This window comes from Spinacia oleracea, chromosome 3 (genome assembly GCF_020520425.1).
Source record: "Spinacia oleracea cultivar Varoflay chromosome 3, BTI_SOV_V1, whole genome shotgun sequence".
Lineage (NCBI taxonomy): Eukaryota > Viridiplantae > Streptophyta > Magnoliopsida > Caryophyllales > Amaranthaceae > Spinacia > Spinacia oleracea.
Window position 1 is genome coordinate 35,157,623 of NC_079489.1, and position 72,089 is coordinate 35,229,711.

Genomic DNA, 72,089 nt, shown 5'->3' on the forward strand with positions numbered 1-72,089 from the left:
TCAACATACACCCGCAAGGTAGAGATTGAGGGTTCGGGGGACTGTAACTACCGAGAGGAGTACTCGCTCGTCGATAACTCCAGAGGCAGGATATCCTTACTAGCTCAGCATAAATAATTGAAGGGACATGCGTTAACTATTAAACTAATCTGAGTTGATTTTAGCAATATGCAACATATAATACTAGATCGATCGCGATTATCTGATTTAGATTGCATTAAGGGACCTAGCATGATAATCCAATTTCCCAAAAATATTATATTTATTAGGCGTGGTAGAACGATCAGATTTAGTTAGTTTAACAGTTCATAAAAAGGGCGAGGAAAGCAATTAAATCACGCGAAGGGGCACATTACGACGCACCCTTGAGAGGTACGTCACGGTTCTCACAAAACTAACCACTTTGACTTTGCTATTTCTCCTTTTTATTTAACGAATCTCAAATTATGGGACAGGATATGTTCTGTTCGATTTATGGATCGATTGCGACAGAACGCGTGAACAGTTTCGCAGCGTGAGGCTTAGGCTAAGGGTTGGAGTCAATACTCAGAATATAATTGTGTGTGTCCTTTTCACGTCGAATTTGGGGCTGTATTTATAGGGAAGAGTTCGTGGAAAGATAGAATTGCAGAGTTCTAATCCACAAAGAATTAGGAAAAAACACGTACCCAGGTAATTTCAGCGCCCAGCTCTTGGCGTCAAAGATTTCGGCGCCCAGCTCTGGGCGTTGAAAATAGGACCCATGCAATTTTAGCGCACAGGGCTGGGCGTTGAAATTGATGTTTAGGCTGTTTTCTTAGTCAGATTCGGATTCCTGAAATCCGTAGTGTTTGAGACTTAATCGAGTCTTTCATTGCGTATCAATTTTTTGACGGAATGCGTCTGGGCCCGTTACGAACTCTAGGCTCGTTAGGATTTTAATTAATACGTAACTCTTATTTCCGAATCATATTAATAATAGGATTCTCACAGTTTTCTATCTCATTTAGGATTTATGTTGGAGTGCAACACCTAATTCTGACAGGTTTCTATCTTTTATGACTTGCCACTTTTAGAAGCTACCCTTTACGGCAGTTACTATTTTTAGCAGGTTTCCATAAATAGCAGGGTTCTATAAATAGCAGGTTTCGGGTGAAATGAAAAGGGAAATTGAGATTCGTTATTTTATAGGAGATGTGTTGTCAAGTGGAGATTTATGCTTTCATCATCGAACCTTTCCCTTTCGGGAATGGGGACAAAAGTAGGTGTCTACAGTTAGCCCCCACTTTGACTGAGTCTTGGAGTAAGACGATGGTCAAATTATTAGACGGAGTGCGCCATACAAGCCATGGTGTATGTGACCTGTTTTGCGAGGGTCTCACGAGCCCCCGAGTGATAACATTTGACTTAAGGGTCATCACTTTGAAGTGTCGACATATCCCTCACGTGTCATTGGGATTTTTCAGCTGATAGTATAGAATACTCCCTCACTTTGTCATTGGAAGTATCTAAAGAGGCGTAGAAACTCCCTCACTTTGTCATTGGGAGTAGCTACAGATGTTTTTGAAATCAAAGCTATAAAGTGTAATTGGGCCTGGCCAAGCCCAACCACGAGGTAAAAATGTTTTTTAAAGATTCTCATTTTCAGGGCTAGCTAAACGAGAAAACCCCCTTGTTTTTATGGGACGTCAAATGAAGGAAAATGCACATCGCTCTTTTTTGGAAAAAACAGAAAACCAATCCTTTTAATTTTTGGAAAAGGGAAAACCAGAAAAAGTTATCGCTGCAGCGACTAAGGACCTGCGCGGTTAGTGACGCAGACCCCGCCGGCTAAAGATGACGAGCCTGTCCGCTAAGGGTGGACGCCCCGTCCGAAAGAAGTGGACGAATCTGTTTTGAAGTTTGTTTGCTTTTTTTGAAAATAAGGACCTACGCGGCTTGTGACGTAGACCCCGCCAGCTAAAGATGGCGAACCTGTCCGCTAAGGGTGGACACCCCGTCCGATAGAAGTGGATGAATCTATTTTGAAATTTGTTTGTGCTTTTTGAAAATAAGGACCTACGTAGTTTGTGATGTAGACCCCGCCGGCTGAAGATGGCGAGCCTATTTTGAATTTGAAGACTTTATTTTTCGAAAACTGAGGACCTGCGCGGCTAGTGACGCAGACCCCGCCCGCTGGAGGTGGGCGAGCCTGTTTTTGTGTTTTGAAGAATTTTGTTTTTCTTTCGAGGGATGCTCGGATTTAGTTACAACCTGAATGTGGGTTGACAACGTGCTTAGACGGACCATTATCTGGTGGTCATCATCTTTCATGGTTTTGAGCTAGTCTTTTCGGCTCAATTTTGCCACTACCTGGGTCCTTGATTAGGGGACTATGTGCAAGTATCAACGGCGACCTTTGTCTTGGAGGTCGTAATCCGGTTTTATTTTTTTGAATTTATCCAAACACCGGACTTCGTATAGCGTAGTCTGGGAATATTGTTTTAATTTTGCATATCTCTTTTGAAATATATATTTTCCTTCGAGCCCCCAAGCATTTGTGCTTGGCGGTCAGTTCTTGTCAAAGAGGTTCTTTGGGGATACGCATTTTGTAATGTCCTTGATTGTGTTTGGGATCGTGCTCGTAAGTGCGAGCGATCTTCGTAGTGGTGTGCTACTCTTGACACAGTCGTGAGGTGCAACTTTCAGTAAGGAATTTGGCAATTTTCGAGTCAAATGGATGCGGCAGGGCGCAATAGAAGTTAGGGCCTTTTTTGAGCATGGGTTCATTTTCGGCGCCCAGGCCTGGGCGTTGAAATAATTCACGCCCAGGTGGGGCGTTGAAAGTGTTGTTTGGGCTGGTCTTTTGATGACACGGTTGACCTCTTGTTTATTCGTTTATTTCACTTGGAAGTTCTATGTATTCTCTTTTCTTTTGTTTTTTTTCTTTGTTTTTAGAACGTGATGATTTTCTTGAGAAGCCATAGCCGATTGGTGGACTACGGTGCTTGTCGCTTTGGGGCGATTATCTTAAGGAACTGTTGCTCTTAAGGCGTACAGTTATTGCGATAGTTGGGCGAGTCTATATGGCCCGAGGAACATACCTTGAGGCGTAAGACTTTTGACCGCTCTTGTTGTTGTATATTTTTCCTTTTGAACGCGTTCGTGAATGTTCGATACGTAGAATGATGATATGTATGTGAGAACGAGCGTTCATGGAATGGCCGTTGTGTGCGGTCCATTAATCAGTTTGCTTGAATCATTTTTTTTTTTTAGCAATGACTGATTTTGAATAGTTTTCTTAGAAGCTTGATAGGGTTCAGGCCCATTCATGAAGTGGGCTCAAGCATCGTGCCCTTCTTGATCGTTCAAACATTTGCTTCGCGTTTTTTATTTTGCTATGGTCGTTTCGTAGCTTGGAGCCCCCAAGTATGCATGTTGGGACGCTTCCTTTTGGCGTACGATTTTTGTAGGTTCTTTCGAAAAAGAAGCCTTGGGGTTCCTGCTCGTGTGGGTGCGAGCTATCCCTTCCGTGGTGGGTAATGTTTTGCTACCTTTAATCCTTAATGTAGAAGTCGTGTGGCTTGCATTTTGAATTTGGGCGATAAGTAGTCTTTGCCTCTTTTACACATGCTCTTGGTCATGCATGCATGCATTAGTGCAATATGCCTTACTCTCTTTTTTAGACTTGTACAGTGGGATGTTTAAACTTATGGTGCAACATAGGCTTGTGTGGCCTAACGGCGTGTCTTAGAACATTCCTTCAGGCGTTGGGATATCATTATTATTTTTGCATTGGAGTACTTCATCACGCCTCGTTCAGGTGCTCGAACAAGTGTAGCACCTTCTGCGTGGGTTTGCACGGCTTGTTCGATGCGAGGATTCATAGGTGTTTCTTTCTTATTTTTATATCTGGGCAAAACATGGCTGGCAGAAAGATTCAACGCCCAGGCTGGGGCGTTAAAGATATCGGCGCCCAGCCCTGGGCGTTGAAAATGATTTCTGGGCAGAATGTTGACAGTTTTTTTTTGATTGATTTTTTTTCTTTCGCTTTTGCCTTGGAACGAGGTAGACTGTGTAACGGGCGCTTGTAGGGCGAGCGTTATGTGAAGTAGTTTGATCGGAGTTTTGGTGACTCGCGATTTTCAGTTACCCTTGTTAGTGGGGTGACTTTATATATTCTAAGTAGCGCTTAGAATTTGGGAGGGGTTGAAGCCATTCTAAGGTTCGTTTTACCCGATTAAAGCTTAGGATTGTGCCCCTATGATGTATGTATAGCATTTAGCGTCGAGAATTTGCAATAAAATCGTCACTTCGAGTATTTTTAGAGTGTTTTTCTCAAGCCCCCAATTGTAGCTACGGGATTGGCTTGGTGCTATAATGCTTTGCATACGTTTTTGTGCATTCATGGTGACATGGATCATGAATAGTTTGAACCAGACTCGTTTAGTGCGAGGTATGTTCGAGTAGTGATTTTGCTGCTTCTCTTGTAAATGTCGTATTGTGCGACATTGCTATGGTCAAGGTAGTCACATGTTGAAGTGTGCCTTGACCAAAAGCTAGGTGCCTTTCTTTACCCATAATCATATTTAGAAATCTTTTGACTCACTTGCAACATTGAGATAAACGCATACTTAGCCTAAACCAACGACACTTTATTATGTTCGAAGAAGTCTTTTAAAAATCATTTGAAAATTATTTAAAATCCGAGTCCTACTGTGTACAATCCGAGGTGTCCTAAGTAGGTTGACTTATAGAAGGGTTCGTACAAGATTACATGAGTGAATCAAAAATACTGTTACGATTTTTGGAATGCTGTCTAAGGATTTGCTGGAAGCCAGGGTGCAGGCGTCAAGATATACTTGTGTCCGTTTGGCATATGCTTTAGGCTTTTAGGGCTATCTTTTCCAGAATTGCGGGAATATAAACCGTTTTCAAATTGACTTAGATTTACTTGGTGTATGTCTGTACAAAAGGTCAAGGTATACTTAGTTCTTTCCCTAGCTCTTTCATTTCAATTTTTTAGCCCCCAGTTGCTATTATGTCTTCCCATTAACGATGTTTTTAGATTTCGATTTTAGATGCCCGTGTCATATGTCTGAGTAGGGTGAGCCTTGGTTAAGTGCCAAGTCCTATTGACAATGTCTGTTTTTTTTTTCAAAGGGGATTCGCAAGCATTTGAATTACCATGAACGGGTGCCCTGAGTTCGAAGGAACGATGGGGCAATGCCGTAGAACAATCCTCTTTATTGCAAGCTTACTGCCCTTACTACTTGTTGGCGATCATGATTGTGTCTAGTGGTGAAAGAAGGTCTTTAAGCGAACGACTATGTCTAGTGGTGAAAGAAAGTCTTTAAGTGAGTTAGTTCGCTTTAGGGAGGGTCAAGTCGAGTATTTTAGAGGTCATGGACGCTTGCGCTAGCCCCCATTCAATTGAGGCAAAGCGATCTTTTTGAGTCTTGGCTAAGTGCCTAGGAGTGTGAGTGCTCCTCCTGGCAAGGGTATGTGCCCTTATTATTTTTCGATGTGTGCTTATTTTGGCATCTTGATGGCTTGGATTCTTCCTTTGACTTAAATTTTTCTTTCGACTTGGGTTGCAAGTAATTAAACTTCAATAAGGGACTTTTTATTCTTGTTATTCTATAGGCTTTAACATTTTTGCAAATTGGTTGGACCGAATCATGGATTGCCTACGTATCCGCCTTAAATAGATTTAATTTGGAATCAGGTCTTGCGTAGTTCTTAGCCTAGAAAATGGTTTCTTAGATTGCCGATTTTAAACAAGTACGTTCTGAGGTGGAAACATATTATTTGAAATGGTAGAATAAGTGAAGTTTATTATTATTTTAATATGCTGCTTTGCCGTAAGCCAAAAATTTGTTTTATATATTTTTTTTTGAGTACATGTATTTTTTGGTGGTACGTATATCTGAATACGTGCTGTACCCCTCCAAGTGTTCGTTATTTTTCCGTGCATGTGCGGATAAAATGACGAGCACTTCTGGACAAATTTTAGGAAGCAGAGAGATTCAGCGCCCAGGCTGGGGCGCTAAAGATTTCGGCGCCCAGCTGTGGGCGTTGAAAATGACTTCTGGGAGGATCATTTTTGGTGCGCTAAATGCTTCTTTTCCTTTTTAGACTAACTTTAGAGGCGCTTTGCAAAGTTTCTTTTTTATTATTTATTATTTTTTGTACTTTTCATTTGTCTTTTTTTTTTTTATATTCGTGAATCAAGACGGTTTGAAGGATGGGTTGAATGAGATAGGATAATTTGTATAGGTATTGGTCAAGCATGAGGATTACATCTACCAAGGCCAATGAATAGCATGGGGATGGCTCAAAGGTATATCAACAGGATGTATCCAAACAAGTTATATGGTTATTATGCTAATGGTGGTGTAAGAGCAGGTTTGGGCTTTGGAAATAATGGGTATGACACACGTGTCAATGGCCGCGCGTGTTTTGCGTTCAACAAGTTCAAGAGCAAGGGTCGAGGTAATGGTTTCTTGGGTTATGGCAATGAGAACATGGATGGGTTAAATGAGCTGAACAGGGGCCCCAGAGCGAAGGTGTCTAAGAACATATGGATTGGAAAGGGTAGACATCGTAGAACTTTATGTTTTGGATTGGTTGACTCAATTCTTTTCCTTTGTTTACTTGGGTAGATTTCGCACTTTGGGAGGTACGGGCTAAATATTTCATGGGTCTTTTCGCTCTCCCTTTTCTCTTTCTCTTTTTTTCTTTTTGCTTGGGATTCCTCCCCAACATAAATCCTTCAATTTTTAATTTGGGCTAAAATGTAGATGGTTGTGGTCTTTGAGTCACGAGGCGAGACTGAGTGAGCCTCGTTTGGTAGGCCTATAGTGGACCTTTAGCTTTAATAGGCCTAGGGTGGACCTTTTAATTGTCTTACTTTGCAAGCTTATTTAGTCGTTTCTTAAAGTGTGCAAATAGCGTAGATTCGAAACCTTGTTTTTACCTTATTGAAATTTAACGAAAGAATTGCATCGAAAATAACTTTTTTTGCTTCTTTTCAGTTTTCGGGATTTAATTGGAAGTTGTGATTTAGACTCAAACTTTCATTAATCTTTCTGATTATAACCCGTGTATGAATATAAGGAGGTGGCCTAGACTCAAAATAATGACGTGGCGTAAGCCTATAATACTTGACCAAGCAACTCTCAGACTTAGGCTAATTGGACCATAACTTTCGTTGGTTGACACTTTAGATTTTAACCCTTGGGTGTTCATTTGTCATGCGCCATTTTGCTTAATGTTGGCAAGGTAGTTAGTTGGGGAGATCGAATTTTCATTTTTGTATAGGTGAGAGGAGAGAGAAAAAGAAGTGTGCGTGGTCGTCTGGGTATGCCCTCACGCCCACCACTGAGTGTGGTGTTTGCCGGTCCGTAGAGGAGATCTGAGGGAAGAAGAAGAAGGGGGAAGGTCAATTTGAGCAGGCTTTGAAAATTTTCAGATTGAAAATATTCTAAGTTCAGCCCTAGGGCGACTGACGAGGAGGCGAGAAAAGAGGACCCACTGGCGACTGGCGAGAACCACCGACGAGGAAGCTACATTGATTGCGACGCAGGAAAGCTGAGGGAAGAAGAAGGGAGTTGAGCTCGGGAGGCGGGAGTATGAAATTTTTGGTCTAGAGTTTTGAGATTATTTTAATTTTTGGTCTAGAGTTTTGAGATTATTTTGGTCTAAATTGAACTAACCTGCTAAACCTGGTTGGGTTGCAGCGAAAAACTTTTACAATGTGTTATTGCAGGGGGCTTTTACAATGTACGCTGCAACAGTAACGGGCTATTGCAGGGGGCTTTTATAACGTACGCTGCAACAAACTTTTTTGTAGGGAACAATTAATTTGTAAGCTGCAACAACCCTTTAAAGGGTTTGACCCGCGTTGACCGACTGCTTGTTGAAGCATATTAATACATGTACGCTGCAACAAGGGGGCTGCAACAGGGGTTTTTTCTACTAGTGTCCATTCGGCAGGCTAGTCAACCACTTCAAGGCGGGCCCAACCAATGTCGAACCGAAACCTTTGCAAAGGCTGGCTTCTCTCATGTGCTTGGGGACAGGAATGGTCATCATCCGCTGCTTGTAGGTCAAGATATGTTCTCTTGGGTCGTTCGTCCCGTCGTACATGGGCATGTTGGGTGGGCTATATTGTTTCGGGATGTCTATTGCATCAATGGGATCAGCATATGGGGAGTCGGCATAATTGTCTAGGCTAGCTTCTTTGATTGGTGTTGGTACACCAGGAATTTTGTTTATCATGGTCATTATTTGTTGGAGTTGGTGATTGGTGTTCTCACAGATGCTGTTGAGCACCGGGACGAGGGGGCTAAACGTTTCGGGAAGGCTGGCTTGGAGATGTTGATAGTAGGTACTCTGCGGGTATACGCCATGAGGTTGGTGAGGAGTGAGCTGTGGCACCACTTGTTGCATGTAAGGGGGCGTTCCTTGAGTAGCGTGGGTACCTGCAATATAAGGGAAAGGAGTTACGAAACCGTGACTAACCGGAGCGACTGACCTGTTAAGAGGAGTGTATGGAGAATAGTTTCGAGAAGAGTCGGGGCGCATTTGGGCATTGGCATTGGGAAACGCTGCTTGCGGCGCCTGGCTGGCTAAAGGGACCGTCATCAACTGGGGAGGTGCCCCTGCTGCCGAGGTGACCAGGTTGACAACAGGTTGGACGACTTGCTGAGAGAAGAGTTGATCCCATGGCATTTGAATCGCTGGCGTTGGTCCTTGCGCCGGAAGTGTAACAGGCAGGGGCGTTGACATGGTCACCATTGGGGGAGGCAACGGACGAGACACCGGAGCGGAGGCGGGGGCCGTCACCATAGTGGATGTCGTCATGCCGACCTGAGGTGGGGTTACCCAGGCAGCAGTCGAGGTGACAACTGCTGCCGATATACCTGCAGAAGATGGTTGAGTTGGAGGCGGGGGAAGCCAACTCGGGTTAGAACGGGGTTGATTCGGTAATGGATCGAATTCGCGGATCTGCTGGAGAACAGGACCCCCAGGTTCGCCAAAGGGTACATGGAGGGGGTGATCTGGAGCGGCGTCAAGATCCAAACGACGGTTTAACCCGGAGGTGTCTCGTCGGTACTGGAACCTGGATCCGGTGGCGATGGAGGCAGTGGACCTCACTTGAGAGTGCAACGCTTCGTTCTCCTTTTGGAGGATGCTGATGGTGATTGGAATGGTATTATCGAGCTGCTTTCCAGCCATGGTGATTGGAATGGTATTATCGAGCTGCTTTTGATTGTCAGCCCCACAGTGGGCGCCAAATTGTTTTGGGCAAATTCGACTTAGAGACGAACCTGCCTTGATGAAGGTGCTAACAATCGATCGAGCTAGATAATTGAAAATGGTGAGAGCAAGATGTAATAGCATAGGTTAATTGTTGGTTTATTATTCGGAAATCATGTATGTAAAATAGACAAGACTAAGCCATTTTATAGGCATTCATAACAAGAATGTAACGTTTATGGATTAATTTCCCATAATTAGATAATAAATACGTAATGAAGGCCAGCTTCATCAAAGGTTTGTAACGTCCGTTTTGAGCCCAACAGTTGGGAATGCCGTTCGATTAATGCCACCTTGCGTCTTGTTGGCAGCCACGTAAGCAATGCTTGCCATGTATGCCCACGTCACCAAGAGGGTATTTTTCCCCCTAACAGTGCCCTCGACCCAATATTTGTTTTTGAATGGAGGGTCGGGTGTGGGGCCTATGGGCCTTAGCTTTCCTTGATTGGTTAGTCTTTGGAAGGCTTGTACCAGAGTCGACCCGAGTGGGGCAAACTTTCGATCTCGGGTCCACCTTCCAAGGCTCCTTCGGGTTGGGGTTTCCTCTACGGCGTGGACCTCTTGGGCTTGAGGCGTGTGGCTCCTGTTGTAGGCGTTATTTTTGTATGCAGGCTTGCTTTGTACTGTTTTTGCAAGGTCATCCTCGATCTTTATTCCTACATCATAAACCCTTTTGAAGGTATCAAGGCCCAAGTACCTAAGGTGTTGTTTATAAGCTGGGTCTAGGTTGTCAATGAATTTTTGGACCAATTCAGTTTCAGGAGGCCTATTGATTAGTTGGGCCGCTTGGTCTCTCCATCTAGCAAAGTAGGTCGTGAAACCTTCATTTTTCTTTTGGAAGAGGACTTCCAACTCGCGCATGGTGACTTGAAAATCTATGTTTGACGAGTATTGCTTGACGAAGACATTGACAAAGTCCTCCCAAGTGGGGAAGAGCCACTACTACAAAATAGGGCTATAGGAACGGCCTAAATATGTTGGCAAAGATCCATTAAATGTTGCCATAGACCTATAGCAACAGTTTAGATGGCGTTGCCAATAGGTGGCGCTGCTATAACTCTATGGCAACAATTATTAGGCCTTAGGCAACAACATTATAAAACTGCTGCCATAGTTATCATTAGCAACGCTTTTCTTAAGCAACGACTTTTAACTTTTGCCAACAGTTTTATTATATCTAAGGCAACAATTATTAAGTTTTAGTAACAATTACTTAGGATTTTAAGCAACAGTTTTAGTGTCTAGGCTAACACTTTTATTATCTAAAGCAACACTATCAACAGTCTATGGCAACATTTATTTCTCTAATATTGCAACAATTTTGTTGTTTATTGCAACATTTCTTGACACCGCTATTGCTACACTTTTACATGACTCTATAGCAACGATTCTTGATACAACTATTGCTACACTCTTACATGAGCCTAAAGCAACGTTTCTTGCCACACTATTGCGACATTTTTATGTGAGTGTATAGCGACGTTTCTTAATAAAACTATTGCGGCACTTTAATATAAGCTTATAGCAACAGTTTCATTTTTTTTTTTTTGATAGCTCATTAGATGAAAATATTATACCAAATAATCTAACTACTACAAATAGAAAATATTTATTTCAAATTAAGTTTTACTTATTACTAAAATAAAATATCCATAACAATCATTCTAATAACAAAAATCATTGTTATAATATAAAAACATCAACTAAGAAAACTAATGAATCTCCAAAAAGAACTAATAGTTTAAGCAATCTAAAATCTATCTAGTATTTAATTTATTTGTCCAAATCGGTCCAAAAGAACTTCAATATATGCCCTTCATGCCATCCTTTTATCTACCATTCTCCTTCTATCTACCATCCTGTAAACAGAAAAAAATAGTCAATATAATATGAAAATCAATAACACAGCTTCACTGAAAGAAACACAAACGAGCAAAGCAGATCAAAATGGAACTGAACAAGAAACCGATCAGAACATAACTGAACAACAAAGAAGATCAAAACTGAACTGAACAGCAAAGTAAATCAGAACAGTATTGAACAGCAAAGCAGATCAGAACTGGACTGCAAGTCTCTAAAGGCTAACAAATCTAATCCTTCTTACTAATGATAAATATATGAAGTGCTGGTTTTTCCCATACAACCAGAGACTTAAACCTTGAATTTTGGACGAAAATGACAATGATGGTATATCACAAATGCATAATGAACTGTCCAAAATTGGGACAATTGAAGTTTCCATAACGCCATATGCACCTAACCCGCCCCAAAAAACGGGAAAAAAGAAAGAAAAAAAAAACTTGCACTAGTTTTTGAAGATATCTTTCCTTTGGAGGGTTTCGATAAAATTGTGGATCTTATCCTAGTTTAGTAGATACATATATAATGCCGACGGATATAGAAGTGGATTTATATTATGTCCTCATGGCTCATACTGAGACCAAGTGTTAGGAAGGAAATAATTACTCCCAACCCTTTGCTTTCCCAATTAATTATGAAGCCTTGAGGAAATCTGACCATCTTTTGACAAAAAAAAATGTAATTTTTTTTACTACTTTTTTACTACTGCCATTTGCCACAGCTAAATTTTAGCTGTATACGTAGTATAAGTTTATTTTATAAAATGATTTGGAATTATGGTAAAGTTGGTAATTGCAAACACAAAGTCTTTAAGGGTTCAAAGTTCAAACCTCTGCCCCCATTTTGTTTCCCTAACTTGTGCGTTGCGTCATGTGGATCCTAAGCGCATTAGACACTAGAAACTTATATACTCCCAAAAAAAATAAGATTGAAATATTTGATAATTAAAATTGTTTTAAAGTTGCAAAAGATGATTACCACGAGACACAAGAGAAGCTTTCAGATGTTCAAATCCACAACTTTGGAGAATGGATCCCTGTCAAAATGCAACAAAATATAGATGTCATAAGACTTTGATCAAGATAACAGATTCAAGAAAGGTTCTACTATAAATTTATTGCAGAGGTATGCCTTTTATTTTTATGATACGAGTGCTAAGACTGAGTTAGCTCTCTACTCTAGCTTTTTGGTGAGTGTTTCACCAGTGAGGTCCATCTTTTTAGGCTCAGGTCAATATGTGTAGCTATCGACCAGACTCAATCGATTTTACCCCCAAAATAATGGATTTGGCATGTTATAGTAATCACTGAGATCAACTAGGAGTTAAAATAAAGCTCGACAAGCTTAGCAGTTGACATAACCTTCCCTTGAAAGTGCCTTCAAGAAAGTACCCTAAATTTTGAGAAAACTATTTTATAAGTGACCCCCAATCATGTACCATTTACGCAGAGAAAGGATGAATATTCAACGTAACCAAACATCAAGTACAAAGAAGTTTGCAAGGATAACTAATTTTAAACAAAGAACTCAACTTGGAAAATGGGATAAGGCAAGGGTAACTGATTACCGAATCGAAGATCATACTTAACTTGTCATCTAGACATTCTGCCCAAGTATGGAATACAATGCAAGTATAGAAACTAGTGAAATACAATAGTGTATATATAACTTCTAAAAGTTCCGTGAGATTGGGAGTGTCTACCTAATTTTTTCTTCTAATGTAGAAGTGGATTTATGTAGCTTTGACGCAGATTATTTTCAGCTTAAAAGCTTGCTATACAGGGGGAGGGGGAATGTAACAAGGTGGCCACATTATTCTAAGTGCGGACGATGACCATCCCAAGATCATAACCAACTTAATATTATCCAGCCAATATCTTGATTGCTTGCGAACAACTAGAAATTAAAATATAAGCACAGAACAATACTCTCATATTAGTAATATATACCTTAATCCAAATTTAAAAAGTATTCACATTACAATTTACAACTGTACGAATCAAATTTTACCGATTCAAAATAACTAATCCAAATCAACACCAATTAAAAAAATTAATTAATTTCTAGAATCAAAATAAAGAATTTATAACAAAAGACATCACTTATATTAACGTAGAAAGTATAAATCAGGGGCTTAGAAATTGTACATCATACGGATTCATAGCTAACCAAGTGCCAATACAATAAAAAGATACAATCCACTTTTGTAAAGCTATGAATCAACATATACTAGTTTCAATTATTATCTTCTTATTAATAAAATGAGAAATTACAATTATTAAAAGAAGGAGTTACCTTGTTTTATAATGCAAATGGTAGCGCTGAGAATCACTCACATTGTATTGTCCTACTCTTAGTTTCAGATCTAATTTTTAACAAGTTAGCATACAATCTGATGGGGAAAATAACAAACACAACCTATGGATCGGGAAAAGTTGATAAATTAAAGAATTAAATTAGGGTTTGAAATTAATAAGAGATGAGACTGAAGTTGCCGAAAACTAACAAACAGATTTAGGAAATTTGAGAAATTACCTCTACAACTCTAAGGGGAGAAGGCGGTGAGAGAATTCGTCGGCGTTTATGAAATTATAATATGAAGTGGCAGGAAGTACATCAGTTGAAAACCACACACAGCTAAAAATCGATCAGTCCAAAAGAACTTGTTGCAATACTTCCTGAACACAGGAACCACCTTGCTGAAACAGAACAGCTACTAATTATGGACACAACTGTAAACAGAACAGCTGAAAACCCTAAGCAGAACAGCTGTAAACAGAACAGCTGAAAACCCTAAACCCTAAACAGATCAGAATCTGAAAACTGGAAACAGAACAGCTACACACAACTCAAGCATAATCCACAATTAAGACCTGCATAATTATGGACTTACCGCCTAATTATATCATTATTTTCACAATCATCTAACACCATAATTCCACAATTATCAAACACCAAAAGCTCACAATCATCCTAATAGACCACTGAATACTAGTGATCCTAATAGACCATTGAGTTCCTCTTTGATGTTAGTGATCCTAATAAACCATTGAGTTCCTTCTTTATGTTAGTGATCCTGATACTATTACAGAAAAAACATGGTTTTTGCAACTGCATATCAATCACATTGTCATCATCAAGCCTCACAAGTCACTACCAAAGTTGACAAGATTAAGGCACACTTTTTTCACAACAAATACTTACCCTAATTCTGCCTCTTTTTTCATTTAAGGACGGTTCTGGATTGAAGACTCTAAGTTAAATGACATAGGCCAGTCTCATCTCCTCTAAAATATCAAAATCAAGCTAAGCTCTTTCACCCTAAGTATGTGGGTTTGTAAGTGCAGTTGGCATGGTATTTGATAGGTAGATCACGAGGTACAAAAGGGAATAACACAAACAAAGCAAGAAAGAACCCAATTCAAGTTGCAACCAACAAGAGCAGCATCAGTAAAGACCAGAGCACATTACCATATATTTCCTTATATATTATGAAGTTTAAAACGAGTAGCAGTAGTACAGCCATTGGCGGACCTACTAAGGGGCAGGAAAAAAAAGAAAAAAAAAGGAAACTTAAGTGAACATTATAGCAAAACAACAACTAATACCCTATATATGTTTAAACCTGCAAAACGAGTTCCTAAGTACAGCATGCTATAGTGGTCTCCGCGCATCAAGGATAACTTCTAGGTCGCGAGTTCGAATACCAAATCAAAGAGCAACATAATAGCACATAGCATCAGTATAGAAACAAGAAACAGAAAGAAACCAACAACAATATAGCAATAGTAAATTAAAACTCAACATCACCACCGAACAACCACTTGATCCAGAACAATTGATTGTTTAATAAATAACCCGAAATAACCCATTTGAATCAACAAATACATGCATGATAAAAATCAACCAAATTCCCCAATCAACCAAATTCCCCAATTAACCGAATTCCCAAATCAAGAACCCTAATTTAGAACTCAAAACAACACCAAAAAAAATCCATTATAATCGGTTTAAAACTTAAACAGAAAAATTGTGAAAATTAAACGTCAAATTTGAAGATATACATACAAACTAACGTGGTTCTTCTCGACAATTCCGAATTGGATTTCGCCACTTTCAATATCTCTTCTAGAGCCGCAATAGCCAGAAACGCCAATCTACAATCGCGCTTCAAGGAATGAACGAACGCCAATCCACAATCGCGCTTCTAGGAACGAACGATGATGGAAGATATACAACGGCGAGGAGAGCGAAAGAGAAAAAGAACGCAGAGACCTACTGAAGAAAAAGGGTTTTGGGTGAAGAAAAACGTGAAACAATGGGAGGGAAACCAAAAAATAAAAGCGCTCTACTGAAATTTTTTTAATAAATCTATTTCTTATTTTATTTTTATTTTAAATTTTTAAATTGTTTTAAATGCTTAACAAAAAAAACCGTTTCAATATCTCATTAAAATATTAAAAAACTAAAAACTGTTGCAATAAAATAGTCATAGTATATAAGTGTTGCAATAGTTTTTCTATAGCAACGTTTTTCCAAAGTCAAAGTCTACTCAAATTAATAATTATTTAACTGTTGCAATAGCTATGATATAGCAACGCCGGGAAAACTGTTGTCTAAAAGGGCGTTGCTATAGCCTAATTTTGTAGTAGTGAGCTTAGGGTCCTGGTGGTAGTACCATTTGAGTGGCACAGGTTCCAAGGACAAAGGAAAGGCAGGCAAATACATGGACTTGTCCACACCTTTCAAGTTCATGGCATTCACAAAGCTCAAGAGATGATCACGGGGATTGTCCGTGGCTTTGAACTTTGGTAAGTCAGATGAACTGAACTTTTCCGGTAGTTTGCCGGGAAAAGGTTTAGGATCAAGGGAGAAATACTTGCTCCCCATGGTTTGCTGCAGAACCATTTTTTCGATCTTCTTCTCGTTATCGAGGTCATTTTTGGCTTGCGCAGCTGCTAAGGATTCGTTTTCCATTTTCAATTGGTTCATAAGTTGGGTCATTTGGACCATTTGGTCTCGTAATTCTTCCATGGAGGTGTTTGAGGGTGCGAATCGAGGTTGGAGAAGCGGAGATCCTTGAGAGGGGGAATGACGGATGGAGCTTGGAGTTACTAAACCTTGTGTTGGTGATATAGCTTCGAGACGCACTAACCTTTGATTTTCAGATCGACGCCAAGTGGCAGAACCAGCCCTATGCATAAGACAAGCTAAAGTTTAGGCCCAAAGTTAAGCATTACTTACTCTAGACTTCTGACTCTTTCTATTGGTTTTCTATTCTCGCTTTTGTTGGTACACTTTTGGCTCTTCTATTGGTCATTCTTTGGATTTTCGAAACATTTGCCCGTGTGACATTCAAGGTTATTTTAATTAGCATGCTCGGTTTTGGTGCCGAACATTGTCGTCACAGGAGGCCTAATGACGACACAAGGAGTTATTTTTTTTATAAGTCGTTCTTAGAATCGAGTGCCTTTTTCATACGTCATCGTAGCAAATTTGTTACAATTTTATTTTATTGCTACGTATATTTTATGCGCGGGTACCGAGGCTGCTGTGCCTGACCAAGAGGCCAGGCAGCAACTTCAGCGCCCATATTTGGGCGTTGAAAATGATTGACGCCCAGCCAGGGGCGTTGAAAATGCGTCCCTGACTAGTACTCGTATTCTGTTCGCGTATCCTTTTTTCGTACATACGACTTAATTTTGCGTGCTTGCCTAATAACGTCCTTTACGCGTTGTGCAGCGTTGTGGAATCCGTTACAGGCCGTCCTGGGCGTCGTTTATTTTTGTGGCGATCGCCCGGGGTTGCGGAACACGTATGTTGGTATAAATGTTTGGCCAATTAGTGTTTATGAATGTTTGGGCAATTTTTAGGGTCGTTGGTTTTCTAGCATTATTTGTCAAACACAATCACATAATTCGCTACACATAGCTAACATTACAACATGAAGCAAAATAATATGCCACGTAGTTTATGATAGGCTTCTATGGGTAATATTTGCGCCGGCTTGGTACCGCTTCTATTGTCGATCCAACACATGCCCCGGTCGAGGTAGTGCATTCACGAGCGAATTTCGTCCCAAGAGGCCAATAACGATGTAAGCCAAGGGGGCATGCACCAATGAGAGGGACCTAATGGGCGAGCGATTGGGTTTGGGACAGGTGTACTACTAGCGAAAGTGCCGAGTGGACAACATTCGAAGCGTTTGCACCCCCCGGGTGGCGATGGGTATCCTTATTCCCAACTCCCGAGATGAAACATGCCAAGGGAGCCAAGATTCGTTATGCGGTTCTGTCCATTCACATTAATATGCTGATTTTCAAGTCGTCCCAACTTGATAGGGAAATAAACGCGGGGTAGGATCGTTTCACCCTTCGGCTATTTTGATTACCTACGAGCACGAGTATTTCATTAACATCATTAGCGGAGTCGCCACTGTGAGGGGGTCGAAAAAGCAGGAGGCTAATGCGTGACCTCGTCCCTCGTGGGCGTGACGTCGTCAGATCAAGTGTAATTGGATTTCCTGTGAGTTTACACCCAATCGACTTGTAATATAGGAGTCGCCATTCAGTTTTTAACGACAATGAGAAAAACTGACAAAACCCGGTTATCGTGACATAAAGGGAGTGAAATTATGTTCGACCACGACGGCCATAGGTTCCCTTCTGATCCCTGGTGTGGGGATCGCTCAACGTACACCCGCAGGGCAGAGATTGATAGTTCGGGAGCTGGGCGCCGAAGATTTCAGCGCCCAGATCCAGGCGTTGAAAATGGGATCTGGGCCGAGTTCTTTGTCAGATTTGGACTCTTAGAATAAAAACTTTTGAGATTTATCCGAGTCTTTTAGTGCGTATTAACTTATGACGAAATGCGTCTGGGCCCGTTACGAACTCTAGGTTCGTTAGGAATTTAATTAATTCGTCACTCTTATTTTCGAATTATGCCAGGAATACAAATTCTATCTCTTTTAGGATTTATATTGGAGTGCAACACCTAATTCTGACAGTTTTCTATCTTTTATGACTTTGCCACTTTTAACAACTACCTTTTACGGCAGTTACTATTTTTAGCAGGTTTCTATAAATAATAGCTTTGGCTGAAATGAAAAGGTGACTGAGATCCGTTATTTTATAGGAGATGCGTTGCCAAGTGGAGATTTATGTTCTCATCATCGAACCTTCCCTTTCGGGAATGGGGACAAAAGTAGGTGTCTACAAACACCTCGTCATTTGTACTCCTATTTGTGAGGGGGCATATTCTGTCAGCACTTTTGTAAACCTGTCCTTCACCAGGAATCATGGACAGGATGTGGTTATTAATTTCATCTACCCATTCATTTTTTGGGGATAAGATCGCTCTCTCTGTGAGATACTTTAGGTCGGAGTACCTATTCAACAAATCTGGATAAATGTCGTTGATTATGGCCTTCTTTTTATCACCATCGTCTACTACCAGTAGGTCAGTTGGGATTTCAATCCAACTTGGTTCATCTTCCCCCTCTTTTGACATGGCTGGAAGTTTTCCGTCACCTAAATCTAGTACCCAGTTTCTGAATTGAGCTAACTCCTGATTTCCCGAGTCACCACCATTACCTTGAAGCCACATGTTGATTGTCAATTTGAATACCTTACATTGAGACCATATAGTGGGCGATTTACTGATGGATGCATCAACAATATCTCCTCTTCCTTTCCTTGGCACAACTGGAAGAATTTGCCTAAAATCCCCTCCGAGTACAACTGTTTTCCCACCGATCACCAGCTCCCTAGCAGCGGCATTGTTGACTTGCATTATGTCACGAAAAGTACGATCGACTGCCTCGAATGCGTGTCGATGTACCATTGGTGCTTCATCCCATATTATCAATGTTGCAGCTGCTATGAATAGTGCTAGATTTGAACCTTGGTTGATTCTGCAGCATGACCGTTCATGTCTGTGGATTGGAATGCAAAAAGCGGAATGGGCCGTCTTACCCGAGGGAAGTAAGAGGGCTGTTATTCCTGATGAAGCCACTGCTATGACAATCCGGTGCTTCGACCTCAATTTTGATATTAGTGTTCGCCATAAGTATGTCTTTCCCGTTACTCCACTTCCGTACACGAAAAGCAAGCCACCAGTTCTTTCGTGTGTAGCTTGTAGTATAGCCTGATATACTTTTTTCTGTTGCACATTCAGTCCTTCTTCAAGGTTTAAGGCTTCCATTCGTAGCAAATTTGAATCGTACATCTGCTGCTCGATGATCAATGGATTGTCTGTTTGCTACATAAGAGACATTTCTGGATAGGGGATGGTAGGAAATTCTCGCAGGGATCTGTTGGTAGTGTGGAGTATTTTCTCTATTTCACAGAGGCAATAATTTTGGGTCTGGTTGCTGATAGAAGTAAGTTATTGTTGCTGAACCTTCTTTGTTGTCTATAAAGTATGTCATCTGACATATCTTTCCAGTGTCCTTCCCATAATTCCTTTGGATTTGACACTTCACAGAATAGTAGGAGAGTGACAAAGAGGTCCCTCAGTTGTGCTGCGGTTGCCCAAGTTGCAGCTTGAGTTAATGCTTCATGCCACTCATTGTCCCCCTCTAACAGACCCCATGCATTGCATGCTTCTTTGAATGTCGGATATTTCACATTGTTCACCTTTCTGATGTCCGCATAGCAAGTGGGTCCTCTTACTATGTTAAGAAGCATACGCAAGTAGTATTGTTCCCCTGAGGCTGGGTGTGCATAATAAATCCTTCCAATGCTGAACCCTCTCTCTCGTTTTTTCCATTTTTTAAGTTCCCGTACCCATCTGAAATGTTGTGGAAACTCGTCAAATATCAGAGCACGTGCTTGAGGGTTTGTCTTGTTCATCTCCATCCACTATGTGAATTTAGTCCGGGCCTCTCCCACTCGCTCGAGCACACCATCTAATGGTTTGTGGTCTTGAAATACCACAGTTTGTTGATCTTGTAAATGGTAGCTCAACCTATCAACTGGTGGGTATTTATACTGTACTGGAAATTTGAACATTCTCCAACATACTTCTGCTGCTGAGACATATCTACACTTAAGGTAGGATTGTATCTCGACAATAATGGGCGCTGCTTGTGGATTCCCATCAATGTTGGTCTGTTGTACTGATGTCAGAGCCATGTCAGGTCCTTTATTCATGTATTTGAAGAGGTACTTTTCACAATTGTATTTGTTACACAACTCGACATTTATATGTGCCTGATATTTAACCAGCAAGTCTACATTATACGGCACAATGAATGAATTGTCAACCACATTGCCATTTTTTATTGCCGTTCTTCCATTATCCCTTCTCCTGTAGTTTGGGTATCCATCTTTCCCTACTGTTGTGTCATTGGTGAATGGCTTAGGGTAATATTTTGTACACTGGCCATCTTGCATACATGGAGAATTGTGGTTTATCGGGCCACATGGACCATGTGTCATGTGTTGCAACACTGATGCAAATGCAATTTGGTCAATTTCTGGGTCCGGAAGCTCTGCACAAATTAATCTGTCTATGTCTTCTGTAGTTCTCGGTTTGTCCTCCTCTCGCAAGAACAACAATATGTGTGCATGGGGCAAGCCTCTTTTTTGAAACTCAATTGTATAGATTGCTGCAATATCGGTGGAAAAAGTTAGTTGTTTTCTATGGTGTATATGATTTTGTATAAAATTAACGGTTTTTTCATGAAATGCCCCTGAGGTTTCACGAAATGCATCAAATACACCCGCGCGTTTCAAAATACATAATATACCCCTATTTAAACTTATTTGCACCAAATGCCCCTAGAATTAACGGAAGTCTAACTCCGTTAACATTAACTCTTAATTAATCTAACTAATCCTAATTAAACCATAATTAAATACCGATTAGTCTAATTAATCCTAATTAACACCTAATGAACCTTAATCAACTCTAACTCCCCTCTCTCCTCTCACTCTCCTCTATCCTCTCAATCTCACGCCTTTTTCTGGGTATTAAAATGGTGAACCCAACCACAATATTTCCTTCTTCAAACCATCTTCATCAAACATCAATTGCTAACTCATATAGATATGTACTTCATGATATATGTTGGTTACTTGAGTAGCTTGGGACGGTGACAAAATCGGGAGGTTCAGGAGCGAATTTTTTAGGATGTGGCGGCTGAGGGGTGGTTTCAGGATTTAAGGGCGGAGGGGTGGTTTCAGGCTTTGAGGGCGGCGGAAGAGGAGAGACAGTGTTGAAAGCGGAGGTGGTGTTGATGGGTGATTGGACCTCCATTGCTGGTGGTGGTTGTATTTGTGCTTGCTGCTCTCGTGAATGGAAAGTCAAGTTCACAGACATTGATTTGGCTGCCCTCGATTCCAATCGCTGCTATTCTACTCTCCTATTTGCTGCTACTGCTGCTATATATCTCTTCCTGCAGAAGAACTCAACCCCAAGAACGAAAATAAGAAAACAAAATCGAAAAAGAAATTAAAATTTGAAGACGAAATTCATTCTAATCTACGAAGTGTTTCTGATTCTCTAATCTAATTCTAACTACCCTGCGCTATTCTCTTTCCCAGCTGTTATTCTACCTCGCCCAATACAAATTAGAACTTCGTTCTAGAATTTGTTCTTCAGCATTTATGTTCTTCTTTTTGGTTCGAGGGAGCAGCTGCGATTAGAGGAGATAGAGAATAGCGCAGCAGGAATTGTTTTATGTTTTTCAGATTTTGATTTTTGTTGGTTTTCCTATTTTAGATTTTGCAGCTGGGTTCTTCGTGAGTATATAATAGCAGCAACAACAACAACAAAGGGCGAAAAACAGCAGAATTTGGGTAAATTAGAGAGAGATTAGAGCCACTAGAATTCCAATTTGTAAATTAGATTTTCGATTTTAGGTATTAAACTCTCAAATTTTCATATTCTCTTCTTCAACTTTTTGGGTTTTGTTCTTGAATTTTCAGATTTATTGTTCTTCAATTTTGGGCTTCAAATTCAATTGTATTTGTTAGCTAGAGTTAATTAGAGGCAATTAGAGGTTAATACTAACGGAGTTAACGGCCGTTAGCCATTAAAGATATTCAAGGGCATTTGGTGCATTTTTTTAAGAAATAGGGGTATATTATGTATTTTGAAACGCGCAGGTGTATTTGGTGCATTTCGTGAAACCTCAAGGGCATTTCATGAAAAAACCGTAAAATTAATTATATGTATAAAGTGTAACGAAGATGTATTACTGAAGTTGTAGGGAAAAGTTACCTGCTTTTGTTACCCCGAAGTAGCCTTTTTTTGTAAGGTCCAACATCAACTCATCAAGCTTTATTTTAAACACTCTTGCAATTATATCAGGCCGGTCTTCAGGTCTTTGTCCAGGGATAATGGATAAGAATTCAAGAATTTCCTGCCACTTTGGGTTGCATATAAATGTGACAATAATATCAGGAGGTCCTGCCCATCTACAGATTTCTACAACATCATGGTAGTTTTGAATCATAAACTGCGGGCTTCCCGTGAATGACGAAGGCAGAACAATGCGCTGCCCAACAGATGCGGGTGTTGTGTCACCCCATGAGACTGCATCAGCAAGTCCCCATAACACTTCCTTCCGTATTGTTGATTTATTTGTCCTAACCCATTCCAACCTTGACTCTTGTACACATGTGAATGCATCCACTTCGAACTGTTGATTGAGCCTTCCTAACTGGAATCTTGTTTTAGATTCATGGCGTCTTTGTTGGAAACGGAATGCATAATACTCTCTTTGTGTTACTATTGTTCTTGCCCTTGTTGTTTCATCTACGTCGGCATGGGGTATATCTGTCCGGTATCCATCTTCACCGTAAGGGAACAACAATGGATATTGCATGGCCATGAAGCTGGGATGCAACTCTGAAATTCTTTTTAGACCATACATCCTGTGTTCAATAATGACATCACGATTACCCTTTTCATCGTCACTTGTTCCCACTATCAATGCAGCCACCTCTGACGATGTAGGTAGGTTAAACTGCCTTCCATCCTTTGCCCTTGTGCCAATTAATCGAAGCCGAACAGGTTGTAACTCTGATTCTTGAAATCTTTCCCTTGCCATTCTGAATGATTTTGTTAATTCATTGTGCTCATCAAACATCTTTGATAAACCTTGGATAATTTTTGGATCCAATTCTGATTCCCCCCATTACTAGCAATACTACTAATCCTGTTAGCAACTTCATTTTGTGTATCATAAATGTAAAGCTGAGTGAATCTTGGTTGCTCGCCGGCAGGAGGCAGTAATGACCCTATTCTATGGTGGTTCTGCCCGTTCAATCTGAATACATATGGTGAGCTACCTCGATTTATTGTGCTATCCACCTTTCCGCCCATTGAGGTGAATGCAAATATGGAGTTTAACATCCTTGCCTGGTCTTTTAACAAAGGCAGCACAATTTTTCCCTTTTGGCAGCATATCCCATACTTTGATATTGTCTTATTAGAATCATTTTTGACACGCTCTTCAAACCATACAATTGCCCCCACAGTCAGAGCATGTATGTTTAGGGCCACCAAAGTTCCATGGTTCAGTGTATTTCCCTTAAAATGAAAGTGCAATATGTTTAGTATTTATTTAAAATTTCAGTTTTGTGCTAAGTTTGATGGGAGTACTCACTGTTTTGGTCATTTTGGTGTGGTTGATAATTGTCGACTTCTGTTGTATGTTGTAAGATATGGTTTGTTTGTTGACAATTGCTTGTAGTTGGAACTGTTACATTAACCGTTTTCGCAAGTGTTTACATGAGTGTGATAAATAATAATAATAATAATTGTTGTACATAGTGGGAGATGCTTATCTTACCATCAGTTGGAGGGAATTTTGTTGCTTGAGATATTTCTGTAATCAATTTTTGAGTTGCTAATGGCGTTATGAGTTGGTGTTCATAGTTATACAATCTTCTTTGCCTCACGCTGCGGGATGTTGTACTTGAGTTGGATCGGGACCTTGAGTTGTTTCCTAATTGCAGTTTTTCTTGTTTACTTATTTGTGGATAACATTATACAAAAGTTTTTAAATTTCTTTTAAGTACTGTAAATTTTTTTAAATAACTTCTTACCGCTATTCCTTGCTGATTCACTGGTTGGTACTTCTTCTCGTGCTATATGATCTGCCCTAAGTCTATTCCTCCTTTGTGTAATTATACATCTCCTTAAAAATTGAGCATTTCTTTCCCTATCCACATTCTCCATCCTTGTAAAATGCCTAATTTTTAAAGTGTAAAAGTGGATCAAGGGAAAGGAAGATAACCATATAATGTCGAAAGTGTAAAATCCTTAAATGTCCCTAATATACTTCACTTTTACTGTAAAATATGAAATTCATTATAATTAAGTTTCTGCTTTTTTGTACATGGATAACAATATAATGTCAAAAGTGTAAAATCATTTACTGTATATTATGAAATAATGTATACTTTAGTTGTGCTCTTTCCAAGGTGCCTTATAAAACTTTTTAAAATAAAACTTAAATTTAGAATGTGTAATACGCTATTAGGTCACAAACGATATTAAGAAATGATGGAATTAAAATATAGAACTCCAAATAAAAGAAGACTCGTAAAGCCTATTATTTCAGCAGTCTTACAATAACAAAGTCATATGACTCGTTTAATTACCTTACTCTACCCCGATCCTTTATTATCCCTATTTAGCAATTTTCCTAGTTGTTCTTTTAGGGATCTATTTTCAGCACATTCTTGAAAGTAGTAGCGCTTCAAATCAATAAAATTCATCTCTTCTCTGGTCAACTTAATTTCAGCTATACGACGCTTCTTTCTTTGATGCATACATGTAGTGTAATTAATATCAGCCACATCAAAGTTGAAGTTTTCTTGTAGTTTACGAACAGCTTTTTCTGCTGCAGATTGTGTTGCTTTTGCCATGTTCTTGCATAGTTTACTACCCAGTTTTATTTCCACCCCTTTGTTTGTTGTAATTTGGACAGTTGTCTTGTACTTTTGTTGTTTTTTCTTGTAATATTGCTTGTACAGTGGTTGAGGGAGAGTGTACCACTGAATGATCTCAGCAAGCAGTGTTGTGAAACTTATGCTGAATAGCTTCCTGTTATTCCTCATTATCTCAAGGGAATGAAAACATGTTAGATCTTAATGATCTTATAAGTTTGAAGATGCATTGTTTTATAAAAGGGCATGATTTGAATGCATTCAACACATAACATTTATAGTATGATTTTTTGTTTTAGGCATTCAAACTAACTGATTTGACTTTCTCCGTTATATGTGGAACTGATACAAAAGTTTTCAGCAAAGAGAATAATAATCGAAAATCTGAGTAAAATACGATAGGCCTAGGGAAACAGACATTGAAATTGCTTGTAAATTATATAGGTAATAGAAGTCGTACCTGGTAGCGAAGAACACTTTTCGGCCTGGATTGAGTTCCACAGATCAGAATATTCTTGTACTTTTTATGCTCCAGCAGACATTCTGAAACAATGTAAAAGTCTTAAATTATATAAAATGCAGAATTTTATTATCATATATTAAGCACAAGAATGGACACTTTAAGAAAAGGGAACTTACTAAGATGAATGCAATAACAACAATAAACTTCCGGCAAAGAACAAACATGGAATGATGTTAGATGTAATTAACCATATGTCTATATTCTTACAGAGAAGTTCGTCCTCCTATTTTAAAAGAGTTAGAATTGGGAGCTCAAAGATTGTTGACATTGAGAGAATACCTTTGACAGTGATTTGAACAGATGATTGTTGAGAAGCAAAAGGATGCATTATATAGAAAGAGGATTATGCATTGAGATGTGAACACTAAATGCAATGACTGTAAATGCTGAAAAATGTAACTGATATTTTCAATTAGCGTGAATACCTAAAATCTTGTAACTGGTAACCTAATATTGAAGACAAAATGAATATCCAGTAATCATCGTCATTAGTGTCAGTAGTTTATAAGGGAAGACATATATCATTTCGAATTCTGTTATAAATAGAACTTTAACTTTGATTAACAGCTTACTGTTCCATGTTGTTGGTTGTCAGACGCCTTTTGATACACGCTGCCTACAATAATCATACATCTACGCGAACACACAATAATCAACTAAAGAATAGCAAGATTTATAAGGGCAGTGGATACTTTGTACAACTCAAGATCAAGTTATGCATATGCAACTTACTAAGACTAATCTGGCATTAAGTACGCCTATGTTAAATCATAAAAGGAAAATGCATGGTAAAGTGAAATAAGAGAACTAAGGCCTTACATCAAATACCCTCCAATTGCATACTAGCCATAAGGGATGAACTACGAAATTCCTCTCAAGCATCCCTTTTGGATATACTTTCAAAATCACTACCATAGTGTTATAAAGATTAAAATGAAGGGCAACGGCACCTGGTGCAATTCAATGAAGACAATCATCACAAACCAATTTAGGCATCCAATTCAATCATAATAGGCAAAACATGAAACAAATGGGTTTTTGATATAATAGGGACAACCACTTTCTAATCAACACATAAACCTTAACTAATACTTCTGAAACTCTAGGTAAAATAGGTGGTAGGTTGTGTTGTGGGCAAAATTACCATGCCTTCGTGTACTAATGAGGATGCGACACATGGCACGTATTACGCCCCCTAAGCAGAAGCCATACGAAGACTAGACCACGGCATGGGTATCAATCTACGTATCTACAATGTATATGTATTTGTATTTAAGAATGTATAAATGTATGTAATGTACCTATACCTGAAAAGGGGCCTAGGTAGTAGGTATTCCAAGTGGTTTGAATAAGCACAATAGGCCCAAAAAGCCCACTATTGCCAAAAGGGCCAGGGAATTGTAAGGAGAAAGGACACATGTCCTCCTCCCATACCCTAGCCAATCATGTAAAGGGAATATTAGGTCATTCCCACAAAAACCTAGTACTATAAATAGTCTCACTTCCCTAGAAAAAGGGGTCACAATCAATACATTCAAGAACAATTGCTGCTCTGCCTTCTCTCTACTTTCTCTCTCTATAAAAATACAATCTTGTGAAATCCTTAGAAGTTACCGGAAAACCTCCAAGGTATCTCACCGGAAAAACCCCATAACATTTGGCGCCGTCTGTGGGGAGGTACGGTAACATGGAAGATCAACGACAGGAAAACGATACTGGGCGGCCTACGCGAGTAGAGCGGCCACCCCTCGAAAGAGAAATACCGACTGAACATCATACGCCGGCCACGAGAATCACTGGAGATGCCGCGCGTATATTTGCGGCCGGGCACACCCCTCGTTATGCTGCCGAGGTAGAGGTGCTCAGCGAGGAGGACGACCAGGCCAATCGCACCCCTCCTGGAGGACTCCTGGATCCTCGGGCGGATACAGTAATAGAGGAGAACCCTGATATGCCTGTCTCTGTGGGTGCTCTTCTGGGCTATTTTGGCTGAGTTCCAAGCGGATATGGGAAAGACAATTAATGCTGAGGTACAGAAGAGTATGCTGATCTACACCACTGCTGTGGCTGCAAATCATGAGGGGCCGGCAAGCAATAGGCCAACACTTTCTTTGCGCCCCCCAAACGTCTGGACCAGGCAGACAGGCGAGGACCTGAGGAGGCAGCCGCCAGCAAGTCAGCCCAATCAGGCAATGTCTTACCTACCACGCCGACTGCCACGGCGGCTGATTGGAGAAACGTCCCGAGGACGTGAGCAGCCACACGCAGAGCAATTGCCTGACTCTGAGTCTGAACTTTCTGACACTGGGTCAACCCCCGTCATACCGGATAGACCTCTCCCTCATCCAACTTATACGCATCTGAGCCAGGCGCGCCCAGGGGTCACCCGTCCAACCCGTCAAACTCGCGGACGCGAGTCTTCCCAGCGGGTACCCTACTCAAGGCGTCAAGATCCTGTGTATCACATTCAGGAGGGGGTGTCCAACATGGCCCTAGGACACACCACCCCTTTTGCAGACTCCATCATGAGAGCCCCGAGGGAACCCAAAGTCAAGCCGCCCAACATTGATGCTTACAATGGGACCACAGATCCAGACATGCACCTCTTGGTTTACCGGCATCACATGTATGTCCAAGGAACAACTGACTCAACCTGGTGTAAGTATTTTCCGGGCACACTCAAAGGAGTAGCATCTAAGTGGTTCGAGAGACTTCCAGCCGGAACTATTCGCTCTTTTCGGAGCTCGAGCTATTGTTCTCTACTCGGTTCATGGCTCACAAGGAAGAAAAGAAGACGAGCATGCATCTGAGTAGGATTCAGCAAGGGAAAGACGAGTCTCTGAGGAGCTATGTGAAGAGATTCAATCTAGAGGTAGGGAAAATTCCGGATTTGCCAGATGGTGTTGCATTCGATAACTTCATTCGAGGGCTTAAAAAGGGCTCTTTCAAGTTTGATCTGGTAAAGAAAAGCGTCCGAACAATGCCAGAAGTGCTGGATGAGGCCGAGGCCTTCATCCATGCAACAGAGATTTGCAGCGTCCCGAAAGATCCCAGAGGAAGTGATACCGCCGAGCCGGCGGCAAAAAAGGAGAAATTCGAAAAGAAGAGCCGGCCTAACGGGACGTGGGCTATTGCAAAAGAGTCAGACAGGGCTCCCGGGGCGGCAGGCCAAAAACGGTCCAGAACTTATGATCGGGAGCGATTTGAGTATAACACAGACATGTACACAATTCTGATGGACGTCGGGTCCAAATATGACATTGATCGTCAATTTCCCATGAAGTCGCCACCAGAAAGTAGGGACCCCAAACTGTACTGTCACTTTCACAGTGACATTGGGCATGACACCAAAGAATGTAAGAGCTTGAAAAGGGCATTGGACGGCCTAGCCGCCAAGGGATTCTTAAAGAGTTATATCAGCAGGAACACGGGAGGTTCTGGCAAACCCTTCTACAAGAAAAACAAATCCCCTCCCTCGGAGGAAGATGGAAATCGTACCGACCCAGAGTGCGTAGCAGTCATCTCCGGAGGATTGGCCGCCGGCGGGCCGACCATGAGGGGCCAGAAGGATTATGCCAAGCGATTGGGGCAAGTGATGCTGTCCGGCAAGGCCACAGTTGACCCGTTTCCAAAAGTTGAAATCGGCGAGGCCGACCGTGGGAAAATCTCCACCCCGCATGACGATCCTTTGGTAATTGAGTTAAAAGTTGCTAATCTGAGGGTTAGGCGTATTTTGGTTGATACAGGAAGTTCGTCGGACATAATTAGTCTAGAGTGCTTGAATCGGCTGCAACATGATTCCTCAAAGATTGAGAAAATCCACTATCCCATTATAGGCTTCGGAGGTAGTATCATCCACCCAGTCGGCATAATTGCCCTTCCTCTGAGGATGGGAAATAAAAAGGAATCTCGACAAATGGACGTCCGTTTTCTCATAGTGAAAGACCTGACGGCATATAACATCATCTTGGGGCGTCCCACCTTGAATAGGGCAAAGGCTGTCATTGTGACTCATCTAATGCTTCTTAAGTTCATTTGTGACGATGGGAGTGTCAGCATTATACATGGTGACCAGCAACAAGCTAGAGATTGCTACCTAACCACCTTGAGTCCAGAAGCATGGGGGACGGGTGAAGAGAAAGGGACATCGGGAAACAAACGAAAATGTGGCGACACACAACCCAAGATCGTCAAAGAAACATTAACTATCTCAGCAGGGCACATGGAAGAGAGACGCCCAGAGCCTGTTGGGGCTCATTTCAATGTGGTATTAAACACAGATAAACCTGACAGAGTAGTGCCCATCGGGATTTCTCCTGACGACCCGCTGGCGGCAGAGTTGGTCCACCTTTTGAGAGAATTTGAAGATATCTTTGCTTTCACAGTGGACGAAATGCCGGGTATTGATCCTGCTGTGGCCGTCCATAAGCTGAATGTGGACCCAAACTTCAAACCGGTTCGTCAGAAGAAAAGGAACCATGGGGAAGATAGAAATCAGGCGGCAGCCGCGGAAATACAAAAGTTGATGGAGGCAGGGTTCGTCAGGCCTAGTCAGTACCCCGACTGGGTTGCTAACGTGGTCCTCGTCAAAAAACCTAATGGTACCTGGAGAATGTGTGTTGACTACACCAACCTCAATAAGGCATGTCCCAAGGACAGTTTCCCATTGCCCAAGATTGACCGGCTCGTCGACTCTACAGCAGGGCATGCTATGATGAGCTTTATGGATGCATACTCAGGGTTTCATCAGATTCCGTTGTGGCCTGACGACCAGGAAAAAACGTCATTTGTTACTGAACAAGGCCTTTACTGCTACAAAGTGATGTCGTTTGGGTTAAAGAATGCACCGGCCACCTTTCAGCGTCTTATTAACACTGTGTTCATTAAGCAGCTCGGTAGAAATATTGAAGCTTATATTGATGATTTGATCGTAAAAAGTAAGCTGAGGGCGGCGCATATAACTGATCTCAGGGAGACATTTGAGACTATTCGAGCTTACAACATGAGGTTGAATCCTAAGAAGTGTGTGTTCGGGGTGACGGCAGGAAAATTCTTAGGTTTCTTGATTGATGAAAGAGGAATTGAAGCCAACCCAGACAAAATCCAGGCAGTAATTGATATGAGCTCACCAAAGACAGTGAAGGAGGTCCAGCGGCTCACAGGTTGCTTGGCCACCCTGGGCAGATTCCTTTCCAGGGCTGGAGACAAGTGCCACTACTTTTTTAGGTCTGTCAGAAAGAAGGCCAAGTTTGAATGGTCGGACGAGGCCGAGGCGGCATTGGTCAGATTAAAGGAGCACTTGCATACCTTGCCTCGTCTTGTTAGTCCCTTGCTAGGAGAGACTTTGTACATGTATCTCGCCGTGTCCGAGCACTCGTTGAGTGCCGTTCTACTGACAGAAAGGGAGGGAATACAGATGCCGGTATACTTTGTCAGTCATGTTCTTCAAAATGCTGAAGTTAGATACCCTACAGTGGAAAAGTTTGGCTTAGCTCTGTTCATGGCCAGCAAAAAGCTCCGTCCTTATTTCTTAGCTCACAAAATAGTGGTCTACACAGATCAACCGCTCAAACTGCCCTTCACAAAGCTGGAGGCGTCAGGACGAATGCTGAATTGGGCAATAGAGCTGAACGCCTTTGATATCACCTATGAGCCGAGGAAAGCTGTCAAGGGGCAGGCATGTGCCGACTTTATTGTTGAAATGACGAGGCCAGACTTTGCCAAGAATACAAACACGGTGTGGACAGTGTATGTAGACGGCTCATCCACACAGAATGGATGTGGAGCTGGGATAATCTGTCACTCCCCAGAAGGAGATACTTTTGAGTATGCTATGCGATTTAACTTCCAGGCGTCAAATAATGAAGTCGAATATGAAGCCCTGCTTTGTGGCATTAAAATGTGTAAGGCGGCAGGCGCCGAGGAGATTGTAGCACTATCTGACTCCCAACTGATTGTGAGCCAAGTTAATGGGACCTACGAAGCTAGGGATCCGACTATGGTCAAATACATGCAGGCCGTCCATCAGGAAGTAGAGCCAATGAAAAGTTTTGAAGTAAGGCAAGTCCCTCGCTCGGAAAATAACCAAGCTGATGCCCTGTCAAAATTAGCAAGTTCCGCGTCTTGTGATACCCCTCGGCACGTGTTTTGGGAGGTAAAAGAGCACAAAAGTGTTGAGCAAATGGAGGTGGAAACTCTTGACAGGACGTCCACATGGATGGATGACATAGTAAACTTCAAAATGAATGGAGTCTTGCCCGAAGACTCAAGGGAAGCGGCAAAACTTCAGAAGAAATGCTCTTGGTTTGAAATGTGGAACGGCACCCTCTATAAAAAGGCCTACTCCCGTCCTTTGTTAAGATGTGTAACACCTGAGAAGGGGCAGGAAATTCTAGAAGACCTTCATCAGGGGTTGTGCAGCTCGCATATTGGTGGAAGGGCTTTGGCTGAAAAGGCACTTCGAACCGGCTATTACTGGCCGACTCTTAAGGAGGACGCAATTTCACTGGTCAAGAAGTGCGACAAATGCCAGCGTTTTTCTCACCTAATACACCGACCGGCACGAGTTCTGACGCCCATTACAAGCCCAATTCCATTTGCTAAGTGGGGGATGGATCTTCTAGGCCCATTTACGGCCGCACCAGGAGGAAGGCGTTATGTCATCGTTGCTGTAGATTACTTCACCAAATGGGTGGAGGCAGAAGCGCTCAAAAACATAAAAACTACTGATGTGAGAGCATTCATTTGGAAGAACATCATGACTCGCTTTGGGATTCCACAGGCTATCGTCTTCGATAATGGGCCCCAGTTTGAGACGCCTAAGCTGAAAGAGTGGCTGGAAGATCACGGCATACACACTTGTTTTGCATCAGTCGGACGTCCCCAAGCCAATGGTCAGGTTGAGGCGTTCAACAAAATTATCTCCGAAGGAATGAAAAAGAAGCTTGACGAAGCCAAAGGTCTATGGGCTGATGAGCTGCCAAATGTCTTATGGTCCATCCGCACCACGGCTAAGAATTCAACCGGTGAAACACCCTTCTTGCTAGCCTATGGCGCCGAGGCTGTCCTACCCATAGAAATGTGTGAACCAACGTTGAGAGTCATGCTGTATGACGAAAATGCTAACTGGGAGACAAAGAAAGCAGCCCTGGACTTCCTGCCCGGGGTTAGAGGAAATGCAGCGCTCAGACAACAGCTGTACAAGATAAGAATGGCAAGAGAATACAACAAGAAAGTCTCTAATAGAGTGCTCAAAGTGGGAGATTTTGTCCTCAGGAAAATGGAATCCACAGGACGAGCAAACGAACAGGGTAAGCTGACGCCCACTTGGGAGGGACCTTATGAGATCTATGATGAGGTTAGAGATGGAACCTACCGCATTCAAGACATGCAGGGCCGGCCTATTTTGCGCACTTGGAATGCCGACAATCTCAAGAAGTATTTCTTCTAAATATGTGCTAAGCTTTGTCTTACGTACCACTATCCATTGCCCAAGGGGCGGCATCTAATGGTCATAGTAGGGTAGTAATTACTTTTGTAACCGGCTAAATTCGCCTTGCAAAGTTATAAATAATACTACTCTATTTGTCTCGTAATATTTATTGCTCGCACAATGAATACAAAATGTACACTCCAATGCATAACCAAAGCCTAATTGTATGACGGCCTGAGAAGTGGCCCAGATTAGCAAAAACTCTCAGCAAGACTAATTGTTTGAAGCCTAAGAAGCGGCCCAGATTAGCACCAAGTGGTAGGCTGATCACCTATCCAACTCCCTTCCCAGTATAGCAAGCCGCTGGCTAACCAGTACGGCATAGTAAGTGCCAGCGGCACAAATAACCTTAAATCATAGGCTGTTTGCTCAAAAGCTCAGCGGCACGAATAACTTTGAAACAAAGGTTGTTTGCTCAAAAGTGCGGCGGCACGAACATTTGGCCGTCCAGTCCATTTGACGAGCATGTCTAGCGGCAATCATACCTATTGATTGACTTGCGTCAATCAATATCGATATAGACACGCTCGCCAAAGAAAGACACGACCACAGTAGTGCCTAGCGCATGCTCAGTTGCCTGCGGCACCAGTAACTTTGCAACATAGGTTGTTTGCTCAAAAGCTCAGCGGCACGAATAACTTTGAAACAAAGGTTGTTTGCTCAAAAGTGCGGCGGCACGAACATTTGGCCGTCCAGTCCATTTGACGAGAATGTCTAGCGGCAATCATACCTATTGATTGACTTGCGTCAATCAATATCGGTATAGACACGCTCGCCAAAGAAAGAGACGACCACAGTAGTGCCTAGCGCATGCTCAGTTGCCTGCGGCACCAGTAACTTTGAAACATAGGTTGTTTGCTCAAAAGCTCAGCGGCACGAATAACTTTGAAACAAAGGTTGTTTGCTCAAAAGTTCGGTGGCACGAACGTTTGGCCGTCAAGTCCATTTAACGAGCATGTCTAGCGGCAATCATACCTATTGATTGACTTGCGTCAATCAACATCGTTATAGACACGCTCGCCAAAGAAAGAGACGACCACAGTAGTGCCTAGCGCATGCTCAGTTGCCTGCGGCACCAACGTGCTTAGTGTATACTCAGTTGCACCTTGGCTACCATACCTATTGATTAAGCCTATTGATTAAGGAATAATCAAATTACGAAGAGCAAATAAATGCGAGATAAAAGAAGCAACAAAAATAACCTATTTACTTATAAAACAACGCCAGTAGAAAGGCGTGTAAAAGTAGCCCAAAATTCAAAAAACAAAAAAGAAAGAAATTATTGTGTGCTCAGCAGGCACAATAGTACAGACGCCAGCAGCGCCAAAACTTAACAAAATAATTGTTTTTTGCCCTTAGGCATGGGAACACTTGAATAAAATTTTGAAGAACTTGGAAGGAAGCAAATCAGGGAGCAGCCGCATCGTCCTCATCATCAGAAGGTACAAACTCAGGGGGCGGCTGACCGAGACGCTCAGCATCCAACACAGCGGCACTGTGTTCCAATCGCCGCTGGAACCATGCAAGATCATACTCTGGCATGTGGCTCTCCTAGGCGTGCTTAACAGCGTCCTTGGCCGCTTGCTCTCCCTGATCATAGGATTCCAGAAGACGCTCACGCAAGGTGCAAACTTGCGACCTGGCCGTCTCCAGCTCCCCCCGAAGATGCTCGGCTTCCTCAGCCGCCTCTTTGACCTGAGGGTACTCCCGCAACTGGTCCTGAAGCGTCCGTATTTCCGTCGCCGCTGTCTTGGCCTCCTCGACCATTGTCACCATGTCTTTGTCCTGCGCCAAGATCTTCTTAAGCAGCTCGGCCTTGTCAGACCTCAATGAAGCTACCTCCTTTGCTTGAAGGTCTATGGTCGTCTGCATCTGCAGGCGGACCTCTTCAATGGATTTGAACGCATAGTCGCCATGGTGGGTGGACTCAGCCACCTGAGCTTTGAGCTCCTCAGCAGTGGGCGTCTTCCAACTCTTGCAGAATTCCATGCGGCAGAACAACTGCAAAAGGAGCTACATGTTAGTAAATGACTTGAAAAGAAAAAACAAGTACAAGCAAAGTGGGAAATAGACTCACGTCGAGTAGGGTGGCCTGGATTGCACCAAACTGGGCGTCAGTCTTGCGGCCAGGAAGAGAAGCAACATACTCTGCGGGGACGGCCTTAAATACCTTACGGCATATAGCCACCCTATCCTTTGACGAATAGTGAGGAGTAGCGGGTACGTTCTCGTCCTCTGCAGCAGCTGCATCCTTCCCTTTGTCTTTAGCTATAAGAAAAACAACGGCCTTAGGATGACGCGGAGAGTAAGAAGAACTGCCAGAGGAGGCTCGATACGTCTGAACGACGTTCGAATAATACTTACCGCCCTATAACCTAGCTCGGCGGGCCACCTCCGCAGGAATCTGGGAACGGACGTCGGCCGGAATTCCCGAAAGAGGGTCCTCCAACTCGTCAGGATGCCCACCAGACTTTGATTTGGACACCAAGTCCACAACCAGAGACGGCTTGTCCACGCCAATCTCATCGTCATCAGGGCGACCCCCCTCAGCAACCTTTGACTCGCCCTTCTTCACCAGACGGCGGGGTATAGGTTTGGGCTTTTTGAAGGTACTCGGAGTCTCCGAGCCAGCTGGCACGGCCCTTTTCTTCAATTGGGACAGAGTCGTCCCCTTTTTCTTCCCTGACGCCTTAGCCGCGTCCTTAGCTTGCTAAAAAGAAAGAACGTAAAGGACAGTCAGATATTGGGCCTCGTGATGGATTACAAGTCATTCACTGAATAGTGGCTCGTCATCAAAAAGGACGCCCGTCTCAAAAATGACGAGGTGTACCTTATCAATCACAAGTCACTCATTGAATAGTGGCTCGTCATCAATCACAAGTCACTCACAAGATAGTGGCTCGTCATTCAAAAGGACGCCCGTCTCAAAAATGACGAGGCGTACCTTATCAATCACAAGTCACTCACAAGATAGTGGCTCGTCATCAAAAAGGACGCCCGTCTCAAAAATGACGAGGTGTACCTTATCAATCACAAGTCACTCATTGAATAGTGGCTCGTCATCAATCACAAGTCACTCACAAGATAGTGGCTCGTCATTCAAAAGGACGCCCGTCTCAAAAATGACGAGGCGTACCTTATCAATCACAAGTCACTCACAAGATAGTGGCTCGTCATTCAAAAGGACGCCCGTCTCAAAAATGACGAGGCGTACCTTATCAATCACAAGTCACTCACAAGATAGTGGCTTGTCATTCAAAAGGACGCCCGTCTCAAAAATGACGAGGCGTACCTTATCAATCACAAGTCACTCACAAGATAGTGGCTCGTCATTCAAAAGGACGCCCGTCTCAAAAATGACGAGGCGTACCTTATCAATCACAAGTCACTCACAAGATAGTGGCTCGTCATTCAAAAGGACGCCCGTCTCAAAAATGACGAGGCGTACCGTATCAATCACAAGTCACTCACAAGATAGTGGCTCGTCATAAAAAAGGACGCCCGTCCCGAAAACGACGAGGCGTACCTTATCAATCACAAGTCACTCACTGAATAGTGGCTCGTCATTAAAAAGGACGCCCGTCTCGAACATGACGAGGCGTACCTTATCAAGTGCAAGTCACCCACAGAATAGTGGCTCGTCATTAAAAAGGACGCCCGTCTCGAAAATGACGAGGCGTACCTTATCAAGTGCAAGTCACTTGCGGAAAAAAAATGGCTCGTCACCGAAGGGACGCCCGTCTTAAAAGGTGACGAGGCGCACCTTGGCAACCGCAAGAAAAACACTAACTTAGGGGCCCGTCATTAAAAAGTGACGAGGCCTACCTTAGCAAACACGGGCCACACGCCAAGATAACGGCTCGTCACTAAAAAAGACGCCCACTGTAGACACTGGACGGAAAAGCTTAACTTGCAAAGACAACAACCTAAGAGAATACTCACCTTCTCCTCCAACTCGGCCTTGGCCTTCTGCATCTTGGCCTCATAGATGTCGGTCATCCAATCGGTCATGTCGCCCTTCCCAATATCCGCCGCCGATAACTTGCTCATCCCTTCCTCTATGAACAAAAGAAATCCAAAGTTAGAGAAAATGAATAGACCAACGCGGGACGGCACATAATTTGGCATACAACCTCGAGTCATAGAATATCCTAAGCCTACGGCCGCTAGGAAGGCCTCATTCCGAAACTGACTAATGTGCGGCAACCACTCGGCCGGCACATGGAAAGTCTTGTCAGCGGTTAAGTGGTAAGTGTTGGCCTTGAACAGGACCATTATTTGATCCCACTCCTCGGCAGTAAGGGGTGGGAGGGGCTCGTCACGGTCCATATAGTTGGCGTTGCAATTCTAGCGGCTCATCCTCTCGTACATCTCCTGGTCGTCCGTGTAAAACACGACCCATCTTTTCCTCCACATATGTCATTTGCTGAGCTTGCCGACCACTGTCTAGTATGTACCACGGCTGCTCAGATTGAACCACCCTTTGGCGGCACTGGGGGAACGAGAGAGGGAGACCAGATGCAGAAAAGCGTTGAAAGACGGTTCCACGTCGTTCAGCGCACATTTGGCAATATAGCCAAAGATATCAGCCCACGAGTTGGGGTTCAGCTGGGCCACCCCAATGTTAAAACCATCTAACACTTCCACAACGAAGGGGTGTGGAGGGAATCTCATGCCGAGCTTGATGGATGCGGCATACACTGGGAATTCTCCCTCGGCAAGAAGGCTGACGGTCGAGTCCAGACCGGCCGACACACGCATCTGGTACCCCTCCCCCACGCAGAGGTCGTCCCTCATCTGGGCCCCATGCCTGTCTAGCCACCGCATCCAGCCTATGTCTGGGTGAATCTCCGACGGAAGTAGTTGGGCCTCCTCCCGTCCTCTGGGCTTAATAGGCTGGGGAGCAGCCTCTTGCTCCTCGGCGGCCAATGGCGATGGAGCGACGCTCGACTCCCCCACTGCCTGGCTCGCTGTACCCCCTGACGAACTTGCCGTTTGCTCCTCCACCTCGACATATTCATCGATCTCTTGAAAGAGTTCGGCATATTCTTCGTCGGCTGCCGGGGCGGTGGAAGAATATCTCTCCCTAGGGGGTGTGAATGTTTCCTCCCGCAAGCGTAGGCGCGTAGGATCTGCCGTTTGCTTGGTTCTAGCCATGCCTTCTGCATAGTGAACGAAGCACGGCTTAGGAGTGACCAACAATGAAGAAAAAGACGCGATTGGACGTCCGCCCCGACAAAAGACGAACGGCGGAAAAATCTCAATTGAAACCTTCAAACCCTTACCTAGTACTAGGAGGCCGGCCGCTAACAAAAGGAAAAAATGACGAGAAGATAACAAAAACAAGAAAGGCGAAAGCTAACCTTGAAAGATCTGTGAAGTACTTGGTGAAGAACAGGTTGAGTTTGGTGAAGAACAGGTTGAGTTTGGTGAAGAACAGGTTGAGTCTCGCGGTGGCCGGAAATCGCCTGCTGGTGGTGGGAGTTCGCCGGAAATCGCCTGTGAATAGCTCTGTGAAAACGAAATGTAATAAATGAATTTTACCCCCCTCTATATATAGGGAGGGGCAAAATGGAGAAAGGTGACACGTGTCACCACCTCAACACCTGTCCCAAAGACGAAGATGCAAATCAAAGGTCAAGAAGCGATACCCGGAAAGTGTTTCCAGAAATGCCCTTCTTGAGGGGCAAATGTTGTGGGCAAAATTACCATGCCTTCGTGTACCAATGAGGATGCGACACATGGCACGTATTACGCCCCCTAAGCAGAAGCCATACGAAGACTAGACCACAGCATGGGTATCAATCTACGTATCTACAATGTATATGTATTTGTATTTAAGAATGTATAAATGTATGTAATGTACCTATACCTGAAAAGGGGCCTAGGTAGTAGGTATTCCAAGTGGTATGAATAAGCACAATAGGCCCAAAAAGCCCACTATTGCCAAAAGGGCCAGGGAATTGTAAGGAGAAAGGACACATGTCCTCCTCCCATACCCTAGCCAATCATGTAAAGGGAATATTAGGTCATTCCCACAAAAACCTAGTACTATAAATAGTCCCACTTCCCTAGAAAAAGGGGTCGCAATCAATACATTTAAGAGCAATTGCTGCTCTGCCTTCTCTCTACTTTCTCTCTCTATAAAAATACAATCTTGTGAAATCCTTAAAAGTTACCGGAAAACCTCCAAGGTATCTCACCGGAAAAACCCCACAACAGGTTGCATTCAAGATCAGATTTGGAATTTCTTGTTTTATCAGGTCAAACTTTGATTGGGGAAAGAATTCACAATTATAGTGGAATAATATTTTGGTTAAGTCTTTGATTAAAAGAAGATCAAAATTACAAAAAAAAAAAGAAAAAAATTAAAGAAAGATCAAAGAAAAAGTACAGTGGGGAGTCGTTGGGTTTTGGTTCCTAAAAATTGCTTGCCAATTTTATTTAGTGGAGAACTCCAACTACCTTAGAGAGCATTGAATCAAGTCCACAATAGAACTGCAACTAACTTGATTTCGATATCAGACAATTTTCCAGAATCAACTAAAGTGCAAAGATCAAGATATTCACAAATAAGAAATACCCAAATCCTCTACCAGTCAGAATTTAGATGATTAATACCTTGAATTGGTCAGGTAAGGACGACATAAATCAGCCTTAAAAAGAGAAATTAGGACATTCATACCTTTCCCCTTTCCCCAATTTAACAAAAAAACATTCATACCATTCCCCTGCCCCCAATTAAATCCAAAAAAAAAACCAATGATTCGAATGATTCCAGGTGAAATTTAGACAGATTATTTGCAATTCGTAAAGCTAATTTAGACAGATTACAAATTATATGATCAAAACCAATACAATAGAGAAAACTAACAACCAAAAAAAACAGAGAAAACTTACCATCATCTTTGAGTGGATTACATAAACCACCATTGAAGAGCAAGAGGAATAACACCCGATGCGGCATCACCCGTGATTGAAAGCTAGTTGTTTAAATTTCCCGAGGTTTTGGGTTAAAGAAGATGGAGATCAATCAGATGAAGGACCTTTGACAACACGAAAAATTGACTAATCTGGGAACTAAAAACGGCACCTATAATAGATCGAGGAACTGCTGCATATGATGAAGATGTGAGCTTCATAGCCTGGTAGCACTGTTGCCGGCCGTGCATGAGTGCGTGACGGTGAAACGCTTATATCCATGGAAGAACTCCGACCGTCTGACGATAAATTGGATGCATCATCTCTCCAAAAAAAAGGGAAAACAAAGAAAGAAAGAAAAAGGACTGCAAAGGAGGTCACGTGACACTAAAATCAATCTGTTTCTGTTTAAAAAATCTCCAAAAAAAAAGGAAAAAAAGAAAGAAAGAAAGAAAGAGGGCTGCAAAAGGAGGCCACGTGGCACTCAAATCATTCTGTTTTTAAATATTAGGATAGATTCTGATTCCAAAAAGTTTTATTAGAAAGTAAGTGTGGGTAGTTTAGTCATTTTACGTGGACAACAAGTCCTCTCTTTCCTTGTATAATAGAGATAATAATGATATTAAATAACAAATGTGGCGAGTTAAACATAGGTTTAAAAATAATTATGTTTCTCAATCGAACACGTTGATGTTGTAATCGTTGATTCACGGTGTATGAATTATGGAGGATGTTTTACCAAATTGGGTATTTTAACAAATTTATTTACTAAAATGACTATGTTTAAATTCTAATTCACAAACTACCTAAAATTTAGACTTTGAAACAAAAAATCAATAAAACGATTTGGTTTGAGTTTTAATTTTAATTTTCTTTATATAGTGAACCACTTTGGGGGATTTTTTGTTCTTTTTGGTTTTGCAGTTTTGATACTTCTTCCGTTTCTTAAATATCGACCATGCTTGATTTTACGTTTTACAACACATACTTTGACTCTTAATATCTCGAATTATGTATAAGTAAAAATTATAAAAAGATGATATTTAGAAAATATATATCGATATAATTCTAACAAGATGCCACATGACTAGAATTACGTTTACATATGAATCACAAAAAATGACAAAAGATGAATGTAAATAGTGTAAAAAATAAGATATATGGTGCGATATTTATGTAACAGATGAAGTATTTTTTTTAAGCTTATTAATGCTCTTTGAGTAGACCTGGCAAAAATTGACCCGACAAGAAAACCGACCCGAACCCGACCCGAAAATACTGGGTCCTGAACAAGATTTTGTGACCCGTAACCCGATTTTATCCGAACCCGAAAACCCCGAAAAGGAATGGGTCAAAACCCGACCGAACCCGTTTTGGACCCGACCGATTGAAAATCATTGTATTTAGAGTAATAAATGAAATTATGAGAAAATTTAAGCATAATAGACACGTTGTTTTTACTATTGTAGTGTAATATGATTTTAATTTGAATTATACGCCATTTTATAGTTGAATTTGACTAAAATAAGCTCGTGTAGGAAAATTTGTTAATTTGTGCCCATATGTTATATATTTATCACCTAAATTAATGAAAATATAATGCGCGTTGGAAAATCTCTCAACCCGTTGGGTCGACCCGAACCCGAAAGTTCTGAGTCTTGAACAAGAATTTGTAAACCCGAACTCGAAAGTAACCGACCCGATTCAACCTGAACCCGAAAATATTTTTTACAACCCGATGCGATCGACCCGTTTGACAGGTGAGCCTATAAACAAATTCTTCTACTCAAACTGTTACATCTAAACTTCTGGTCAAACTCAAGGTTTATGGGGTTTTTTTTTTCCAATTCTCTTTATTTCTTTGATTACAAAATTACAATTTAGGTTTGCCTAGCTTATAATTAGAACAATTAATAATGTAACAACTAAAGTTGGGATAAAGGGAATACATAATATTGTATTATAATAAGTTTATGTAAATATTGTAATTTTAAAAAATAAAGCTAACTAAATCTATTTAACATCTTTATTTCATTTTATTTTATTTTACTTTAAATTTTTACTTAAATTTAGAGAAACAAACTAAGAAAAATTAGTAAAGGACATAAGTGAACTAGAAGAAAATGTTACAATCTCGCGCCGGTTATATGCGTTGTCAGTCCACTTTGTTGATGCGTTACCAATTAAAGGTTCTACTAACATTCCTGATTTTTGCACTCGCCCGATCGAATTCCACCAATCGTTGTGAATATGTAAGAATTTAACTCTTGCTATCGCAGCGTGTGAAGCATGATTTCATATATTAAATTATTGCTAAGTAAAATGACTAATTATTTTGTAACAATTTAAAAAATTGACAAAATATTTTTTACCACCTTAAAAAATATTTTTATTTATTTTACCACCTAATAAAAAAAAAACAAAAATTGTATTTTACCACCTCTAAGAGACAAAGATCGCAAAAACGTTATGTGGGCTCCTTTCAACGGCTATATTTCTAATATCTTTCTCTTCTCCCGTGATTTCATGTATATAACTACCAGTTACCTTGCTTATTTCTCTTCCCATTAGTTCACATACTTTGTTTCCCATTAATTTACATAATTGGTAACATTTCGCAAATTGATGGAGTCTTTTCCAGCTTTGAAAAGGAGATTAAAACTTTTTTAAGGTATAATTTATGATTTGGGTCAAAAATCATATTAGTAATTGGTAATCAGTAATTGAAACGATATGTTAATTGTGTTTGTAAATCAATTTGTGTGTGTAATTGATTCAACAACGTGATGTATGCTAATTGATTTGCTTAATTTATGATTCAATGACTGAAATTAACCCCAAATTTTGACAGAAAATTTAGGGTTTATATTATAGTGTTTTTGTGATCTTTGCCCTTAATAGGTGGTAAAGTACAATTTCTATTTTTTAAGGTGGTCAAAAACAATTTATTATTTTTTTATGATAGTAAAAAATAATTAATCCTAAGTAAACACACTCTATGTTATTAAAATTTTATATTTGAAAAAGTTTCAATAACACGAACCTAACAAGACCTCACATTCCTATGTTTTTTCTAAATTATAAATATCAAAAGTCAAAATAACTTGTGTGAATAACGCTAAAGTCACAACGTGACAATTAATAAGAAACAAATGAAATACTACTTTAACCATTACTCCCTCCGTAAATTTTAAGAAGTTACATGTTAACCGGCACAAATATTGAAAAAAGTATTTAAATTTGATATAATAATGATGCAAGTAGGATAGTTAACAATAAGGAAATATAAAAAGAAAAACAAGTGGGATTTAAAATTTATTAAAAATGAAATAATTTATGATTTAAGTGGACTTATAGAGGAGTAAAAAATGATAAATAATTGGGGAGTGACTGCAAAAGTTACAAAAATAAAATTGTTACTCAAAAAAAAAACGGAGGGAGTATAGTAATTCCATCTTCTATGGGTATTCAAAGTTTTCAAACATGAAATTGATGTTCTTGTATAAGAGCATCCACAATTTAATCGTTTGATTTAGCAAGCTGCTGGCCCAAGATAAAACAAATCATGTCCATACAGGACTTTAAATGTCTTGGTTCATACCAAACAATCGCTAACTGCTGTACCCGGGTACAGCCAGCTCTGGCTGTACCCCAAAAACGACACGCTCATATTGTTTGTTCATTCTTGTCGACTGTTTGTTCTTTTTTATTGTACTGTTTGTTCATTCTTATTGTACTGTTTGTTCTTTCTTGTTGTACTGTTTGTTCTTTCATGTTGTTTTTTAAATTCATCATCAAATTTTCATAATTGTCGCATTTTTTGTTCTTTCTTCAGGAATTTTATGTTCTTTTTTATATTGTTTGTTCTTTCTTGTTTATTTGTTTGTTTATAATAATCATATGGTTAATGTTCATAATTAAACTCTTCATTAATCTTTTATTCTTTCTTTTTGTATTGTTTGTTCTTTGAATTTTATGTTCTTTTTATATTGTTTGTTATTTCTTGTTTATTTGTTTGTTTATAATAATCATATGGTACGTTAATGTTCATAATTAAACTCTTCATTAATCTTTTACTCTTTCTTCTTGTATTGTTTGTTCTTTCTTGTTGTTTTTTAAATTCATTCATCAAACTTATTGTTGTATTGTTTGTTCTTTCATGTTGGCTTTAAAATTCATCATAAAATTGTTCATAATTGTTGTATTGTTTGTTCTTTTTTCTGGAATTTTATGTTCTTTTTTATATTGTTTGTTCTTTTTTGTTGAATTATTTGTTTTTTCTTGTTTATTTGATTGTTCACAATAAATATATGGTTAATGTTCATAATGAAATTTTTCATTTCATTGGTCTTTTATGTTTTTACAAGCGCCTATATTGTTTATTTCCAAATAAATAAATAAATGTTCATTTTCAAAATAATAAATGTTCATTCCAAATAAATAAATAAATGTTCAATTCCGAAATAGTAAATGTTCATTTCCGAAATAGTAAATGTTCATTTTTGTAGTTTATTTCCAAATAAATAAATAAATGTTCATTTCCAAAATAGTAAATGTTCATTCCAAATAAATAAATAAATGTTCATTTCCGAAATAGTAAATGTTCATTTTTGTACCAGTATTTTTCTTTCTTGTTGTATTGTTTGTTCTTTCATGTTGACTTTAAAATTCATCATAAAATTGTTCATAATTTTAGTATTGGTTGTTCTTTTTTCTGGAATTTTATGTTCTTTTTTATATTGTTTGTTCTTTTTTGTTGAATTATTTGTCCTTTCTTGTTTATTTGTTTGTTCATAATAAATATATGGTTAATGTTCATAATGAAATTGTTCACTTCATTGGTCTTTTATGTTTTTACAAGCGTCTATATTGTTTATTTCCCAATAAATAAATAAATAAATAAATGTTCATTTCCAAAATAGTAAATGTTCATTCCAAATAAATAAATAAATGTTCATTTCCGAAATAGTAAATGTTCATTTTTGTAGTTTATTTCCAAATAAATAAATAAATGTTCATTTCCAAAATAGTAAATGTTCATTCCAAATAAATAAATAAATGTTCATTTTCGAAATATTAAATGTTCATTTTTGTACCAGTATATTAATGTTCATTTTAAACAACACAAAACGACATCGTTTTGGATGGGGGTACAGCCAGCTTTGGCTGTACCCGGGTATAGCCAAAAATTTGCGCATACCAAAAGTGGGCTATGGAAGCCGAAAACGCAAACTTGGGCCCAGATTGTCAAAATCGACAATGCCAATGCTACATTTGGCAACATTATGAAATGAAACTAAAAATTAATTAATTAACTAAAATTAAAATGGTAGAAGTTGAAACAGATTTGATTAAATGAGTTGTTTTTTGTAGACTTAATTGTATAAGGCGTGTACGGCTATTGGGTACGGTTTCTTACCTTTCTTATTTTCTTCATTAGGGAATTACAGACATACGTTATTGTATTACTTAAACGGATATATAAGTTCTCTACAACTCAAGATATTGGGGCACGAGGTGCTGCGCATATTTTTACTAGGGTTAGTTTCGTTATTGCTAAAGGAGTGAGGCCGGGCCCATATAGTATCTCGACTTCCCACCAACTTTTTAGTGTTTCAAGTTTATTTATTATATAATAATAATATTAAAAAATAATAAAAATAATAATAATAATAAATAATAATAATAAAGACGACATAAATGTGTCAATTGGGATAAACTGTGTTATACCAAAGAGCAAGGTGGTCTTGGCTTCAGGAACCTTGCTCTTTGGAATCAGGCAGCTGTTGGTAAACTGGCTTGGGCCATTGAACAAAAGCAAGACAATTTATGGGTGAAATGGATCCATGCTCTTTATGTAAAGAATAAAAACTGGCAGCTTTTTGTCCCTTCTTTAGCTGCTAGTCGGCCTGTCAAATTTATTTGCAAGGTCAAGAGTGTATGTAATGACAAGTTCCAGGGGTCTGCTTGGCTTACTGCTTCCACTTACTCTATCAAAAGCACCTACACTAGACTGTGTACTCAACCTAATGTCACTCATTGGTCCAGTTTCATCTGAAACAGACTGACTATACCTAAACACAGATTCTCTCTGTGGCTAGCTTTGCTTGACAGACACAAAACTAAAGCAAGGCTATTCCAGTATGGCATAGGGGATGATAACCTGTGTGCTACCTGTGGTGGTGGTCCTGAAACTTATTCTTTGATTGATCTTACAGTACAGACTGTTTGACTAGGGTGTCAACTTGGTTAGGTATCAAGCACACCAGGAAAAATGTGTTACAAGTTCTTAATTGGATAAGAAGATACTGCAGGAGTGCTTTCAAGAGGAAAGTTATATTTGCTGCTGTTGCTGGTCTAGTTTACCAAATTTGGAAAGCAAGGAACAACTCAGTCTGGGAGGGAGATGTACCTGCAGCTTCTGTTATAATCCAATCTTTAAAAAGTGATGTAAAGCATAGAATTCAGCAGGTCTGTGCAAACAGGCTAAATAGTGAAAATAAGGACCGGTTATACTCTTTATAGCTAGTCTAGTTTCTTTCAGACTCAGAGTGTTGAGTCTTGTTGTTGCTTTGGGGAGAAAGACTTCTCCCCCTTAGCTTGTTTTTTCAGTGTGTTTGTTTAGGCTTAGGCCTTTATGTTGCTTTGGGGTGAAAGACTTCTCCCCCTTAGCTAGGTTGTAATTGGTTGACTGTTTGATTAATATATTTCTCTTGCTTGCTTGCCAAAAAAAAAAAAAGAGACGACATAAATAGATTAAATAAGAAATTTAAGTTCCTTAAATTGAGAAGGTACTCAGAAACAAGTCTAACATTTAAGATACCTCAAAATTTTAGCACCTTCTTATGTAATGTATCTGAAAGGCTAAAATGAAAATTTATGTTTATTTCGAAATTCAAGCTAATTTTTTTAATTTTTTTTTTACGATTCATAGGCTTTGTTTGGCAATATTTCATGCATCATAAACGATAAGCTCCTAAAATTATAAGCATCTTAAACGATCTATTTTAAAATTTTGTTCTTTTACTTTTAATTGTCCAAAAAGGAGAAGCCCTCGCCACAGACCCTTTAGTTTTGACAAGATTTAAAGTCCGTGCACGGGTTAAATTCAATTTTTTTTGAGATTTTTTATATCTTATCATCTTTTAACGAGTCTTTATTTATCTATTAAAAATTACTTAAATTATCTTTTATCATGTCTTTATTTATCTATTTTTATTTTTTACTGATTTTATTTATCTTTTTTTAGTTTCTAGCAAAATTGATCTCTTATTATCTTTTACTGGGTCTTTATTTATCTATTTGTTTTAATAAATTGAAATTATATACTAGGTTAGGTACCGTGCAATGCACGGATGAGACTAAATAATTTTTCTCTATTCTAACTAATTTTTTTAAAATAATTTTTTAATAAAACAAAATCATACACAATTTTATTATGGGTTGTTGGAAAATTAGAAAATATTATTATTTATTCGAATTATAAAGTGATTAGTTCAATCTTAGGTGTTTAGGGTTTCGACAAAAGTACTTAAGTTGGGCAAAAAAAAAAAAACTTATCATACCTTTATCAGGTAACTATTTCTTTTAAAATTGAATGATATCCATAATTGTAACCATAACCGTACCCGCTACATAAAATGGAAGAAAATAATAACAAAAAATGCTTGTTTGGGTATGGACATATAATAACACATTTTTTTTAAAAACTATTGCATGTAGGCTAATAGTATAATTAATTTTATTTTTGAAAAAGGTTTATGAAAATTAAAATATTAGCTTGCTATAATGGAGTAGCAACTTACTACATATAGTATAAAAACAATAATATCATAAAAATTGTGATTTTTCCATTTCTAACATATATTTTCAAATTAGTGTTATTATATTATGTTAGATTCTTTTCATAATTCACATGAAATCGTAATTTTGAAAAAAAAAATATAGGAAAAAAAATATCAAGAAATTAGATATTTTAAAAGATTTTTTAATTAATTTTTTTTTTAAAAAAATATCTAAGGATACACCCAGAGATAGCATATGGTATTCTTGGTGTGTCTTTTAGTATATAGTATTGATATTAGATTATGGAAATTGATTACTCATTTTACATTTAATTCATATTTACGGTCAATACGGTTTCACACATAACACATACTTCCTCCGATCATTTTTACTCGCAACGTTTGTCACTTTCACGCATGCCAATGCACAACTTTGATAATTAATATATTTAATCCCCTTTAAGCAAAAAATTATAAAAAGTTTATATTTTGAAAATACACATTAAGACAAATCTAACAAGATCTCACATGACTATGTTTTATCTTGCGTATAAATCACCAACAATAGTCAAAGTATAATAGGTGAATTTTTGACCCGTCGTTATTAGGTAGTCATTAAAGATACAAATTCTTGTAGTGTAAGAAGCCGTTACACGAGTGGCCAGCAGTGGCGGAGGCAAAAAAATATTTTCCGGGATGTCGGCTGTGGCGTTCCCAGGATTTTCAGATGGTGATTTAAATTCAAAACTCTAAGGGACCAGTTGTTTCTAAAGACTGATCTCTTAGAATTATCCTTATAGTTATTCAAAACTCTAAGAGACCAGGTCTCTTAGGATTATCCCTATAGTATACGCGATGTCTTATCTGTGGAGATGGTACTTTTTGTATAACCTAAGAGATCGGTTCTATATAATAACATGCCTCTTAGATCTAAGCTATAGTTTTTGTTCCGATTTTTCTTTGGGGGGTCGTGCACCTACATGGCTCCGCCACTGGTAGCCAGTGTTGGAAACAATGCAAAGAGTGAGTTTTATCATTTTGTGAAAATGTCCCATATTGGTAGAAATGAAAAGTGGGGATTTCAAGTGTAGTATTTAAATAAAAGTACTTTGTCTCACATGGAAAGAAAATGGACTTCTCCCTTTGTTTAAATATAGGGAAGTATAGTTTATACTTTGAATTAATTCCCCAAGTGGTTTGGGCTAGAAGGGGGCATCCCCACGCGCGCCGCCGCCGCCGCCGTCTGGCCGGTTCGTGTTCATGGCACGTGCGCGGTGTGTTGGGGCCTCCTTTTTGGGCCAAGGCGTAACTAACGGTCCAATTATGTTATGAGACCATTCAGTTACACAAGCTCATTCCACCTTCTTAATTAATGTCGTAACTGCCGGAAAGGGTTCCTTGATTCTCGTTTCCGTTTTGATTGCAAAAATTAAACTTCTGATTTTCAGTTACAAACGTTTTAATTATGGAATTTATTTATGATTTCGGTTACAAATGAGGCTGCCTTTATAAACAGGTTTTGGGAGCTCATTTGAACACACCGAAAATATTCTAACTCTCCTTCTCCTCTCTGTTTTCTAAACCATTTTATTCTGAGCATATTATGAGTTCCTAAGTTCGTCTTATTTGAGTGCACATTAAGACGGATTGCTGTGTAAAATATTGGGGGGCAACGTCTATTCCGATTGCACCGTTGTCGGGGCGAATTTTGCTTCTAAGACAGTATTCTCTAACACGTCATAGCTTCACACATAAATCAAATATTGGCCCACATTTTATTACCATTTTTAGATTTTACGGTATCATTTCCTACAATTTAGAAGCAAAATTCCCTACTGTAAAATCTGAATATGGATTTATCACTCATCAAGACTCTTCCTGATCTCTCCAAATTGGAACCTCTCGATGGTACCAATTACAAACGATGGGGTCAAAAATTACAGATCTTCTTTGAGCAGTTGGAGGTTGATTAACGTCCTCTCACCGAGACATCTGATGCTGCCACTGCCACACCAAATGTTGATGAACAGATCGCCAAGTATGAGAAGCACAACAATTTTGTTAGAGGTCACCTTCTCAGCCATATGGGCAACTCTCTTTTTGATCTTTTCATCAATAACAAATCTGCTAAATCTGTTTGGGAGACCTTGGAAAAGAAATATGGTACAGATGATGCTGCCAAGAAGAAGTATGCTACGGGAAAGTGGCTACAGTTCATGATCGTTGATGACAAGCCAATCATGGATCAACTCCATGAGTACGAAAATCTGGTTGCCGATATGCTGGCAGAAGGTATGAAGATGTGTGAGATGCTGCAAGCCAATGTTCTGATCGAGAAGCTTCCTGAGTCATGGTCCAATTGACGCAATTATCTGAAGCACAAGAAGAAAGACACTCCCTCCGTTCTTAAATATTAGTCCCCTTTTGATTTTTCATCCGTTTTAACTCAATATTTAAACGTAAATATTTTCAAATACGTATGTTAAAAAATGTAAATTTTTGATATTGTTAAACTACACACTGAGACAAACAAAACAAGATCACACATGCATATATTTTGAAATACGTATTGGAAGGAAATTAGAAGATTCTCTTCAATTGTGAATAGTGTCAAGATTCTAAAAGGGACTAATATTCGAGAACGGAGGGAGTATGTCACTTGAAGAATTGGTCAGCCACATGAAGACCGAAGAAGCCAACCGTTTGAAGGATAAGGATTCTTCTCCTTATGAACTTTCTGTAAAAGCTAACATTGTGGAATCTTCTTTCCCAAAACCTGACAGGTTTAATAAACAAAATGAGAATTCTGGAAACTTCAAGAAGAAGAATCAGAATACCAAACAACTTGGTGTTCAAGGCAAGAAAGGTAGAGACTTCAAGAAAAATGGGAAGTCAGAGAAAGGATCTGGTGGCTGTTATGTTTGTGGTAAGTCAGGCCATAAGGCTTAGAAATGCTACAACCGCAAGGATGTCCTAAGCAATGGCCAGAAACTGGATCAAACCAAGAATCAGGCTCATATTGCTGAAGATACTAATGGAATTATTGCTGTTGTAATTTCTGAAATTAATTTAGTTAATAATAAAACTGAATGGATTATTGATACAGGTGCAACTAAGCACTTCTGTTCAGATAAGGAACTGTTTGCAGAATTCAAAGAAGCTACGGGAGGTGAACAAGTTTTTATGGGAAATTCAAGAAGTTCGGAGGTGCTTGGCAAAGGGAAAATTCTCCTAAAGATGAATTCTGGAAAATCTTTATCTTTGCAAAATGTACTGTATGTCCCTTCTCTTCGCAGGAACTTAATTTCTGGTGCTCTCCTTAACAAAGCTGGTGTGAAACTTGTTTGGTGGTTTATTTATTTTAGAGACCGTATCTGTTGTTAATTTCATGAATAAGACTTCTTCTTCTGCTTACTTGCTTGAGACTGTTGATCTTTGGCATAGTAGATTAAGACATGTCAATTATGGCTCTTCAAAACATTTGCAAACAATGTCTCAAATTCCTAATCTGAATAATAATGGCCATAGTAAGTGTAAAATTTGTGTTGAGGCTAAGCATTCTAGAACTCACTTTAGACCAGTTGCTTCTAGACAAACTGTATTGCTTGAATTAATTGACTCAGACTTAGCTGACTTTAAGAATACCGAAAGCACGGCAAAAGGTGCTATATCACTTTTGTAGATGACCATTCTAGATATACCAAAGTGTATCTTTTAGGAACCAAAGATGAGGCAGAAAAAAAGTTCTTAATTTATAAGGCAGAAGTTGAAAATCAATTAGACCGTAAGATTAAAAGGTTTAGGTCTAATAGAGGTGGTGAGTATGGTACAACCTTTTTAAAGGAACTTTGTGAGAAAAATGGAATCATATATATACTTAGTGCTCCCTATACTCCCCAACAAAACGGCATTGCTGAAAGGAAAAATAGAACCCTTAAGGAAATGATGAATGCAATGTTGATTAGTTCTGGCTTACCTGATAACAAGTGGGGGGAGGCCGTACTTTTTGCTAATTATGTGTTGAACAAAGTACACTGGCCATAAGAAGTTAGACAAAACCCCTTATGAATTGTGGAAAGGTCATGGACCCAACCTAAAATATTTGAAAGTTTGGGGGTGTTTAGCTAAGGTTGGTTTACCCTCCTTTAAACGGGAAAACATTGGTCCAAAGACCTTTGATGTTGTGTTTGTTGTTTATGCTGAACATAGTGCAGCTTATAGGTTCATTTGCTTGAGTGATTGGTCAATGTGTGAATCTAGAGAATCCGAATTTTTTGAGCATATTTTCCCTTTAAAGAATAATGTGGTTTCTCGTGATAATTCCCATGATGCCTCACATGATGACTCTACTTTTGTTCCCTCTTCTTCTTCTATGCCTTCATCTTCTCCTGTTATTCAACCTGATGTTGTAGAAACTAGAAAAGGAAGAGGCGCCAAACTGAAACTAGTTATAGTCCAGATTTTTCGACTGTGTTTTTGTCTGAACTCAATGATGTGGATGAAATAGATGAATTATTTGTATTTCTTCACTTGTTTGATGATGAGCCTAAAACTTTTGATGATGCCTTGAGTTCAATTGATGCTAGTTTTTGGAAAGAGGCGGTTAATAGTGAAATAGAGTCCATTATGTCTAATCATACTTGGGAACTAGTTGAATTACCTATAGGTAGTAAAGCCATTGGTTGTAAATGGATCTTTAAAAGGAAAAGGAAAACTGATGGTGCGATTGACAGGTATAAAGCAAGACTTGTAATCAAAGGGTTCACACAAAAGTTTGGTGTTGATTTCTTTTATACTTACTCACCTGTAACTAAGATCGCCACTATTCGTGCTTTACTTACCTTAGCTTCAAGTTATAAGTTAATTGTGCATCAAATGGATGTAAAAACCGCTTTCTCGAATGACGACTTAGAAGAAGAAACTTATATGGTTCAACCTCCTGGGTTTGTAGTTCCAGGACAGGAACATAAAGTGTGTAAGTTAAAGAAATCTTTTTATGGTTTGAAACAAGCTCCAAAACAATGGTACAAAAAGTTTCACAAAACTATTTTGAGTTTTGGATTTATTGTGAACCGTGCTGATGCTTGTGTGTACTAAAAAATGTTTGGTTCTGATTGTGTTCTTGTCTACTTATATGTAGATGATATGTTGATTTTTGGTACACATATTGATTCTATTAATGAAATGTAAGACATGGGTAAAACTGATGTAATTTTGGGTGTTAAAGTCACCAAAACTAGTAACGGTATCTCACTGTCTCAATCTCACTATGTGGAAAAAGTTTTAAAGACGTTTAACAGTTTTAATGTTATGCCAGTTAAAACTCCTTATGATGCTAGCATACACTTGAAAAAGAACAAAGACAATAGTGTGTCTCAATCGGAATATGCTAAAATAATTGGGAGTTTAATGTTTCTTATGAATTACACTCGACCTGACATAGCCTATGCAGTGAGTAGGCTTAGCCGATATACCCATAACCCTAGTAAAGATCATTGGAATGATCTTAGGCGTTTGTTAAGGTACCTAAGGGGTACTATGGATTGGGGTTTGCATTATGTCGGGTTTCCTGCTGTTTTAGAAGGTTACTGTGATGCATACTAGGTATCTGATAATGATGAGGTAAGTTACACTAGTGGATATATATTCACTTTATGTGGAGCAGCTATCTCTTGGAAGTCTTCTAAACAGACTTGTATTTCCCGGTCAACTATGGAGTCCGAATTTATTGCATTAGACTTGGCCGGCCAAGAGGCGGAGTGGTTGAGAAACTTATTGGCTGATATTTCATTCTGGAGGCGTCCTTCTCAACATGTATCTCTACATTGTGATTCTCAAGCTGCTATTTGTGTTGCTAAAAACAATGCTTATAACGGAAAAATGAGACATATTCATGTGAGGCATGAATCTGTGAGAACACTAATAAAGAGTGGTGTAATCACTATGGAGTTTGTGAGATCTGAGAGGAATATAGCAGATCCTTTAATGAAGGGACTAAATAGAAGATTAGTCCTTGATACATCGAGGGGAATGGGGCTTAAGCCTGTTAGTTGAGGAATTCCTGGTGGACAACCGACCTTGTTCACACAAGATTTCTTGTGGTCTAATGAAGCCATGGAAAGGCTCATTCTTGTACCCTTCCCATTCCTATGACTTTTACATTTTTTTTACGAGGTTAAGCCTTTTTAGCTTTTAATGAAACTCATATCCCAGGATTTGGGTGGTCATAATGAGAAGGACTTGATGAGTTCACCGCATGTGTATTGAAAGGTTGAGAAATAGCTCTTAATTATTTCATATCCCAGGATATGGGTGGTCTATGTGATAGACTTGATGAAATCACCCACTTGAGTGTGAAGGTTTGACCACCTTCTATGGAAAACTTGGGCAAGTTTTTCTAGAGCACTCATGAGCATCCCAAGTATAACGGCCGTTGTTGATTGTGAAGGAAATAATGCCCTTGGTCCAAGTATGCATTCAATGCTAAGTCTAATAAATGTGGTTCAGTATTAATTGATTAAAACAAGTTAATAATTCATTGAGATCAAGTGAGCTGAATGCCTAGCTAGAGGCTGCTTCAGTTCAAGTGGAATTAATAATATTAATCCACAGCTTACTCTTGACTGAACCCGTAGGGTCACACAAATAGTACGTGAACGGATCAAGTATTTAAGTGAATATATTATTCATTAAATAATCTATTTATGAACATTCGGAAACGACGAATCTCGGTTCCAGTGGGAGCTGAAATCGTCAAAAGGCAAAATATAGAATGCTCCGGAAATGATGGTATTGCCGGAAACTGAAATATGGATCATGATGGAAATATAAATATTATCCAAGTCATAAATGTTGCCGGAATAGGAAGCATGGTACGTATCGGAAATGGAAATATTGCCGGAATCGGAAATATTGCCGGAAACGAAAATATTACCAGAATCGGAAATATTCGGAATCGGAAATAAATTCTCGAAACGGAAATATTAAATATTTGTTCGAATCGGAAATAAATTTCGGAACCGGAAATATTAAATATTTGTTCGAATCGGAAAACGAATTCCGGAATCGGAAAACGAATCGGAAGCGCGACGTATGAACGATCGACGGACGAGCTTGCGAGATCCAAGGCCCAGCGCAAGCGCCAGGCCCGGCGCCATGCAAGCCCGCGCGCCAAAGCAGCGAGGCAAGCAGGCCGAGCAAAGCAGGCCGAGCAGCAACAGCGCCCAAGTGGGCCGCGTGCATGCTGCCAACGCCCTTGGGCCAGCGAGCAAGCAGCAGCGCCACTCGTGGGCCTGCATGCTGCGGGCTGCGCGTGGCTGCGGGTTGTGCGTGATACACGGCCATTACCTTGGCCGGTTAGGATTTCCGTTAGGAAGTAATCGCGTTTTCCTAATTCTACTCAAATTGGATATTTTGTTAAATCTGAAATACTTAGGTATTTGATTAAACGTAAAATCTAATGGATTTAGTTATTCGATTCCTAGTAGAATTCAAACTCCGTTATTTCCACCCTATAAATACGTGGTTCATGATCACAATTTATAACACAATTCATAAGTATTCTAATACATTAAGTTCAAGAGAGAATTTAATATTTGCCTAACTTTATTGTGAGTTTCCCTAGTGCACATAATACCTTAAAGAATATTCTAGTTGGTTGAATCTAAGGCGGATCCGAACGTGTTGTGGACTATCTACGGAGGGGCGACATTTGGAGTTCTAAACTTGTTCTTGTTCGGTTCGGGAGCAGCTAGGGAAGGCACGCATCACATTGTATGTATCCTAATTATGCTAATTGACTATGTGCCAATTAATTTGGATTCTTGGCTTTATGGTTTTTCCGCATGAATTATATTGTTTATATTATTCATAAACTTATAGATTGACTATCGCGGAACTCATAATGATCTGAGGTATGGTATGTGTTATTGGGTTTTTTTTCTTGGTTGGGATAGTTCCAGATTTGTTCACTCTCTCAATAAAGAAACTTCCTAAACTTCACTATTTGTTGGTTCATTCGCAAGACACCAACATTTTAGTATCTAACCTTCTAAAAATTCTCAGAATACTTTTTTTTTTTTTTTTTCAAATGGGTCTTTGCATTTGTGGGGCATTGTTGGAAACAATGAAAAGAATAAGTTTTATCATTTTGTGAAAATGTCCCACATTGGTAGAAATGAAAAGTGGGGATTTCAAGTGTAGTATTTAAAGAAAAGTACTTTGTCCCACGTGGAAAGAAAACGGACTTATCCCTTTGTTTAAAGATAGGGAATTATAGTTTATACTTTGAATTACTTCCCCAAGTGGTTTGCGCTAGAAGGGGGCATCCCCACACACGCTGCCGTCGCCGCTGTCCGGCCGGTTCGTGTTCGTGGCACGTGCGCGGTGTGGTGGGGCCTCCTTTTGGGGCCAAGGCGTAACTGACGGTCCAGTTATGTTATGAGACCGTTGAGTTACACAAGCTCATTCCACCTTCTTAATTAACGTCGTAACTGCCGGAAACGGTTCCTTGATTCTCGTTTCCGTTTTGATTGCAAAATTAAACTTTTGATTTTCAGTTACAAACGTTTTAATTATGGAATTGATTTCTAATGTCGTTTACAAATGAGGCTGCCTTTTGTGAGGGGGTCGAAAAAGCACGAGGCTAATGCATGACCTCGTCCCTCGTGGGCGTGACGTCGTCAGATCAAGTGTAGTTAGATTTCCTGTGAGTTTACACCCAATCGACTATTAATATAGGAGTCGCCATTCAGTTTTTAACGAAAATGAGAAAAATTGACAAACCCCGGTTATCGTGACATAAAGGGAGTGCAATTATGTTCGACCACGACGGCCATAGGTTCCCTTGTGATCCCTGGTGTGGGGATCGCTCAACGTACACCCGCAGGGCAGAGATTGAGAGTTCGGGGGACTGTAACTATCGAGAGGAGTGCTCATCGATAACTCCAGAGGCAGGTTATCCTTACTAGCTCAGCATAAATAATTGAAGGGACATGCGTTTAAACTATTAAACTATTTCTGAATTGATTTTAGCAATATGTAACACATAATACTAAATCGATCGTGGTTATCTTATTTATATTAATTTAAGGTACCTAGCATGATAATTCAATTGTCCAAGGTATTATCTTATTAGGCGTGATAGATCAATCAAGTTAATAGTTTGACAATTTTATAAAAGGGTGATGAAAGCGATTAAATCATACGAAGGGACACATTACAACGCACCCTTGAGAGGTGCGTTGTGGTTCTCAGAAAACTAACCACTTTGGCTTTGCTATTTCTCCTTTTATTTAACGAATCTCGAGTTTCCAAGCAAGGTTCCAATATCCGGGCTTAATTCTCCAGCTACAAGGGACAGGATAGGTTCTGTTCGACTTTTGGGTCGATTGCGACAGAACGCGGGATCAATTTCGCAGCGTGAGGCTTAGGCTTAAGGTTGGAGTCAATACTCAGATTATGAATTGTGTGTTCTTTTCACGTCGGCTTTAGGGGTCTATTTATAGGAAAAAGTGGCGTAGAAAGATAGATTTTCAGGAATATGAATACGAAACGGATTAGGAAAAGAATACGTCCCAGGTATTTTCGGCGCCCATCACTGGGCGTCAAAGATTTCGTCGCCCAGGGCTGGGCGTTGAAAATAGGATATGGGCAGAATTCTTTGTCAGATTGGACTCTAGAGTATGGAGTCCATTAAGAGACTTAATCCGAGTTATTTGGTGCGTATCAATTTACGACGGAATGCGTCTGGTCCCTTTACGAACTCTAGGTTCGTTATGAGTTTAATTAATACGTTAACTCTTTTATCGAATTGCGATAGGAATAGAATTCATTTTTCCAATTCTATCTCTTTTAGGACTTATGTTGGAGTGCAACACCTAATTCTGACAGGTTTCTATCTTTTTATTCTTACTACTTTTAGCAATTATCTTTTTACGGCAGCTACTATTTTTAGTAGGTTTCTATAAATGGAAGCTTTGGCTGAAATGAAAGGGTGATTTGAGATTCGTTATTTTATAGGAGATGCGTTGCCAAGTGGAGATTTATGTTCTCATCATCGAACCTTCCCTTTCGGGAATGGGGACAAAAGTAGGTGTCTACAGTTAGCCCCCACTTTGACTGAGTCGCGAGATAAGACGATGGTCAAAGTACTGGATGGAGTGCGTCATACAAGCCATGGTGTATGTGACCTGTTTTGCGAGGGTCTCATGAGCCCCCGAGTGATAAAATTTGACTTAAGGGTCATCACTTGAAGTGTTAACACATTCCTCACGTGTCATTGGAATCTGTTAACCAATAGTATAGAAACTCCCTCACTTTATCATTGGAAGTATCTAAAGATGTATAGAAACTCCCTCACTTTGTCATTGGAAGTATCTACAGATGTTTTTGAAATCAAAGCTATAAAGTGTAACCAGGCCTGGCCAAGCCCAATCACGAGGTAAAAATGTTTTAAAGATTCTCATTTTCAGGGTTAGCTAAATGAGAAAACCCCCTTGTTTTTATAGGACGTAAAAAGAAGGAAAATCCAGCGCATCGCTCTTTTTTGGAAAAGCGGAAAACCAATCCTTTGATTTTTGGAAAAGGGAAACCATCTTTTGATTTTTGGAAAACGATAAACCATCTTTTGATTTTTGGAAAAAGATAAACCATCCTTTGATTTTTGGAAAAAGATAAACCATCTTTTGATTTTTGGAAAAAGATAAACCATCTTTTGATTTTTGGAAAAAGATAAACCATCCTTTGATTTTTGGAAAAGGATAAACCGGGGAAAGTTATCGCTGCAACAACTAAGGACCTGCGCGGTTAGTGGCGCAGACCCCGCCCGCTGAAGGTGGGCGAGCCTGTTTTTGTTTTTGAATATTTTATTTTCGAAAACTGAGGACCTGCGCGGTTAGTGACGCAGACCCCGCCCGCTGAAGCCAGGCGAGCCTGTCCGCTAAGGGTGGACGCCCCGTCCGATAGAAGTGGACGAATCTGTTTTGATGTTTTGAAAATAAGGACCTACGCGGTTTGTGACGTAGACCCCACCGGCTGAAGATGGCGAGCCTGTTTTGTTTTTGAAGAATTTATTTTGTTTTCATTTTCGAAAACCGAGGACCTGCACGGTTTTAGTGACGCAGACTCCGCCGGCTGAAGATGGCGAGCCTGTTTTTGTTTTTTGAAGAATTTATTTTCTTTCGAGGGATGCTCGGATTTAGTTGCAACCTGAATGTGGGTTAACAACGTGCTTAGACGGACTATTGTCTTGTGGTCATCTTCTTTCATGGTTTTTGAGCTAGTCTTTACGGCTCAATTTTGCCACTACCTGGTTCCTTGATTAGGGAACTATGTATAAGTATCAACGACGACCTTTGTCTTGAGGTCGTAATCTGGTTTTATCTTTTGAGATTATCCAAACACGGGACTTCGTACAGCGTAGTCTGGGAATATTATTTTAACTTTGCATACTCTCTTTTGAAATATATATTTTCTTTCGAGCCCCCAAGCACTCGTGCTTGACGGTCATTTCTTGTCAAAGAGGTTCCTTGGGGATACACATATTGCAATGTCCTTGATCGTGTTTGGGATCGTGCTCGTAAGTGCGAGCGATCTTTGTAGTGGTGTGCTACTCTTAACAAAGCCGTGAGGTGCGACTTTCAGTAAAGAAATCGGCAATTTTCGAGTCGGCAGGACCCGACATAAGTCAGGGCCTTTTTTGGACTTGGGCTCATTTTCGGCGCCCAGGCCTGGGCGTTAGAAATATTTCACGCCCAAGTGGGGCGTTGAAAATATTGCTTGGGCTGGTCTTTTGATGACACAGTTGACCTCTTGTTCGTTCATTTATTTCACTTGGAAATTCTACGTATTCTCTTCTCTTTTGTTTTTCTTTATTTTTTTTGAACGTAGAATTTTATTAGAAATCCCAATGAGTTGACCTGATTTTCAGCGCCCAGAGCTGGGCGTCGGAATATCTGGCGCCTGGTCCTGGGCGTTGAAAGTGCGTCCCAGGCAGGACTTTCTCGTGATGATTTCTCAAGAAGCCGTAGCCGATTGGTGGACTACGGTGTTTGTCGCTTTGGGGCGATTATTTAAAGGAACTGTTGCTCTTAAGGCGTACAGTTATTGCAATAGTCGGGCGAGTCCATATGGCCCGAGGAACATACTTTGAGGCGTAAGACTTTGATCGCTCTTGTTGTTATCTTGAACGTGTATTTTTTTCTCTTGAACGTGTTCGTGAATGTTCGATACTTAGAATGTATGTGCGAACGAGCGTTCATGGAATGGTCGTTGCGTGCGGTCCATTAATCAGTTCGTTTGAATCATATATTTTTTTTTTGAGCAATGACTGATGTTGAATAATTTGCTTAGAAGCTTGATAGGGTTCAGGCCCATTCATGAAGTGGGCTCAAGCATCGTGCCCTTTTGATCGTTCAAACATTTACCTTGAGACTTTTTTTTTATTTTGCTATGGTCGTTTCGTAGCTCGGAGCCCCCAAGCATGCATGTTGGGATGTTTCCTTTTGGCGTACGATTTTTGTAAGTTCTTTCGAGAAAGATGCCTTGGGGTCCTGCTTGTGTAGGTGCGAGCTATCCCTTCCGTGGTAGGTAATATTTTTCTACCTTTAATCCTTAATGTAGAAGTCGTGTGGCTCACATTTTGAATTCGGGCGATAAGTAGTCTTTGCCTCATACTCTTGGTCGTGCCCGCATTAGTGCAATATGCCTTACTTTTTTTTAGACTTGTACCGTGGGATGGTTGAACTTATGGTGCGACGTAGGCTTGTGCGGCCTAAAAACGTGTCTTAGAACATTCCTCTAGGTGTTGGGACATCATTACTATTTTTTGCATTGAAGTACTTCATCACGCCTCGTTCAGGTGCTCGAACAAGTGTAGCACCTTTTGCGTGGGTGTGCACGGCTTATTACTTCGTTCGATGCGAGGATTCCTAGATGTTTCTTTCTTGTTTTTATCCTTGATTTTTTTCTTTCGCTTTTACTTTGGAACGACGTAGACTGTGTAGGGGTTGTAGCCATTCTAAGGTTCATTTTACACGATTAAACCTTAGGATTGTGCCCCTATGACGTGTGTATAGCATTAGCGTCGAGAATTTGCGATAAAATCGTCATTTTGAGCATTTTTAGAGTGTTTTTCTCAAGCTCTCAATTGTAGCTACGGGATTGACTTGGTGCTATAATGCTTGGCATACGTTTTTATGCATTCATGGTGACATGGATCATGAATGGTTTGAACCAGACTCGTTTAGTGCGAGGTACGTTCGAGTAGTGATTTGCTACTTCTCTTGTAAATCTCGTGTTGTGCGACATTGCCATGGTCGAGGTAGTCACATGTTGAAGTGTGCCTTGACTAAAAGCTAGGTGCCTTTCTTTACACATAATCATATTTTAAAATCTTTTTGACTCACTTGCAACGTTGAGATGGACGCACACTAAGCTTAAACCAACGATACTTTATTATGTTCGAAGAAGTCTTTGAAAATTATTTGAAATCCGAGTCCTACTGTGTACAATCCGAGGTGTCCTAGGTAAGTTGACTTATAGAAGGGTTCGTACAGGATTACATGAGTGAATCAAAATACTGTTACGGTTTTCGGAATGCTGTCTAAGGATTTGCTGGAAGTCAGGGTGCAGGCGTCAAGATATTACTTGTGCCCGTGTGGCACATGCTTTGGGCTTTTCGGGCCATCTTTTCCAGAATTGCGGGAATATAAACCGTTTTCAAATTGACTTAGATTTACTTGGTGTATGTCTGCACAAAAGGTCAAGGTATACTTAGTTCTTTCCCTAGCTCTTTCATTTCAATTTTTACCCCCCAGCTGCTATTATGTCTTCTCATTAATGATGCTTTCAGATTTCGATTTTAGATGCCCGTGTCATATGTCTGAGTAGGGTGAGCCTTGGTTAAGTGCCAAGTCCTATTGACAATGTCTGATTTTTTCAAAGGGGATTCGCAAGCATTTGAATTACCATGAACGGATACCCTGAGTTCGAAGGAACGATGGGGCGATGCCGTAGAACAATCCTCTTTATTGCAAGCTTACTGCCTTTACTACTTGTTGGCGGTTATGACTGTGTCTAGTGGTGAAAGAAGGTCTTTAAGTGAGTTAGTTCGCTTTAGGGAGGGTCAAGTCGAGTAGTTTAGAGGTCATGGACGCTTGCGCTAGCCCCCATTCAATTGAGGCAAAGCGATCTTTTGAGTCTTGGCTAAGTGCCTAGGAGTGTGAGTGCTCCTTCTTGCAAGGGTACGTGCCCTTATTATTTTTCGATGTGTGCTCATTTTGGCATCTTGATGACTTGGATTCTTCTTTTGACTTAAATTTTGACTTAAATTTTTCTTTCGACTTGGGTTGCAAGTAATTAAATTTCAATAAGGGACTCTATTTTTTATTCTTGTTAGTCTATAGGTTTTAACATTTTTGCAAATTGGTTGGACCGAATCATGGATTGTCTACGTATCCGCCTTAAATAGATTTAATTTGGAATCAGGTCTTGCGTAGTTCTTAGCCAGAAAATGGTTTCTTAGAATGCCGATTTTAAACAAGTACGTTCGAGTGGAATCGTAATGTTTGAAATAGGGTGAAATAAGTGAAGTTTATTACTATTTTAATCTGCTGCTTTGCCGTAAGCCAAAATTTTGTTTTATTTTTTTAAGTACATGTATTTGTACAGAAATCTTTTCATGTGTTTTTTGGTACGTATATCTGAATACGTGTTGTACCCCTCCAAGTGTTCGTTGTTTTTCCGTGTATGTGCGGATAAAATGACGAGCACTTCTAGACAAAATTTGGCAAGCAGAGAGATTCAGGGCCCAGGCTAGGGCGTTATAGATTCCGGCGCCCAGCTCTGGGCGTTGAAAGTGATTTCTGGGGAGATTTCTTGGTGCGTTGCTTCTTTTCGTTTTGTGCCAAATATTTGCGAATCTTTTTTGTGCGCTAAATGCCTTTTTTTAGACGAACTTTAAAGGCGCTTTGCAAAGTTTCTTTTTTATTATTTACATTTTTTTTACGTTAAGCGTAGAATGTAATTTTCATTTGTTTTTTTTTTTTATATTTGTGACTCAAGACGGCTTGAAAGATGGGTTGAATGAGGAGATAGGATAATTTGTATAGGTATTAGTCAAACATGAGGATTGGAAAGGGTAGAAGGTCGTAGAACTTTATGTAGTTTTTGTGGTATGATTTGGATTGGTTGACTCAATTCTTTTCCTTCGTTTACTTGGGTAAATTTCGCACTTTGGGAGGTACGGGCTAAGTATTTCATGGCTCGCTCTTTTCGCTCTCCCTTTTCTCTTTCTCTTTAAGTATTTCATGGCTCGCTCTTTTCGCTCTCCCTTTTCTCTTTCTCTTTTTTCTTTTTGCTTGGGATTTCTCCCCAACATAAATCCTTCAATTTTTTTTATTTGGGCTAAAAGGTAGAGGGTTGTGGTCTTTGAGTCACGAGGCGAGACTGAGTGAGCCTTGTTTGATAGGCCTATAGTGGACCTTTTAATTTTAGTAGGCCTAGGGTGGACCTTTAAATTGTCTTACTTTGCAAGCGTATTTAGTCGTTTCTTAAAATGTGCAAATAGCGTAGATTCAAAATGTTGTTTTTACTTTATTGAAATTTAACGAAAGAATTACATCGAAAATAATTTTTTTGCTTCTTTTCAGATTCTAGTTTCCGGGATTTAATTGGAAGTTGTGATTTAGACTTGAACTTTCATTAATTTTTCTGGTTATAACCCGTGTATGAATACAAGGAGGTGGCCTAGACTCAAAATAATGACGTGGCGTAAGCCTATAATACTTGACCAAGCGACTCTCAGACTTAGGCTAATTGGACCATAACTTTCGTTGGTTGACACTCTAGATTTTAACCCTTGGGTGTTCATTTGTCATGCGCCATTTTGCTTAATGTTGGCAAGGTAGTTAGTTGGGGAGATCGAATTTTCATTTTTGCAAGACTAGAATCATTAGTGTGGCTTCCCTCTTAGTGTGTATTGCTTTACCCCGATGGTAGCCTTATGGCATGCCGATTTGGGTATTTTCATGGTTCGTCATGTTGCATTCATGGAAAATCTTTTAGTCCGTACTTAGGAGTATTTCAAGGAGCGGGTGGCTCGAGAGGACTATGATAGTCGTGACCCAATGTGATCATAAGCCTTGACGCCATTAATTTTTTTTTTTGCCAATGGTATTGACACCTTAGGTTCACTTTGGGGGTTGTGCGACTATAGGGGAATGATTTTCAGAATATGACTATTTCCATTTTGCAAATACTTGAATTACATAATATATTCTTTATATTGGTGACGGAGAGTATTGAGGCCGTAGATTCTTAGCAAGGAATGACAATTACATATGGGTGCTTATTGATTTCTTTTAAATGTTAGGAAGGGAGACTCAATATGGTTTAACCTTTTAACTTGCAGAACGAAACCAAGCATTAGGACCGATTCTATATATAAGACAACTAAGACTTAGGATTTAGATTGTCCTTTGGCATAGCCTAGTCTAGACTCGGATTTATTTATTTTTTATTGAACGTTATTTTTTCCTTGAAAACTTTATTCGAACATCATTTTTTTTGAATACTTTTCCCATGTGACATTCAAGGTCATTCTAATTAGTATGCTCGGTTTTGGTGCCGAACATTGTCGTCATAGGAGGCATAATGACGACGCAAGGAGTCATTTATTTTATAAGTCGTTCTTAGAATTGAGTGCCTTTTCCATACGTCCTCGTAGCAAATTTGCTACGAATTTTTTATTGCTACGTATATTTTGTGCGCGGGCACCGAGGCTGCGGTGCCTGGCTAAAAGGCCAAGCAGCAACTTCAGCGCCCAGCAAGGGTGATGAAATAATTGGCGCCCAACCAGGGGCGCTGAAAATGCGTCCCTGACTGGTACTCGTATTCTGTTCGTCTATTTTTTTTGTACATACGACATAATTTTGCGTGCTTGCCCAATAACGTCCTTTGCGCGTTATGCAGCGTCGTGGGATCCGCTACAGGCCGTCCTGGGCGTCGCTTATTTTTGTGGCGATCTCCCGGGACTGCGGGACACGTATTTAGGTATAACTCTTTGGCCAATTGGTGTTTATGAATGTTTGGGCAATTTTTAGGGTCGTTGGTTTTCTAGTATTATTTGTCACACACAATCACAACACAATCACATAATTCGCTACACATAACTAGCATTACAACAGGAAGCAAAAAATAATATGTCACGTAGTTTATGATAGGCTTCTATGGGTAATATTTGCGCCTGGCTTGGTACCGCTTCTATCGTAGATCCAACACATGCCCCGGTCGAGGTAGTGCATTCAACAGACGAATTTCGTCCCAAGAGGCCAATCACGATGTAAGCCAAGGGGGCATGCACCAATGAGAGGGACCTTAGTGGGCGAGCGATTGGGTTTGGGACGGGTGTACTACTAGCGAAAAGTGTGGAGTGGACAACATTCGAAGCGTTTGCACCCCCCGGTTGGCGATGGGTATCCTTAGTCCCAACTCCGGAGATGAAACATGTCAAGGGAGCCGAGATTCGTTATGCGGTTCTGTCCGTTCACATTAATATGCTGATTTTCAGGTCGTCCCAACTTGATAAGGAAATAAACGCGGAGTAGGATCGTTTCACCCTTCGGCTATTTTGATTACCTACGAGCACGAGTATTTCATTAACGTTCCCCAGTGGAGTCGCCGCTGTGAGGGGGTCGAAAAAGCACGAGGCTAATGCATGACCTCGTCCCTCGTGGGCGTGACGTCGTCAGATCAAATGTAGTTAGATTTCCTGTGAGTTTACACCCAATCGACTAGTAATATAGGAGTCGTCATTCAGTTTTTAACGACAATGAGAAAAACTGACAAAATCCGGTTATCGTGACATAAAGGGAGTGCAATTATGTTCGACCACGACGGCCATAGGTTCCCTTGTGATCCCTGATGTGGGGATCGCTCAACGTACACCCGCAGGGCAGAGATTGAGAGTTCGGAGGACTGTAACTACCGAGAGGAGTGCTCATCGATAACTCCAGAGGCAGGTTATCCTTACTAGCTTAGCATAAATAATTGAAGGGACATGCGTTTAAACTATTAAACTATTCTGAATTGATTTCAGCAATATGCAACTTATTTAGATTAATTTAAGGTACCTAGCATGATAATTCAATTGTCCAAGGCATTATCTTATTAGGCGTGATAAATCAATCAAGTTAATAGTTTGACAATTTTATAAAAGGGTGATAAAAGCGATTAAATCATACGAAGGGACACGTTACAACGCACCCTTGAGAGGTGCGTTGTGGTTATCAGAAAACTAACCACTTTGGCTTTGCTATTTCTCCTTTTATTTAATGAATCTCGAGTTTCCAAGCAAGGTTCTAGTATCCGGGCTTAATTCTCCAGCTACAAGGGGCAGGATACGTTCTATTCGACTTTTGGGTCGATTGCGACAGAACGCGGGATCAATTTCGCAGAGTGAGGCTTAGGCTTAAGGTTGGAGTCAATACTCAGATTATGAATTGTGTGTTCTTTTCACGTCGGCTTTAGGGGTCTATTTATAGGAAAAAGTGGCGTAGAAAGATAGATTTTCAGGAATATGAATACGAAACGGATTAGGAAAAGAATCCGTCACAGGTATTTTCGGCGCCCAGTACTGGGCGTCAAAGATTTCGGCGCCCAGGGCTGGGCGTTGAAAATAGGATATGGGCAGAATTCTTTGTCAGATTGGACTCTAGATTACGGAGTCCATTAAGAGACTTAATCCGAGTTATTTGGTGCGTATCAATTTACGACGGAATGCGTCTGGGCCCTTTACGAACTCTAGGTTCGTTATGAGTTTAATTAATATGTTAACTCTTTTATCGAATTGCGATAGGAATAGAATTCCTTTTGCCAATTCTATCTCTTTTAGGACTTATGTTGGAGTGCAACACCTAATTCTGACAGGTTTCTATCTTTTTATTCTTACTACTTTTAGCAATTATCTTTTTACGGCATCTACTATTTTTAGCAGGTTTCTATAAATGGAAGCTTTGGCTGAAATGAAAGGGTGATTTGAGATTCGTTATTTTATAGGAGATGCGTTGCCAAGTGGAGATTTATGTTCTCATCATCGATCCTTCCCTTTCGGGAATGGGGACAAAAGTAGGTGTCTACACCTTTATAAACAGGTTTTGGGAGCTCATTTGAACACACCGAAAATATTCTAACTTTCCTTCTCCTCTCTTTTTTCTAAACCATTTTATTCTGAGCATATTATGAGTTCCTAAGTTCGTCTTATTTGAGTGCACATTAAGACGGATTGCTGTGTAAAATCTTGGGGGGCAACGCCTATTCCGATTGCACCGTTGTCGGGGCGAATTTCGCTTTTAAGACAATGTTGTCTAACACGTCACAGCTTCACTCATAAATCAAATATTCGGCCCACATTTTATTATCATTTTCAGATTTTACGGTATTATTTCCTACAGCCAGGGCAACACTAATCAAAGAAACCACAAGAATTCTTAGTTGAAGGGCACCATCGGCAAAAGCCCCTGAGGGAGCTGGTTATCCTGCAAGCTGTCCCTAAGCAACACTCTGGATCAAACGAGCATTCCTCTCCTATTCCTTTGCAACCATCTGGAGCGGCCGCACTAACGGCCATCATCACAATGATTGCAATTGTAATGACCAGGAGAACCTCCACATACTTCTTTGTACTACGCCTGCTTCCCTTTATATAACATTAAGGCTTAGGCCAATGGACATTAACGCATTTACGTACCAATTTTATTTGACAATTAATGTAATGAAAAAATAACGTTTAGGAGCTCTAATTTTAATTTTAATTTTGAATTTTATTTAAAGGTTGGATTATTCTTATTAATGACGTTGTATGAGTGTCAAGCATATAAAACCTTCTTTTCTTTAGCCTTGCTTCATGAAATCACGATCAATGTAAATTTAATAGGAAGTGTAACGGAGTACGTAGATGATCCAGTAAGTTCTTGTGAGTTGTTTTGAGACAAAAATAAAAATAAAAAAATTCTATCATTCACTCTAAGGCCATGTTAATTTGGTATTGCAGAACCAATTGCTCTCCACAACAACCTTTTGTTAGCTATTGAGAATAATATTCGTCATATTTTTATTAAGGGTGATACTTTATTAATTATTACTCTTTTGAAAGATACATCAAATTGTCCCTGGAAGATTCATTATTTGCTAATGGATGATGTCAAGCAGTTGTTGACTCACTTTGATAAAGTTACTTCTTGTCACGTGTATCGGGAAACTAATTATGTTGCCTACGTAGGTCATCAAGTTCAGACACACCAAGATATTCACTCTTACATAGACAACAAATTTTTTTATTTATTTTATTGAGATAGATTATCTTAACTTTCATATACCTTTACCTTTGTTGTCTCTCCAAAAGTATCTTATGATCGACGTTAAATCAAGGTTGTTTATTTGGTTCAACTTTAATCATGTGGGTCTGCAGTTCTGCACTCAAGTAAAGGGGGAAAAGTCATTGCACATCTTCATTAACTATCAACCGTTTTTCATAAACATTTTCAAAATGCTTTTTGGGCCCGGTCCGTACCTAATGCTCTAAACCCAACTCATTAATAACCGGATTAAACCTAATTTTAATTTTAATACGACGTTATTAATATTCTGCAAATCTTTGCAGTATTCTGAGCATCAGTTCCCGGCTTGCGCTTGGTTCTAGCTCATCATGTTGGAACCATCGGCCTGTTAGGTTATGAACAATCTAATTGACATGCGGAATAAACCTAAAATGTCAGATTAAAAAATAAACGACACTTCACGACGCTTTTTTGGTCACATTTCGTCGCCCTTTAAGCGTCGATATTTTATTTTGCGACGCTCTGCAAAAACATCAATATATTTACAGCTGATATATTTCGACACCAAAAAACGTCACTATTTGCGACATATATGTACTCCTTATGTAGTTGAAATATTTTCTACATCTTGAAGTGGATACATACTTTATGATGCGTACCTTCCCCTGTGGTTCATGTACCGAACAAGAACAAATTTAAGGATTCTAAGTCTTGCCCCTCTGTAGTAGTCCACAATACTTTTGGATCCGCCTTAATTCGAATAGCTTAGAATCTCAATGTAAGGTATAAGTAGATTCATGATATCATTTTAGGTGATAGGAAAAGGTGTGAAATTCACGTGATACATATTATGGCCATATACCCTTATTTATAGTACACCGGAAAATTCTAGAATATCCAAAACGCTAATATCCATTAGATTTAGATAACTAGTAATTTAGGTAGATTAGAAAACATGCATAGAGCCCAAGCATAAACCAACCACCCGCTTGGAATTAATTGCAGCCCAAGTTACCTGCATGCGCGGCAAGATAACTTGGCGCCCAAGATTGCTAGCGGGTTGTTATGTCGCTGGGAAAGCTAACGCACGCGCTGCGCAGGGCTGTGTCGTGCGGGCTGACACTGTTTTCATGGGCATTGCATGCTTTCACGCTGGCCTCGCGTGCCACGCGTGCTGGCGCTGCTTGCTCGCTCGCTAGCCCATGCGCGCCGACGCTTGGATGGCTTCGTGTTGGCCCTTCCGCTGGCGCTGCCCATGGCACACCATTGGGATTGTCTTGCGGCGAGCTCGTGGGTTGCCTTTTCCATAGGCTACAATGCATGTGGCATTTAGCCCGTGCTGCCTGCTAATGGATCAAGCTTCGTGTTTATAATTGATTTTCCGATTCCGGTAATATTTCTGATACGGACAATATTTTCGTTTAAGGTAATATTTCTGATTCCGACAATATTTTCATTTTCAACAATATTTCCGGTTCGGACCATATATCCGTTTCCGGTAATATTTGTATTTCTGATAATATTTCCGATACGAACCATATTTCCATTTTCGGCAATATCTTCGTTTCTGATAACGTTCTCTACTTTGCCTTTTGATGATTTGTTTAGCTCCCAAATATCCATCTATTAGAGTATTTACTGAATATAATATATTCATTTAAACACTTGATCCGTTCACATACTATTTGTGTGACCCAACGGGTTCAGTCAAGAGTAAATTGTGTTATTAATAATATTAAATCCATTTGATCTGAAGCGACCTCCAGTTAGGCATTCCGGTCACTTGATCTCTTCAAACATGCACCTTTCAGTTCTTCATGCAATTTTGATTATTTATGCTTTAACTTGCTTATTTAATCGCTTACTTCAATTTCCGCACCTTTAAAGTTCATTAAAGTTATTACACACAGTCTTTCTAGGTGGTATTACACCTAGTCCTTCTAGGTGTTTTATATTTTTTTATCCACCCTTTACAATATTTTGTGATAATTTTCTTTACTTGTTTATTGTTTTCATCACCTCACACGTTAAATTCAATAATATACAACATCCGATCACACTTAACAAGATAATTTTTGGACAAACCGGCCTACGTTCTCATTAATTTGACTAAAAAAATAAACAATCACCAACTTAGAAAAATCCACTGTTCTAATATGCATGAAAACCCGCCAAATTAGTATCATGCTAGGATTTTTTATACGAAAATGATCCTTGTATTGAATTTACCATGCTTAAAATCATTTCTAAATAAGAGCCTCGATCATTTCCCAACACAGGTCTCTATTCGGTTTAGATTTTAATGCCTTATCTGAGTGTCATGGTCTTTCCAAACCGACCCTTAAATGTTTGGTGGTGACTCCTTTTGAAAGTCAATGTTCAAAGCCGTAGGGGCACCATTCCCTTTGAATTTCAATTTTTTAATGTTCAAAAACCGGCTAACAACACTAGCGTGATTCTCGTAGTTGGCTCACCTTGGGGGTTGAATTTTAAAAAATCAAGTAAACTCTTGCCTATCGCGCTTTTCGATAAATAGGTTAAAGTTTGATGCGTTTAGTGATTTTCAAAGGATTTCACTAAGACATTAAAACTTACATTAAAAAAGAAGATCTATTTTCCCGTAACAACTCCAAGTCCGAATAAATACAAAAAGGGGAAAGGAGATGTCAGAAAACCCCTACACGTAGTTTAGTTGCATATGGTTGCATATTAGAGCTATTTCTACTCTGTTGCCTTTCTTTGCTTATTTTCTATGGAGAGGTCCTCTCTCCTTATTTTAAGGCCAAGTTAAAGTGACACCCGAAGTATGGATGTCCCGCTGATCCAAAAGAGAAAACGACCACACCCATGAGGACCGAGTGCGAGCTTCACGACATCCTCATCATCCCACCTCATCACTATCTTGAAACGATCTCACGAAGAAGGAGAAGTATGAGTGAAAATATACCACCAAGTCGAGTCTTTAGGCTAGAAAAGTACATGAAATTTGTGCATGGGAGAAGAGTAGAAGAGAAGTGAAGCAGCTAGGGGCATGGTCCTTGCACGGGTCAAGTTAATCCGGATATGAGGTTTTACTGGTTCAGGCCTATTACGGTTGTTATCGAGTAAAATCAATTTTCGGATTGCTATCAAATCAAATGCAGGTTCTAATCGGTTAAAAGTTATCAGATGCAAACCCGATTGGGGTCCCTTCGGTTCGGTTGCTAGCAGTTCAGGTTCGTATCTTAGATTAAGGGGTTACATAAAATTTTGGGTCCACATCGGATAAGATCGGGTCATGTAACACCCTAATAATTCCTTGCTTTTATAAAACATTTTCCAACTTAAAATAAAGGAATTACTAAAGTATTACCGCCACCGTGATAACGGTTAAGGCTAGTACCAAAATTACGCAGCGGAAATTAATGTCAACTAACTTTTGAAAACATAATAAATGAAATATCGAGGCCTCCTACAATTTGGAACCGTGACGGCCCAAAAACCAAAGTATTAAAAGTTCAACGATTTCAAACATAAATAAAGTATAAATAAATAGTTCAAAATATGAAAGCATGCAACTCTCTCGATCATCCCAGGCCACATGATTTCGATCTACCAACCTGCTATATTATTCTATTCCCCATCAATGCAAGTGCAAATGATAGATCATCATAGGGTCATTAAGGCAAAGGCCATGACCAGAAACACACAAAGCACGTAGTCAGCAAAAGCTGAGTAACAAGAATAGAGTGAAACAAAACTAAAACACGCATCACTCACTAAGTATTAATCATCATGCAAAAGCCATTTAAGAATCAACAAACCAACCATGAATACAAGACTCGACTCTTGACTCACAATTTAATTAGAATAAGCTTCGAACGGGCCAAAAGAATGTTCCATAAAGGAAAGGTGATGGGAGCCAACCATACACCAAATAATAAATAATAAAATCGGGCCATACCGAGTGTCGGGCCATACCGACGGAATTCCTGCGCATAATATAAA

At 39.9% G+C, this 72,089-nt stretch overlaps 1 protein-coding gene across 26 annotated transcripts; it reads right to left on the reverse strand.

Annotated features, from left to right (window-relative positions):
• Window positions 1-10,872: 10,872 nt before the first annotated feature.
• LOC110786303 (uncharacterized) lies at window positions 10,873-40,448 on the reverse strand. 26 transcript variants are annotated; one of them, XM_056840133.1, is made up of 11 exons: window positions 40,155-40,448; window positions 39,962-40,044; window positions 38,425-38,560; window positions 26,389-26,519; window positions 25,507-25,589; window positions 23,759-24,346; window positions 22,369-23,682; window positions 15,211-20,752; window positions 13,678-13,841; window positions 12,121-12,178; window positions 10,873-11,141 (listed from the first exon to the last, which is right to left on the reverse strand). In XM_056840133.1, exons 7-8 carry the CDS (start codon window positions 23,237-23,239, stop codon window positions 20,004-20,006), a joined length of 1,620 nt encoding a protein of 539 aa, XP_056696111.1. In that variant the 5' UTR covers window positions 23,240-23,682; window positions 23,759-24,346; window positions 25,507-25,589; window positions 26,389-26,519; window positions 38,425-38,560; window positions 39,962-40,044; window positions 40,155-40,448; the 3' UTR covers window positions 10,873-11,141; window positions 12,121-12,178; window positions 13,678-13,841; window positions 15,211-20,003. The 26 variants fall into 26 exon arrangements, 22 of the variants coding, with proteins under 22 accessions (XP_056696111.1, XP_056696112.1, XP_056696103.1 ...); XM_056840134.1 differs by having other exon boundaries at window positions 38,425-38,667; XM_056840125.1 differs by having other exon boundaries at window positions 38,425-38,667; window positions 39,962-40,448.
• Between the last annotated feature and the right edge of the window lie 31,641 nt (window positions 40,449-72,089).

Bases quoted from the DNA above. Each gene is read 5' to 3' on its own strand.
- LOC110786303 (XM_056840131.1), bottom strand. From the start codon at position 23,239: ATGTTTGATGAGCACAATGAATTAACAAAATCATTCAGAATGGCAAGG. The intron at 20,753-22,368 runs GTAACTTTTCCC...CCGATATTGCAG, and splicing joins CTTCGGGGTAACAAAAGCAG to CAATCTATACAATTGAGTTT.